Source organism: Pseudopipra pipra, chromosome 1 (genome assembly GCF_036250125.1).
Source record: "Pseudopipra pipra isolate bDixPip1 chromosome 1, bDixPip1.hap1, whole genome shotgun sequence".
In the NCBI taxonomy this organism is placed as follows: domain Eukaryota; kingdom Metazoa; phylum Chordata; class Aves; order Passeriformes; family Pipridae; genus Pseudopipra; species Pseudopipra pipra.
In genome coordinates, this window is record NC_087549.1 from 148,828,497 (window position 1) to 148,884,263 (window position 55,767).

At 40.8% G+C, this 55,767-nt stretch overlaps 2 protein-coding genes across 3 annotated transcripts in view; one reads left to right on the forward strand and one right to left on the reverse strand.

Annotated features, from left to right (window-relative positions):
• Positions 1–452: 452 nt before the first annotated feature.
• ACTR3B (actin related protein 3B) lies at positions 453–27,258 on the reverse strand. 2 transcript variants are annotated; one of them, XM_064638438.1, is made up of 12 exons: positions 27,102–27,258; positions 19,658–19,713; positions 17,718–17,842; positions 16,626–16,736; positions 16,176–16,271; positions 15,906–16,013; positions 14,507–14,650; positions 13,728–13,901; positions 10,993–11,085; positions 2,512–2,637; positions 2,003–2,086; positions 453–1,395 (listed from the first exon to the last, which is right to left on the reverse strand). In XM_064638438.1, the coding sequence occupies exons 1-12, from the start codon at positions 27,143–27,145 to the stop codon at positions 1,300–1,302; spliced, it is 1,257 nt and encodes a 418-aa protein (XP_064494508.1). In that variant the 5' UTR covers positions 27,146–27,258; the 3' UTR covers positions 453–1,299. The 2 variants fall into 2 exon arrangements, with proteins under 2 accessions (XP_064494508.1, XP_064494517.1); XM_064638447.1 differs by having other exon boundaries at positions 669–1,392; positions 2,004–2,086.
• Positions 27,259–50,083: 22,825 nt separating this feature from the next.
• The window catches only part of XRCC2 (X-ray repair cross complementing 2), an 11,074-nt gene continuing 5,390 nt past the window's right edge, over positions 50,084–55,767 (forward strand). Inside the window, exons 1-2 of the mRNA XM_064638607.1 lie at positions 50,084–50,194; positions 54,492–54,573. Coding sequence (XP_064494677.1) covers positions 50,156–50,194; positions 54,492–54,573 — 121 coding nt within the window. The 5' untranslated portion in view covers positions 50,084–50,155. The remainder of the gene's footprint in view (positions 50,195–54,491; positions 54,574–55,767) is intronic.

Genomic DNA, 55,767 nt, shown 5'->3' on the forward strand with positions numbered 1-55,767 from the left:
GATAATTGCTTGGTCTCAATTCCTCCATGCCAGCTAAAACCAAGTAGATTTGTTTTATAAAATTCTTATTTGGCTACACAAACTGTCCAAAAGCTCTGCTGACAGAGATCAGATAAAATATCGGCACAGACAGAATAGGTAGGATTTCCTACTCTATTAGATTTAACATTGTGTCCATAAGAGAAGAACATGCATCCATAACAGGGTAGTTAAGCCCTGGAACAAGTTGCCCAGATGTTCAGGAATCTCCATCCACGGACTCTATACCGGCCCTGAGCAACCAGAGGTGACTTTGAAGTGAGCCCTGCACTGAGCAAGAGTCTGGACTAGAAATCTTCAGAGGCCCCTTCAAATTCAGTGTTACTGTGATTCCACATAGTCTGACATATAAATGCAAAGCTGACCTCGTGAGATGAAGCAGGGGAGTACATAAATCAGGACTACCACAAACATTCATAAACATGTTAACAGCTTTTATTTCACTGGTGCAAGGCCCGTGTGTCATCCACCATTCACCAACATCAAAACAAAACATCATCTCCTATAAAACAGTTTCAGAAAATTCAAAACAAAGTAACAGTGGCTATTATAAACTTCATACAATACTGTAAACCACTTGGTGTCATCCAAACATGAACAGGTCAATTTCTATCATACATGGCTTTCCCCCCCCCCCCCCAAAAAAAATACCAGCACAACTCCAATACATGCCTCACACCTGGAAATGTGTAACATCACTCCATGACATTGATAGCTGTTCGTGCTTAGAACTAGTCATCAATTCACCCTAACAATATCATAAAATACAAAATTATATGAAAACCTACATTTACAAAGTACTGTCCCAATCCTGCAATCTATTCCATTGGGGTAGGTACCATTCCAACTCCCCTAAAGGCAATGTGGTATTTAGTGCTCCATTGCTAAAGATTTGATTGCAAACTCAGGGCACAAGTGGGAAAGGTTTAAATCTTTCCACAAGCAGTAAGACACTGCCTTATTCTTCTAGATTCAGTTTCAGTAGTATTTGCACAACCTCCTAAACCAAGACTTACCTATTTTCAATTACCTCACATTTAGGAAGAAAGAAGGAAAGGCTCTGAGTAGTCAGCAGAGAAATGGCTCGTACTGAAATGACTTGGGGCTGTAAGTTGTGCTTTAGTGCACGATGGTGATCCAAATGCTTCCAAGAGTTAATCACATCTTGCTTCAGTATTTACAGTGTCTGCTGCCTTCCTCTGCACTGCATGAGTTTCTCCCCCACCAAATATCAGAGATCTTATTTCCATTGGATGAGCACTATGACATGACTCCAAAAACAGGATTATGACGACAAATACTAGGGCCATACTCTTCATAGTCTTTCTTGGTGTGACATACTTGGAAAAACTCCGGCTATGAAAATATAAAACAAATCCCCTCAAAAGCATAAGAACATACCAAGTGGAAAAAAACAACAAATAAAAATAATGTTTTAACATTTCTGTAAATTGCAGCTTTATGACATGGTAATTACATTTTTGAAATATAATAAAATGAGAAACATTAGGATATGAATACAATTAATTAAGAAAAGTTTGTCTGGTCAGAAACTGCTTTTAAACACAACAATGAGAAATCCCATTTTGGAGACGGGAATTGCTCCCATTTTCCTGTATTTGCTTCTCCCTTGCACTTAAGACCACTGATTTGGATCCTATATTCCTGAAGAGCTAACTATCTCTAGTGCTAACTTTAAGAATAAAAGGACTATATTACAACTATCATATAAAAACTACTTCAGAACTATGTCAAATCACAAAATCTTTACGCAAGTAAAACTCCCACTTGCCCTGTACAAATTTTACTGAGATAAAACTTGGGTTAAGGATTCCAGAATGTGACACAGTTTAGGCTGTCACAATGAAAAGTTTTAAAACTTAGTACTCAGATCAAATATACCCAGAATTCAACATGCCATAAAAATTTAAAAATTAAGAAGAATTTTGATAAAAAGACTTACTGTTGAAGCCAGCATGGAACCACCAAACCAAACTGCATAACGCTGCATGTGATGTGTTATCACTTGTACTTCCACTGGTTTGGGCTAAGAAAAACAGTTCATATTTAGTTGGTTTACAATTTCTGGGAAGATCCTTACAAACTTAACATGGTCAGACCCAGACACCTTCAACCCTCCATTCAAATAACTAACTCACATTTATTACTCAGTCTGACATGTTCTCTAGATGACCATGTCGTAAAACTCTTCCTGATAACTATGATGAAGGACACAAAAGTTAAATCCCTCTAGCCTACTGCTAAGGTCCCACATCTCCTAGAAGGGAAAGCAGAACTGCTCACAGTAACTTTAAGACTTGTAAAGACATGTCATACACTGCAAAGCTACCAATACATTTAACACATAAACATATACTATTGATTTTACAAGTGTATTTTCACTAGTGAGGTGCAAATTTTGACCCTTGATTTCCTTCACTACTCATGCAATTATTGAAACGCTCTACGTACCTTTATCCGACCACCACTGAGTTCCTCGCTAAGCCGCAATCTCGCATCCACCACTCTCTTCAAATCCCTTTGCAGTCGTCGTCCAAAGTCCCTGAACATCGTGGATCCTCCTGAGAGAACCACATTCTGTGCAGAAATTAAAGACACGTGCTGTAAATCCAGCTTCAAGCAGGTTTTCCAACAGCCAACACTGCAGAGGTGACTATTTGGGTATTAACATAATTACGAAGCTGACAAGGTACACGAACACCTTAAGCTTCATCCAATTCAAAGGAGCTTCGTGGTCCCCTACTTTCTTTTTTCTCCTTTAAATACACTTATGGAGAATGTGTTATTACAAAAGATGACTCCATTACAACAGTGAGCTAGTACCCCACATGTACAGAGCAGCAGAAATAAGACACTACATCACGAAGTTTCCCAGGCACGCTCATAATAAGCAGTTTTAGCCCTGACACCAAATAAGTCTCAAGCCTTGTCATACCACCTTAGAACTCAATTTTGTTGACCTTTTTTTTTTTTTATTTTAAAAATTAAACTTCCAAACATAGCAACCAGCAAGGTCAATGATTCTTCAAAAAGGCACCACACCTCCAGAGAGGACTGCAGCACAGAGAAAAGTACCACGCCTTTCTCCTTGCCTGCCTGGTATTACTTAATTTTCAGAGCAGAACCAAAAGTCTCTTAGCCTGGACTTGTACTTGGATTCTAAACAGGGGTTTTAGAATATCCCATCCCCAATTCTGGTAACATTGCAGCATCATAGACTAACGCAGAAGTAATTTCACAGGTGGAGGATTTGAAACAGGAACCCAGAAGATATCACTGGTGGCAGTAAAAATGCAATTCATAATTAGAAAAAATGAACTCTTTGTGACAAAACTGCACATGTGCCCCTGTACAGTGCTGCAACTGCAACCCCAAGTGCCAATTAGCACTTACTAAAACCACTCATATGCCTTAGACACACGTCCACAAGGAATTCAGATTAGGAGTTCATCATACACAGGTCAAAGGATTCTCTCTCAGTAATAGTTTTTGACACTGCAGACCAAGACTGTGCATGTAATGAAAGCATCTCTGACCCACTGTTTTCAGCCTGCACAAGGATCTGAAGAGTCAAAGACAGACATAATAAGCACTCACAGTGCAGAAGTAAGTGCTTGGAGTTTAAGCAACAGATAACAAGGAAAATCTTGTTTGTATCTTGTAAAGTAAGAAGAAAGCTGTTTGTTTATTCATGAAAAAAATCCCTGCACATCATAAAAACACATTACAGTAGGAAAAACTCATTTCTTCACAGTTTCAGATTCTCACAGTATAAAAGAATGCATAACAAGACAGGTGTGCTTAAAATAAAACCACACGTCCCCGTAACGTTACTGAAACATTTCCAAAAAGAAAGGGGAAGACAGAGAAGAGAAAAGGAGCCATGGGCATAAGCAGGAGCCAGAAATCACAGTTGGCCCTACAATTAAATTAGGAGGGAGACTCCCCATGCTCCTCCCATACACAAGAACATCTCTTCCCCTGCCTCAAAGTGGTCATGCACTCCACATGGGAAAAGAAAATTGCTAATGGGGAAAAAAAGACAACAACCAACCTGAGTGATGAAATAGCAATTAAAAAGATGCCATCAGAAAATATTACCTGGAGATAATGAAGCTGGCAAAGACTGTAAAAGCAATAATTCTATTCAAAGCAAATTAAACTTCAAGCATACTCCATAAAGTGGACAATGCTACCACTAAAAACAGATTTCAGAACACACACGAGAATATTTTTTCAAAGACATCTGAGACCAACTCATGCAACTACAGTCAGCAGTAACATTGGGATGATCCTTCCAACCAGTTAGTTATCATTCCAGAGTTACTAAAAGGTTACACTTTCTTCAGATTATGATTACTCAAGTACTTCTACACATTGAAATTAGTTCAACAATACACTGGCCAAGACGAACAGGAGCATCAGGGTCCACATGTTGAAAAGAGGAGTCACCTCACTATCACACATCTGGACAAGCCAGGCCAAGCAGGGTTTTGGGTATAAGTAATTAGGTGACACCAACTGTCATTACAGGATGGTTAATTATACAGTCACAGTTCCCCTGCTCCATGCACTTCTTGTCAACACTGGACCAAATCTGTGCTAACTCTTTAGTAAAAGACTTTTCACATAGAGGTTTTAGTAAGTTATCTCAACTTGGCAGGTCAAACTTCTCAGAGGTCAGAGGCCTGGTACTTCTCACTTACAGTGAAAGCAGAATCCACATACACTCCCCACCCCTCAAGCACCACACCCACCACTTAAAAAGGACAGAAGGTAGGCAGGAAATGATGGTCAGATTAAAAAAAAACCAAAACTAAACCCCAAAAGACAAGAATCTACCCCCCACCCTCACAGATATCTTCTCTAGAATAACTGAGTAATTCCAGTTATTAACAAAAAACCTAACAATTGAGCACGTTGAATATGTCTGTTGAGTAAGCTTACTAGTGATGGTTGGGCTTTCAGCCTGCCTGGGAATTCTCTGGCCTCCCAGAAAAAGACATCAAGGAAATTAGTCTTTAAATATCTGTTTCCAGCTGATTCTTTTAGAGAAGGCTTCTTCTGATCTTACTCTGCTCAAACACACTTTGGCTGGTTTAACAGCTCTAAGCAGTCCACATATCTCTCAGCTAACACCAATTATCATACCTGCTGATGGAAAGAACCTCCAGATGATTTTTACTTTTACAGCTAACTGGTTGAAAATTAAAGTTGTTTCAAAATAATGTGTTCCCTCAGAAGAGAGGGATGAAGACCTTCCACACACCTCACAAAATTAACCACGAGAAGTAAATAATATAAGTGGGCTATTTCTGGAAGGAGACCAGGGGAGTGGATAGCAATCATAGAATCATTAAGGGTGGAAAAGACCTTTAAGATCAATGAGATCAACTCAGAGGGCTGGCAAGAAATTTCTCTCTTCTCATCCCTATCCTTTGCTTCTCTTATGAACTCTGTGATACTGAGTTTCTCTCTGGACACCATTTCTGGTATTATGCATATACAGCACAGCCTTGCAAAAATATGAAGTTACTCAACAAAAGCAGCCCAGTTACTGTAACAAAAATCTCTAGCTAAATCAAGTTTACATAAAATTTCCAAAAACTTAAATTAGCTTCTGCAGAACTCAGAACTACCAAACACGAGGTGTTAAACTGGTTTGTGCATCTTCACACTGTACCGTGGTATAAGCACACTCTCAGCTGGACACTTCAGACTTTGCAGCACCAAACTGAAAAGCATCCACTGCTTTTTTCTGGTAAATAAGAACAACACAGCCCAGTTTCACTTCCTTACAACTGACAGCCTAAAATAAAGTTAACATGACACGATCAGTCCCCCAGAGACATGTAATGAGAGGAATATATGACTGTTAATAAAAGTTACTATGGGTAAAAACTGGAAGGTTCACAATTGAGTCAAGCACGTTATTAGCAAGAGAATTAATTAAGCTACACACCTTGTTAATTTGGTTAAAACAGGTTTGCCAGCATAATACAGAGAGTATAAGGAGAAATATTGTACATATCAAACAAGAAGTAAATGTATTATGAGAAACACTATTTTTTCATATGCTTACTTTTAATGATGAAGAAACCATTTCTTTTTCCCTAAAATCATGATTTTCAATGCTTATTTAACAGTTCAAGTAACAGCAAAAGATTTCAGCATGACTTATGGTCGTGCTGTTCTGCAGCATGGACATAAGGACACAAAAGGAACCAGAAAATCCTGCAGATGTGTTGAGCTACTGTTAAACCACCTAGCAAGGGTAATGTTATAAATGTAATTACAGCTGTGACAGGAATAAACAGGGCTTCTCCTCGGTACTCCTGGGCTTCACTGACACGTTACTCAGTTGGGGCTTCCACTCGAAGCAGCGGGAATACCTTTCCCACGTCCTGCCATCGGTGCCAATATGATGTGAATCCCCTGGCCTGGAAGTCTCTCAAGGTTTTCCTCACCCTCAGAGCCGCCTCACTCTGCCCTGAGTCACTAAGTCACTGTGCTGGAGCACACATTGGCAAACCCGGTTGAACAGTGCCACCTACCCACCACGCTGAAAGCTGGAGCTGCTCTCACACCAAGTATTTCTATTTACCAGCAGCTCAGGTCAGAAGCGATGTGAGCGGGATGTTTTCCCACCCCGTTAGCCTCCCGCACCCCAGATCTCTCCAGGCTTTGAGGACGGACTGTTATGAGCTGGGCAGCCGACAGTTTAACTTGCTAAGTGAATGCTGACACAAATTCAGTCCAAATCTTAATTGTAGGAACAAGCTCAAGTTCACTATTGCCCACAACAGCTGCATACCCAGTCAAAAAGTCACCTTCTCTGAGGAAAAGAGCCAATATTGTTAAAATCCTGCCCCTGTGCACCTGTGTTTCCACAGAAAATCTGGATGTTTCATCTACAATAAAACACCACACTTGCCAATACACTACAGTCCCCACCTTAGGCAGTGTTTTCAGCTTGAGAAGTTGGCTTAAAAGTTGGAGATCAAGGATGTTACCACTTGATCCGCTATTAATTGAATCATGAATATTTTAGCAGGCTTGGCTAGGATTTGTCAGAGACACTTCTGATAGAATTTACCTGGTTTCAGATGTCATTTATCTTAAATTCTTTCATTTGTATATTTGTGCCAAAAACACAGCAGAGAAAAGCTGAAAGAAGTCAATTGCTGGAACAGCCAGTGACCCTACACTCAATATGCTTTGTACTGGGAGAAGGCACAGACCTCAGTTAATACTGTTCTCATCTAAACTGTGGAACAACCTGGGGAGACACTCTGGATGGGGAAATGGGAAGATGAAGTAGAGTGTGGAATAAAAGCGACAGTTTCTGAACCTGTTACTAACAAAAAAAAAAATAATCTGAGTTTATTAGAATACCAAGAAGTTTTTAGAACTTTTGAAAGCCCTTTGCCCATCTTTAAAGTTATTATAACTATATTCACTAGGAGACTGGTTTTTGACACTAAGTGTCAAAACTCGTGCCCTAACTGACAAACGTTGGGACAAGTTTCAGAGCATTTCCAGGTTGAAAAGAGATTTTTAAATAGCAACTAATCTTGAAAATTTCCAACACTAGCACCTTCTGTGGCTGTAGCACAGAGCAGATATCCATCACTGTGTGCAGGAGTTACACTGTGTTCAGTAGGGTGCTCACAGAACTTGAAAGCTGGGGAAAGGACCCCATTGTTGTGCAGACCACAGTCCCCATCGTGCTACTGCACTCTCCCTGTAATTTCTCTGCATTTCTGTGATATCAGCTGTATTCTACATTATATTAATTATGAGAAAAGTATAAGTAAAGGTTGTGGAACAATACTTTAAGAAAAAAGGAAGCTACAGAATTCTCAAAAAAACCAGAACTAGATGAACTGTACACCTTTCTTCCCAAAGAATGCCAAGGGTGATGCAATGCCTCATTGAGCCCTCTAAAAGCAGCATTTCTAGCTGCATGCAGGATGGGTCATTTTTCAGTGGAATTCAACACATAGGAACAATCAACACAGCCAGAACAACAGATTATTTCAGCCATGTGGTAAGATCCAAAAACTACCTCCTGCATAATTTCATTTGAGCACTCACTTTGAATTTCATTCTGTTTTCTGAAGATTTGAGTTTGCTAACCAAAAAAAAAAAAAAAAAAAAAAGACATAACAAACAAAAAAAACCCTACAAACAAACCAGAACTACCTTTTTTCTTCAAATTTCAATGCAAGTCCCCTGGTTTCAAACCCAACAGCCTACCTATCTTCTATTATGGCAGAAAGGAACTCATTCCAAGCAATCCAAAACTCTCAGCTCTGTCTTAGAGAATATAAATCACTTTTTTCCAAGCAGTCACATTAAGATGGTTTAATCACAGGAACTAGAGAGTGCATTGTTGGCAACCATGATACAATTAAAAAAGGCTTCATCATGTGTGAAAGGATGGTTGTGCTTGGTATCGAGCAGCTGCAGGCTATGGGATCTTGTAGAGGCACAGAGAAGTTGACTTCAGTTGAGGGATGGATTGTGGTGGTGCATCCCTGCCACCCCAGGCCCCACTATGACCTGAGAAATGCTCATTAGACCACAGCCTCGACAAACTACACTTGGACTAAGCCCCTCCTGAGCTTAATAGAAACACTGCCTGCTCCCAGGAACTAACAGGTATCTAAGGAGCACCTGTTTTTTAACAAACAGCCTTGGAAACTTATTTTTCTTGCCTGAATAACAACCCAAGTGGAATGATATTTTTGTTACCAAACCTTCAAAGTTACCGACTCAAACTGAGATCAGGAGGGAAAACTACTATGACTACAGCCCACTCTCTGATGGTCCTATAAACAGTGGTCCAAAGTGAGATCCTTTTCTGGATCAATGCTGAAACCAGGACTGACATCCCTTCAGTTGGATCAACGCTGAAACCAAAATCAGCATCCCCTCACCTCAGCTGGATCGACTCTGGAATCAGGACTGGTGACTTCTTTTTCTCTCTTTTTTTCTCTCTCTTTTTCTCTTTCTTTAATTCAACTCTCCCTCTTTAATTCTTCTCTTCCCTTTTACCCTACCCCTTTATCCAAAACCCACTGCTGTGTGCTCATACAGTAGGTCAGGGACTAACACACTCAAGTCCGTGCCAAGTGTGTAACTTACTAATAAAACTTTCTGATTGCTTGCAGACCCTCTGACCTTTGTCACTCCTTTCAGCCAATGAGCATTTACAAATCTGAGTGCTTCCTTCCCCTTAAGGGTACGTTGTCATAAATCTGGCTGAAGAAGTCAGTCTTAAGAAGGTTCTGCTGGTCCAAACAGCAACATGAGGTAAAATAACTGGCCTTGTAAGAGAGATGTTGATCAGACTGGGAAACAGGGATAGTGGCTATAAAAACTCAGAAAGAGAAATACCACAGGACATCAAAAGATGGCTTGTGAAACAATGATTCCAAGGCTACATACTGCATAAAATCTGCAAGAAGTGTACTCTTAGGTATTTTCTGCAGGAACACTGAGGAAGAATGCAAATGCATCTGATGGAAAGCCAGTTCCAAAGCACAGGGCCTTGGCTGGCCACCACGCAGCACCTGTGGGCAAGTGACACTGATAAACCCCAGAAGCTAAGAGAATGTATGAGTGGATTATTTCTGCATCCATACACTATTTTAAACAGTGAGAACAGAGATGCTCGTCCCTTTGCAGTGACCTTGCTTAAAGAAGTTGGCAACTATTAGCATTAATAATCACTCACATCTATCATTACATTAAACAGCTAATTGTGCAACGTTAGTTTAATTAACTAAGTAAAATGAAAAACAGAAAATGAAAAAAACAAAGTCTCAATCAGTGGCAAGCCAAGGGAAAGTTATTTGTCTGCTGATTATGGTGATACAAGAGTAACTTAACCTCAACTTATAAACACCACTTTCTGGAACTCAGTATTAAACCTCACCCTACCAAGCAAAGAAGCTGCTGCTCTAGGGCAGCTTTGGTCTTTTAGGTAAAAAGCAGACACAGCACAACCACACATGAAGGGTTTCCTAACCTCTTTTGCAACATATCTGAGCTTGAAGCCACTGAAGACATCTACTGCAGAACTCACCCCACATAAAAGCCTCTTAAATAGTTTAACTTCACATTTTAACCTGCCCCACAGATTTGCTCTGTAGTGCTACGTCTCACTCTAGATTACAGAGCATGTGAACCAGACAAGTAAAACAGACTGCAAAATTTTAATAGTTACAAATTATCCTGAGGTATGACTTCATTGGAACTTAATGGTCATTCTAACTGCTGAGGAAAACTATCCCCTTTTACATGAGCAAGAAAAACTCTCCATGCTGCTGCTTTATGCCATTATTTCCAAAAGGGCATTGCTGCTGCACAAGCAGAAAAACGGGAAGCAGAGGATGCACTGCCAATACAGACAGAGCTTGCCATGGACTATGCACAAAAGTACCTTACTTTTTACTTAAAGATTCAGGGACTGAAAATACTCTCTAGACTACAACCTGGGCAGGTTTTAGCTGGCCTAATTGTTGTCTCATGTATTTTATCACTGGGTTCAATACTGGCTAAAACTGCAGACAGTGGGCAGGTACAAGACAAGACTATAAAAAAAATAATTTATTTGAAATCACTACTTAATAAAGTAAGGGAAGAAGAGGAGAGTGGTGAGATCATGTCCTAACCCTTAAAATGGGCAAAAGTCCTTTATGCATAAGAATTCACATTATAAATGTCAGATACAAATAACATCCCTCTGCCTCAGTTCCTCATGAACAATACTTACCTATGTATCAAGCCATTACAGATGCTCTTCTTTCAAAAATAAAAAGCAGCAAATATCGACTGGCCTTTGGAAGTGGCACTTTGTTTAACTTGAATTTTATTTCCATAATAATAACAGATTACATTCATCTTACAGCAGAAAGACCATACCTTATATAATGGACGCCGGACATCAATGGGACAGTTCTGTATAACTTCATCAACTACATCCGAAATGGATTCCATGAAATCAGGATTAGCAAACTAAAATGAAATAGAACAGGCATTAGATTTTTTTCATCCAAAAAATGGCAAAACAAAAAGGCAGAAATGAGACTGTGGAGAGATTTTGTAAGAGGGGACAGGTAGGAATCAGTCTTGCTCCCCACTTATTCTACATTGTAACAGATATACTTCTGTATAAAGGAAATGAAAATTCCCTGTTCTGCTGAGAAACTCAGATTCTCTTCCCTGGCCATAAATTCACTGTCTACAATTTATGGACTACAGACCTTTTAACGAGTTTGAGTTCTCCTGCAATATTAAAATACTGCTACTGTGCAGTGTGTTCCTGCCTTTCCTTTTAAGTGAGAGAAAAAACATAGGTGTGCAAATTGGAATGCTTCTCTGTAAAAAATTTTCAATCCTACTAAAATATTTCATTTAAATTCTCACCAGAAAGTCAGAGTTTTTTTCCAAGAACGAAAAGTCTGTAATATCAAAAAAGGCATAAACAGTCTAAGGTTTTGAGTGGAAGGCCCCATCAATGCCAACATCAATACAGTACTAATGTAAATTTCTGCATTTATAAAGAGAGAGAGTCAGAGTAGCTAATGCTAGAAAACATTTTTAGTCTAGTGGCAACTTTCCACTTAAAATTAATGTGATCTTTAAAAGAAAGAACAGTTCATAGACAAGGTTTTGTCCTTTCAGAGATTAAACCCTGAGAAATTAAATGAGTTCTCAATACATAATAATGTTATTCTAAATATATTATTATATTCTAAATATATTATTATATTCTAAATATATTATTATATACCTTAAAAACTTTCCTATAGGTGTAGAAGCCACGTGGAGACTTGCATCCTAAACTCATCCAGTATCTAACTGGATGAGTAACAACAGTCAAACACATCAAACATATATTGAACTGAGTGAAATTAGCCAAAGAAGTTGTCATGGAGCTCGGGAGTCATAAGGATGATGGGAAAAATCCCCAAGAATGCAAGCTAATTTCCACAGTAAGAATTAATCATGGAAGAAGCTAAAACATGAAGTCATGTAAATTAAAACAGAAGAAAGCAGCAGTGTGGTTGCACACAGAGAGTTCTCATCTAAATGAACTACAGCCTGAAAGCTCCCGAGCTCTCCATAAAGATACTGATGGAACAGCAGGGCAAAAGGAATAAGTAGAAATGAGAGTTATGGCATCTAAAGCAGAGTATAACATGCTTGCTGAACAGGGACAAGGGAACTGACATGTGATATTGGAGTCTGCTAGCCAATACCATATGGCTGGAGAACAGCAAGTAATATACCTAATTTAAAAAGTAGCGAAATAATCTGGATAACTACAAACCCCAAGGCCTAACTTCAAGAGCATTAAAGACTTCAGAAGAAATTCTGTAAACTGAAAATAGGAAAAGAATACAAGACAGCTTTACCAAAGGCAGCTCTTACCTAGCTAATCTGATACCCTTTGAAGTGAGGACTTAATCGGCCCAAGAAGAAATTCTCCTTGGATGCAATACATATCATCTAGTGTGTTCTTCCTGTCTAGAAAATCAGTTCAGGTTTGGAGTTTTTTTTAATACAGAATCAAGAAACTATCAGGAAATGAAGAAAATGGAAATTAGTCCTTTATCCCATTCCCAATAGTCTTTGTAGAGACTATGGAAAGAGGAGCTCTTAAAATGATGTCTGACATGGGATCCAATGCCTCTATAAGATCACATGGATAAACAGCAGGGAGGAAAAACTATTTAGCCCAGAGATTTAATACTTGCATACTGGCAGAAGATCAGATGGCTACAAACTGACCACAACAGATTAAGGCTGGAATTTAGACAAGAGGTGTCTGAAAGAGGTTTTTTAACAATCTTCTGAGATGAAGAGGGTAGACAAAGGGAAACCAGTGTTAATATGGATTTTAATAACAGGATTTAATAGTATTACAGACTATGAGTGCCTGCAATAAACTCAATGAAGTGTGTAGGAACAGACAGGACCTTCTCTGCTATGCTGTAATGTACTGAAACTTGATTCTTTCCCCTTCACAATATCCTGAAGCTCACTTAAACTAAACTACCAAAAATCAGACAGACAAGGTACTGTAATGTTTCCCAGAAATGTACATGACCTATGACCACAACAGCAGATATTTCAATGGACTTCTCTCAAGAACAAATTTATCATGCTTTATAAATTGACTCAGCATCAAAAGTCTGCATCAAATAATTAGAGTATTATCCCTGCAATGCTGTCATGCAGAGTAGTGCCCAAAGAGATTGGCAACATAATCAAATACTCAGTATAAAGGCAGACTGCTTTAAAACAATGCTGAAAGAAAGAGGAAAATATTCTATCAAAACTGTAAATTCAAACAATTTCTTCTCAACTTCAGATTGCCTTTAAAAAAACAGAACAAGATGTTTTCAATGTTACATGGGACATTAGAAAAATAACTCTCTGCTGTGCTCACGTTTATCTGTGCTGATGTTACCTGAGACTGCACCTGGCTTGCAGTCAGACTCACTGGCACCTCCCTGCCACGGGATGGCGCACAGGCACCGGGAATGACGGCACTGGGAATGACGGACCGGGAATGATGGCACTGCCCTCTCCCTCCCTTCTCTCAGTCACTGGAATTTCTGTAACTTCACATTGCTAGTTCTTATTCTTACCTCTGGATGGAAGAAAATTTCAGGTCCGAGGAACCTTTCATAACCCACATCTATAACAAACTTGGTTTTGTTGATTGCATTGATGCCAGTGTATTGTTTGATCCACTTTCGAGAATCTCCGTCGTACTTGGCAAATTCTTTCACTATGTCAGGGCAAATGTAACAGTATTTTTCCTGTTAAAGAAAATGCCACGCATTAAAAATAGCCAAAACAAACATTACATCGGTGAATTAATGTGTCAGAATCAGAAAACAAAACTATGTGAGCATTTTTACAGATGGGGCTGTTCAAGAGACTTTCTCACCCCAGTGGCTACTGCAGACTCAACCCCACAAGCCAAGGTATGTGGCCCATGTTTCCATAAGGCTGACTCAGCTAGATTAGTCTCCCTCAAAAGAAAAACATCACTGACAGTAGGTCTGTGACAATAAAGAAGTTCAAGGGCAAGCTTTCACTGCAAGATCAGACCCACACAATCGCCCTACATTACTTTTTTTTTTTTAAATTAAATTCCAAAAACAGGTTTTAAGCAAATCTGAACTTTAAAATGCTGATTTAATCCATGGAACATATTCACTGCAAACAGTCTAGCATGAATATTTACTTCCTCTTTCTCTTTCCCCCACATTTGATTTGATAAACCACCAGAAGTTGGTGTAATTACAATACACTGTCTACATTTGCATTTTTAAGAGAGCCACTGGCAACTTTTAAGAGCAAAAAAATTAGCTCACAGAGATTTATGTATGTATTTACTAAGAGATAAAAATGGGTGTACCTTTATGGCTTTCGCTGTCTCCAGAGATTGTTCAGGAGGAATTCCTACCTCCCTTTCCCTTAGGAGCTGTTGAATAAAGTAAGTAATATCTCTACCTGCAATAGGAATATGTTTGATGCAACTTCCAATTACATAGCCTTCTGCCTATGTAGAAGGAGAAGAAAAAAAATATATAAGGGAAAAAACTATTGTGTATCAATAATTAACATTCATTTTTATAATACCTTTTAATTAAAACTAAAATCTTGAAACTGTAAAATTACTATAAAAATGTGCACTCCACTGCAAAGTGGGTATTATTTTCATTTAGAAGACCTTGATTATCATATATAAACAGATATTATCTAATAGATACAAATAGCCAAAGTCTTGCACACATCAGAGTGAGATCAGATTCCTTTAAGGAGTCATCTGAAAAGCAAATGTAATATAAATAGACCACTTGTATCCTGCTTGAGAGTGAAAAATCAATAGAAAAAAGTACAAAATGTATTAAATTGCTCAGACAGGAAAAAAATCAAATGAAGTAGTATCTAACAATAAGGACAATAAAAATAAAAAATCTATTTGCTGAATTTTTTGGGGATGCATTTACTGAAAACACTGCTGCTGCTGAGCCACATTATTTCTTCCCTTGCTTTTCTTACAGTTTTCAGAGTTTCATACAGTAAATGCTGTTTGTTCACTGCCCACATGACAAAAACACTGAGCAGACGAGGTTAATACCAAAATGTAAGATGAAGCTAAAGGGAATCAAATTTTCATTTCTGAAATGAAACCTGATCATTCAAGCACATTACATGCTTCAAAAATACACAAAATGACATAAACAGAACAGATGTCACTATGCACAGGCAGTTCTGTATTTTTAACATCCTCACGTAATTAAACTGAAGAGATGGACCATGTACATGAACAGGTATTTATAAAAGTCTGTAGTTGTTTCCATACAAGCAGAAACAACAAAACACAATAAAGCAACAAAATGTGGAGACAACAAAATAAAATCATACAAAAAGTATGCATTACCAGCTATAGCAAACAATCAAAATGCAGGACATCCAGAAAGTTAGGACATTTCTGGATGGTGGCATGCAGAAGACCCAAAACCATGATAATCATTGATATTAAACAGAACTGAGGCATCACATTTACACTAGACCCGGTTTTACACAGAAATAGACTTTAAAAGGTGGCCTGATGGTTCCTTATGGTGACCTTCCTATAGTCTGCAAACTAAACAATTACATAATGAAGCTCACATAATAAAATACATACTTTTTCAAGAAGAAAAACCCAAAACACTAAAAATTTAAAAATACGGTTTCACTTGACACTTCCTATTTAAATCTATAGTAAATAAACCACCACTAGTTTCAAACTGCATCCTGCTACCTACCACAGGGATGACATGGGTCACTCCATCACCACTGTCGATGACAATTCCAGTCAACGTACGTTCCCCAACCTGCCGTGACGTCCAGGAGGCAGCCAAGGCCAACACTGCCTGCAGCAGAGAGAGTTTATAATTAGAAGCAGACAGAGTGCAGAGTGTGCTAATTTACAGTCTCAGAAAGTACTGTTTCAAACATATTAGACATGTGCATACAGATGACTATCCGTTCTGCAGCTACACTGTACTTCAGAAGTACACATTCACTTTGTTCACCTGAACAGCAATGTAAAGTCCTGGGATGTTAAATGACTCAAACATGATTTCTGCAAGATACTCTCTGTTTTCTGGTGTGTTCAGTGGAGGCTCTGTCTGCAAAAACAAAGAGTTTTGAAAAAGTATCTCAATAGAGTTCTTCATTGATTAGCCTGGTATGGTAATCAAACTTAAAATTCTCAGTGCACTCAAAATAGAAAATTTCAAATGGAATTTAAACTGTTTGAAGCTTTTAAAAAGCAGTAGCTGACCTGCAGCAGCCTGCATCAATAAATTAACAGAATATAGTTACAATGCAGCTTTAAAGATTACTTTTCTCCTCCCACCCCACTCTCATTGCTGAAGAAATGAAAGACACAGAGAGAAACATCCTCCAACAGAGCTACTCGTGCTTGGAAAATTAGTCTTCCTCTTACAAAAATATTTTCTTACCAGGTCTCACTAACTCACCATTAAAAAATAGTGATCCTCAGGCTCAGCTCGAAGGTATTTAAAAATGACCTGCTCCATGAACCTCTCCATGAGGTCCCAATCTTCAACAATACCATGTCGTATAGGCCACTGCAGCAAGAAAATGTGTCAGCACTGGATCATACAAGGATAAACAAACCCAGGAACAGGCTACGTCCCCAAACCCTTACATCTTCTGAAGCAATGAAAACACCTCATCTCACTGTTATCTTATCAAACCCTCCATTCTGACTTTCATTTAGAGGCATGATTCGAAGTTATCTCCTGCTCCCAGGTACTTCAAAGTACAATTCTACCTTGCAGGACTAGCAGCCAGAGTCCAGACTCTATTCCTAATACTGCTATTAGTCTGTTGCAGAACTGTGTTTTAATCTCTTTTTGTATAAATTTCATAATTTGTAAAGTTGAGAATCATACTTGGCTCCAGTATGCCTTCCAAACTATAAAAAGAAATAAAGACCATATAGGCTATGTATTTTTTAACAAAAATTCTGGCAGGGATGATGTTTACATTTTGTTCAATGTTAAGAAGACAGTTGACATTTAAGTAACACAGAAGGATGTATAAAATATGATTTTTTTCCACATAATTCATAAGCCAGTAACACTTTGTAAGTACAAGAAGTCCTTTACTAGGGCATGGAAAATATGATTCACAGAAAAGCTGCATTGAAGACAGCCCTTCACAAAACAATTGTGATACTCCCTGAAGCAAAAGTATCCAAGATATTTCCCAATTCATATGCCATGGTAAGAGGATACACTTTTAGCAAGAATTTAAATATTCAGTGTATATGGTTATTTTAATAGCTCATAATTTTGAAAACTGAACAGCTGCACTGTATCAATGGATATTTACACAAGCACTAACCCCACAGAACAGCACTAGTAAAACAGACATTTAAAAAAGGGTAAAGCCAACGAACCCCATCATGCAGTTTTTAAAAAGTAACAAAAACACTTTACAAAAAAGCAAATGTGTGTTTCGAATGGCTATCCAGAAGTCCTAGAACATTTTATAATAAAAATGTGAAACTTGGGATAGACTTTCTAAGAACTCTGAATGCTCACCTTTGTAGCATAGGTAGGTTTATCTATGGCTTCATCTCCTATGAAAAAGTCCAGATCATCAACACCTTTCATTACCCTCCTCTGAGCCTGGTCCCCTACTTTGGCCGACTCTCGGATTGCAATACCTTAAAATAAACCCAAAAGCCACATAAAAACAAAATTAAAACAGCTAAATACCAAATGATGAATGTTTATTTACTTAAGGATTATTTTCCTGAAATAAAAATTGGGATATAAAAAGTAGAAATTATGTAAGTGATCTACTGACAAGCCAGTATAGCTGAGTTCATTCTCACTGCATCTCACAGGATTCTGGTTCCCCATCTCTAAATAATGCAAATAATAACTAAGAGATAATATTACAAATGTATTCTGTTAGAGACTACAGCTGTCACCAAACCTGTACAAGTGCAGCACTCCAGTAAGCAACATGATTTTCTGAGTTTCAACTTTAGAATAAAGAGGAAGAGCACAGGAGAAGAAAAAAATAAATTGTGTACTTCAAAAATAAGTACTGGAGTCATTATCTTGGTTGGTGAGAAAGAGGAAAGAGGGAGGGGAGAACTCAATTTGCAGTGCTACAGAGAAATCTTTGGAGACACTTATGCTTCCCATTAGCAGGCTGGAACTATCACTGAAATTATCAGATGATGGCTGCTGTAGGCAAGAAGATGAGACAGCAAAAATCAAATCTGGGGCAAGCTAAAAATAAAAATGGAATCAAGTACTGGTAAAACATAACCTTATTTATATACAATTTTCTTTTAATAGGTCATAATCAGGATCTAAATAAGATCCAGCAGAAAATGCAGAGTAGACTGGCATCATCCACAAACACACCAAATACTATTAGCACCAAAAATTACTCACAGGCAAACAACTCTTCTGTAAAATCATTTACACCCCAGCAGGTTTACAGTTGTACAAAGGAAGATTTATAACAAATTCCCAGGAAACTCCTGCTATCCTACTTCTTTAACATAAGACATTTAAATCTTTACCAGTGGTTTAGGTTTGCATTTTTTACAATACTTGAAATAGTGAGACTATAAGCAGTACTGCAGCTATACCTAGTAAAGAACACATGTCCCCTCCACCTCTTCAGTCCCCAATTACCTTTATTTCCTTATTTTTATACTTCCTATCATGAGTACCTACAATGCAGTCTTGATCCATTAATAAATAGTTAATTGAAAAAGTTTACAAAAACTAAAAGGCAGTGTTTAACATAAACTGAGATAACAGATGCTATTATAGATGTAAATACATAGTGCTATGATTTATAAATATATACAGCATGTCAGAGAAACTATTAAGATGACAATTAAAATCAAGAACACCAGAAAGATATATAACATTTTAAACAATTTTAACATTTAAAAAAAATTTTAAAGAGTAAATCTGTTCAACAAAAGCATGTTAAATATGCAAGAACATTTTAACTGGTAAACACACACACAGAAAAGAACATTTTCTAATAGCAACAACTTTTTTGAATATTACACTGTCTACAGTCCCAGACAATGTAAATAAAGCAGACACCACCTGCACTTTAGTACTTAATTTGATTGGAAGCCTTCCCCAGATTATCCGGGCTGTAACCATGGTGTCAGGTAGACAGGAGGTAAATTGCATTCTGTCTACTCAAGAGTCCTGGCAGAAAAATAATGGAGATAAAAAGGAAATTGGACTGGAGTTCTCTTCATCTTTGTCATAGCAACCAGGAGCTGGTTTAACGAGCAACACTCCTGGCTAACTGCAAACAAGGAGTTCTGTTTAGCTACACTCCAGCCAGAGATGCCAACTCAATGAATGTCACTTCCCAGATGGACAAGGGACTACAAAGGCTGAGTTGGGAGCTGGAAGCACGTCATTTAATTCTGGAAGTGCTCAGTGACAGCATTGTATATTAGCATTTGGAGGGACAAAAAATTACTCACATGATGGGATGATGAACTGAGGTTCTGTATTTCCTGCATAGCCAAGTTTTGTATACCTAGGGAAAACAAAATTATCACAAGGTCATTAGATGCACTTAAATGCAAACAAATAAAGGAAAAAATACTTTCAATTCACTCCATTTCTTGAAGTGAAGGCCAAACAATCACATGCCATGTCAACATTTTTTTTATGCTTTCAAGTATCATCCTGCTGAGAAGAAAACTCAGAAGTGGTAAATGTTTTAGGTGTTATTTATTTTTCAGACACCTTCAGCTTACAAATTTTGGTAGTGTTTTTTTTCTGAATTATCAAATCTGAAAACTCAGCTCTTACTTTCTCCATCTTGTTGGAGACCAGCTATGACAAAGGACTGCCAAGCCACATTCCAACCCTTGGTACAAACAGGGCAGCGCAGATCTTACCTTTCAGACAGCTACCATGACCAAAGATGGCAGACTTTACATATTTGTTTAATATTCTCAAACAGAGAAAAAAAAATAAATAGCACATCTCAAGTACAAACCACAATTGAAAACTCTCGTTACAATCCCAACAAAATTCCCTTTCATGCCTTGCACAAACCACTCACTTCGTCCCAGGTATAGTATCTGTGTGTGATAAAAGACAAATACTACAGCAAAGCCTGCACTGATGAAATGCTTTAGAAATGGGCAGCAGATGGTATGAAGCTTTGATCATCTCTTTCAATATACATATAATATCTATTTTAACAAGTAAAGGATCAAGAGGAAAAAAAAAAAAGAGGGAAGAAGAAAAGGAAAGAAAAACGTAAAAATCTCTACATGGTGAGAGTTGCTGCAACTACTCCAGGACTTCAGCAACTAGAAATAATTAACATCCCAGACTATGAAAAACTTCCTAGGGGAAGGGGAGGGTGGGGGAGGGCTGAAGAGAGAAAAAACCCCAACAACAAACAAAGCAACAACAACCAAAAAAACACACATTGGAAATAGTTTAAAAAAAAGTAAAAAAACCAACTAAATCAATTGAATGCCTGCAGAGACTGATGTCTTTTGAATATTGTCATTAGATTGAAACAGAAGTACAATAGCAGCATGATTTGAGGGAATTAACATTGTTCACATTCATTTTTACCACGAAAACCTAAAGCCGTGACATTCTTAAATGAGACCAATCCCAACCTAGGTCCAAATGTGAATTTAAGGTCTTTGTCTACATCCTACTCTCAATATTTGCAAACAGTATTAGCCAAACCCCTAGGTTTGCTTCTTCATTAGCAGCTTGAACAGTAGGTTACCTTTTATAGAGCATTTGGTATAAAAACACTCATTAAGAGTCAGTTTGCTTAGATAAAAGAATTAAAACTGATTTAGCACCGACCTTGGAATTAAAATATTATATTTTCAACATCTCTTCAAAGCTATAGTTTCAATAGACTTCCAAATAATAGTTAAAAAGCCATTCTCCCCAAGGCTAAAAAGACAAGGACTGCAATCTGGGGGCAAGGGTTTGTTGGGTTTTTAATCATCATTATAGACATATGCTTTCAGTCCAATCCAAAGTGCTTACACATACTTTCTGTGGCTCTCAGAAAAACATAATCAGGACGTTAAATTAGACTGATTTGTAACGAAGGCCATTAGTACTAAGAATTCTTTTTATGATTATTATTGCATAGATTCTTCACATTTTAGAATGAGGCCTACCTAGGGAATATTGTTAAAACATAACAGGCAACAACAGGAGTTACATGGGATTTAAGACCCATTACAGGATACATCCTCTTTGCTTCTATCTCAGAAATGAATTTTGACTAAATGCACACAGTAAAAACCAAGGAAACCATTTTCTGATTCAAAAGACCTAGTTCCAAGGCCTAGAAATGGCAATTAGGCAGAAACCTCATAAGAACAGCCCTTCAAGCACCAGTGACAAAAACCCAAAGACAATATATACATATACATGCACATACAAGCATGTAAATTTGAATATATATTTTTTATACCATTTTTACATAACTGTATGCACGTACAAATTAAAAGGTCCCTGCAATCTAACCAGAAGTCATTTCTTAAATTAAACTCTGGCCAAGAGGAGAGTTCAGTTTGCCACCTTTTCCCCCTCAACACACATGCTAAACTCACCCTCACTCATAGTATTAAAAAACACCCTCTAAAAGTCAATTTGGGCTACCAGTCTGTAGCAGCTTTACCTTCCTTCTCAAGTAGGGATTGGATCCCCCTATTAGAGTAACTTGTAAAGTTACCAAACCCCTATAGTTCAGTATTTTACAGAATGATTTTTAACCAGGGTTAATTCACCTAGTGACAAAACAACAACATAAGTTTATTTCTCAGTGCAAAACAGTTCTCTTAAAAGAACTCATCTCACAGAAGATAGCATCTAGAAAGATTTCTTTTGCATGCCATTAGTCCACAAAGGACCAATACTAGAACTATGAGAATAAATTCTCAGCTCAATGGTGAAGTAAAGAAGTGTGGGGGAAAATCTGTTAAAAAAACCCCCTATTTAGGATCAAACAAGACACAGGCCATATTTCAGGTGTTTTGACAAAGCCAAATGGAAGAGAAACTGAAATTTCTCCCAAAACCACTGAGGAGGAGAAGGAAAACAGATTATACAGTCATGCTGCTCTTATCCAGCAGCCTGTTCACTCAGGACATGGAAGACTCAGTCTCAGACTCCTGTTCTGCCCAGCAGGACCCAAACACATTCCACCTCTCACAGCCCTACCCAGGAGTACATTAAAGTGTTTGGGTGACCCACTTCCAGGACCTCCTACAGAAATTATTCCCTTTCATACAAGATATTTAAATATTCACTGACCAGAAAGGCTCTGGACTTAAACAGTTAGAAAGGTTGCCTGGTCTGCAGTCCCTTCTCCAACGAATATTTAAAGATCTAAAATACAGTTTTCTTTCTCCTGGGCTACAGCCTAGTAGACTAATGGTAATGCAACATCTTGTGATCTGTAAATTACAGAGACAGCTGTAGGGAATGTGTAGATAATCAGTATTCCAACTTAATTTCATTAAAACTAGCAGATTTATTGCTGGTGAGACAGGAACCTACTGGAAGCTGCCCAAAATATAGGATACTGGAGACTGCATTAAAAATGAGCAGAAAACTGATCCCATAGACAAAGGCTATTCCATGCAAAGGGATTTGGAGGACTACTAGTTTTTTAAAAATCACTGGAAATTATATATTGTGGAAACAGTTTCTAAAACCAGCATGGTCTCCCCCGTACTATTTTTCCAAGGTGACGAGTTCCCACACAAGTCAGTTCTACCTGCTTTTGCATGAGGATTGGTCTAACCCTGTTCCCTTCTGAGGTCCCACTATGGAAAAATGGAAAAACTTACATCAAGAAATGATTGCAAAGATCTACAAATGGACTGAACTTGGAAGCAGATGCTGCACCCTTAACCACTTTAGAGAGTGGAGATATCTTTTGGAAAATTCTTACTAAGGCATGAGATCAACATAATCTAGGTATTCAAAATCACAAACTCATACAGTTGCTTTATCCATCTGAAAACAAAAGACATCCATTTTTTCTCTGGACAAGTGTGCAAAAGACCCAATCCCAGAGATGAATATTTTAGCATTTCCTCACTTTCTACTGCTTTTTGGCCCAGATCTTTAAAACAATGTATTATATCCACACACACACCAAAAAAAAATCTCTGAAAAGATAGATTTGGTGTGATTAAAAACAGCGAAAAGCTTTAAGAGAGCCCTGTAAACACACAAATAATCACCTCTCTAGAGAGAACACTTTTTCTGACAGCTAAGAGGCTGCATAACCAAGTGATTACTGTCAGAACATCTGTAGTGCCACAGTGCCATAACAGACTCTATTATCATTATTACAAATATGACTGAGAAACTTGCAACACAAGATCTTTATAAAGATCTGGAAAGGCACGCTTGAAATGAAGGAGAATGTGATGAAGGGATGGGAACAAAGAAGGGATGAAGGAGAAAATATCAAACAGACAAAATTGTCTGCACAGTTTACCCAAGAGCATCAGCAGTCACTGTAAGAATAAAAAGTACATTAGAGCCATGGGGTTTTTTGAGGGAGTCTAGCATTTTACAGGACTGAAGCCTGTGATTATAAACAACAATTAATTATCTCAGGCTCCTTAGACCCAGAACAGCAATTACAATAATGTCTGTTCACAAGTCTCACGTGTGAAGAGCAGAGGTAATACATGGCTGAAGCAACTCATTAGGTTCTGAGGTTCCAGATATCTTTAATAGCTCAGCAACAACATCAGAAAACACCTTAAGCTTCAAGACCAGTCCAGCTCACTTCTCCCAGAAATCAAGTATTTACCTCCAAGCTGATCAGTAAGACTTTGAAAAAGTAATTTTTCTTTACTACAAGAAAAATGGAGTCACTTCAATAAAATACACCCAAACTAGAAGTACTCCTCAGCATCTGCAAATACAGAGACTTGAAGAGAAGACAGGTATTTTAAGACATCTTTGTTTTGCACATCCACCTACTAGTGTTCTGATGTCCCACAGCTAAATGCCAATTAATAAAAGTAGTTTATGAAGTTTAAAGCTACTGAAAACAGCAACTCCCAAAGGTCTGGTAGTCCTAAGAAACTAAAAATAGCATGCCCTTCTCACAAAAGGAGTGGTAGCAATGTGTAAACTAATCACGAGGAAAACATCATGCAGAGAAAATGAAGACGTAGTGCATCAAAATTGCAGTACAAGTAATTTGCAGATACTAATGGAAAAGATTACAGCAAATTATTATCACTGTCTGCAAAATTTGTGAATAAAGAGCGATCAGCTTATGACAACAAAACTTAAGTCATCTATCCAATACATTAAAGGAATGTTATCCTGTCCTGCTATGACAATATGTTTCTCACTGAAGGTCTGTACCTATTTTCTATACACCTGTTCTTCCTGTTTTTGAGAAATTCCAGGATTTGCCAGGCCTGAGGCCTGTGGCTGCACATAACAGTAAATTAAGCCAGGCTCCTTATGCACAAAACAACAGTGAAAAAAAGTGTCCTTTAACAAATTTCTTAAAACCCCTTACATGAAAAAAAAAAGGGATTAGTGCCTGGACAAAGCACTTCATTGAGTACCAGAAATGTAAGTAGAAAAGTGCATTTTATATGCACAATATTCCACAGTGCATGTCTGTATATACCTTTTCATTTCTGCTGTGCTCTTCCAAGTTTTTAATCTCAAAGCCCTTTCATGAATAATTTGAATGAATTGTTTGAAGCTTGTAACCCAAAGTAGATTCATTCTAACAATAAGAAGGTTTTCAGCCCACACAGAGGAAAATTCCAGAGCATCAATGAGTCAAGCTACTTGTTCTGGCTGCTTTTGTTCAGTGTCTTATTTCTTCCTGAATTGTGCAAGATAACTTATTTCACATTCAATAATCTCTTTGCTGGAAAGTCTTCCACATTTGAGTGCCCTACAGCAAAGTCAAGCAGAAGTCCCACCAGCAGAGACATCATGTTGTCTCCTATGAATTAAGATCTATCAGAGGCACTGAAATTCAAAATGTTCACCATTTGGGAACTACTGAAACCCTTCCTGAAACAAAACTGTACACACAAACTCTATCAGTTTTACCCATGTAAGCACTGAATAGACTTTAGAAATTCTACTTCAATTAATATTTATCTGAAAGGAGACAATAAGCCATTTCCTACCCTTATTTATTTTGTACAGCTGTTGGTCAGCAATATCTACTACCAGTGTAACACTGGAATTACTCCATAAACTGAGAGATAAAGGCATCTCCTGCAAAAGACAGACACTGCATTTAATGCATTTTCTGGATTTTATAGTTTATACTGTATCCTTTTTAAAGGATCCACCTAGACCTCCCATTTCTCTCCAAAACTGTCAAGTAAGGATCTTGTAACACAAATAGTTCTATAAAAACAGATATTTACAATAGCTTCAGCAAATAAATAGAAGGAAGCTGGGAAACTATCAAGCAGTATTTGATGCACAGGCAGAATTACATGAGATGGAACCTGGTCTCTATTCCCCTCCTAAAATTTCCAGCTGTGGACTCCAGTATTCCCCACTGAGGGGACAGAGCTGATTTCTGGTAAGCTAAGGTATAAACAGAAACAGGTCAAGAGACTTCTAAAACTTTTGTGACAGTTTAATAGAGATATTTCAAAATGGGACACACTTTTCCAGGGGAAGGCAATGTGACACCACAACACCAGAAAGTGCTTCCCGCAGTTATCTAGGGATTGGAGTTTCTTTATTTGGTTGGATTGGTTTTGGGTTTGGTTTTTTAAAGATTGTTCAGTTCAGGAAATTCTAAAGATAACTTTCCAAGTATTGAAGAAATTAAAATAGTGTTGCAAATTCCCTGTAGAGGAAAGGTCTATTATTAGACTAATTTAATGCAATTAGTCACAACAAGCCTGACAAGTAAAACTACTGGATGAATAGTTACTTATGGACAGTTGTTTCATCTCCTCCCCTTCTCAGACCTGTCTGTAACTGTTGGGCCAAAGGCAAGATGTTAGCAGAAGCACACCAGAGATTTAGTATTACCTTCATTACAGCTCCCTCTGACACCTCCCACTCCTAAGACACAGCAGGACTGGTCCATTGGATGATGAATGGATTTTCTCTAGCCACAGACAGGTAAGAAAGACCCATTCCTGAAACGCCTTCCAAGCACAGCCTCTGCAATTCAGGTTTCGTTTTTGTCCTCATAGATGTGAGTTACAAAAAACTTGTGGTTTGGGCAAGTGCAGAATAATTCTCACACTGATCTGACAAAGGCGAAGAGACGACCTAATGACCAGGAACACCAGGCGTGAGGCAACCAGCTCCCATCTCACCGGAGGCAACACCTGGAGAGGCTCACGAAGATGCACAAGCCAGGTGCAATCTGGCAAGGTCCCTGCGGTCGAGGTGCTGTGCACGGACACACCACAGCCCAGCGAGCACAGCTCACCTGCCTCTGGACCACTCTCAGCGCTGGTTCGTGGCTCCCCGGCAAAGCGAACGCGTGTCCCCTCTCTCTGTTTTAAATGAGCCGTCCCCAATGTTAGCGTTTTAACCGCGCACTAGTTAAAAGCCAGAGGACGCACACAACAACTGGACCCCAGAGGAGAAAAGGGCACACGGAAACACACCATCCCCCGAGGCACACGGCGGGGCTGCCCCGCTCCCAGCTCCGGAGGAGAGGAAGGGCAGCAGGAGGAGGAGGGCAGCGGGGAGGAGAAGGAAAGGGGAAGGAAGGGAAAGGAAACCCTCGGCCACAGAGGCGACAAGTCGAGAGGGCACCGGGACACACGGCGGGAGCCCGGCCCCGAGCGACGAGCCCTCGGCGGCAGCGGGAGGCGGCGGAGGGGCGCGGCGCGGAGACACCCACCCTCCCAGCACGGTGGCAGCCGGTGCCTTCCCCGCACTCACCCGGTGCCGCCGTCTATCACGCAGGGCGGCAGGCAGCTCGCCATGCTGGGGAGCCGGCAGTGCGGGCCCTACGCCTGCATCCAGGCGGCCGCCGGCTCCCCCGGCTCCCCCGGCTCGGGCTCCATGCGGGCGGGCCCCGAGCGGCCGCCCGGCAGCGCCGCCCCCCGCGCCTGCGCCGGCGCTCGGGCCGCCATGTCGGGTCAGGGCAGCGCCCGCGGGCTCGGGACGCGGACGGGAGGCCGCCGGCTCCGGGCCGTGTGTGTGTCGGTCAGTAGGAGGCCGCTCCGGGCCGTGTGTGTGTCGGTCAGCAGGAGGCCGCTCCGGGCCGTGTGTGTGTCGGTCAGTAGGAGGCCGCTCCGGGCCGTGTGTGTGTCGGTCAGCAGAGCCGTAGTTCGGGGCTTGGCGGTGTACTCAAAATCACCGGATCCATTAGGTTGGACAAGACCATCGAGCCCAACCTATGTCCCAACAACACCGTGTCAACCACACCATGGCATTCAGTGCCACTTCCAGTCTTTCCTTCAACACCTCCAGGGACGGTGACCCCACCACCTCCCTGGGGCAACCCATCCCAAAATGGATTCCCATTCCCTGAAACAGATATCTCTATATTATGAACCCTGCGTCCAACACAAATCGAAAATATAGCCACTAGCCACTGTGAAGAAAATTATTCCAGCCCAAACCAGCACATTACACCCCTTATTCCACACCATTCACAACATGTCCAGGTCCCACACTCTCATACTCGTGTTTTCTAAGGGTGCTCCTTCACCCCCATGATCCAGGGCTGGCCCCTGCAAGATGGCCTGGCGTGACGGATTTCATCAGCTTAAAAGCTGCTTAGGTTAGATGTTGGAAAATTTAGGCTAGATATTAGACAAAGGTTCTTTGCCCTGAGGTTGGTTGGGCTCTGGAGCAGGCTCCCCAGGGCAGTGGTCGTGGCACCAAGCCTGACAGAGCTCAAGAAGCATTTGGATGATACTCTTGGGCACATGGTGTGACTTGGCACGTTCTGTGCAGGGCCAGGAGTTGGACTCAGTGATCCTTGTAGGTCCCTTCCAACTCACTATATTCTGTGATTCTTTCAAACTGTGTTTGACCACAAAGGTTGCCACACGTGTTGGGGGGGAAGAAAGGGTTCACCACCCCCCAGCAAACACCGCAGATGCTGCTGCCCTTCAGAGCAAGACCTGCCTCGGTTCACGTCTCAGTGAAGGTGGGGTTTGCCGCAGGAAAAAACACCAACGTGGAACCAGTCAGTTGTAAAAAATACAAAGTGGTGTTTCTTTGGGCGCAGGTGGCCACGCTACAGCCCACAGATCCTCCAGGCTGGCTGTAAACAGGCCCAGGATACAACATATTAGTACATTTGAGCACTTCAAACGTAAAATAGGCTGCAACAAACCATCACCTGCAAAGTTGTTGACACCTAATTTGCATGCAGGATAATGATGTGTGACTAAGCCCTGGTCATACTGTGAGTGCGTGGCAAAGCCAGAAATAGCCCCTCCAGATGCCTGGGATGGAGCATGAACCACGAGAACAAGTGTGTTTCCCATGAGGGGGCAGTTTCCTATTGCCTGCTCCCAGCTTTGCATCACTACACCAGGAGCTTGTGCTGATCGAGGGCCTGTATAAGAAAATTAATAAGATGTATGCTCTGGTTCTCATCCCCAGCATTGGTGCGGTGGCTGTGGACTGTGCATATGTCCCAGGGGGCTCGTTCAGCCATTTACCACAAACTGAGCACACTCACCCAACATATTTGTTCGCTCTGTTCCCCTTGGAGATTTTGGAAGATGAAAGATTTTGCGTGGTGGAAGGCAGCCCAGTTTGCTTGTTGGATGGGCTCCCTTATCGGTGGGTTGAAAGAGCAAACACTCAGACTCTAATAAGTAAGCTCTAGAGCTGCAGATTGAAGCTGGATGGAAACTGTCTGCCCCCCTCGTCTGGCCAGTCAAATCAAATGGCACACGGAAGGCACTGCTTTAGCATCCAACAGATAAAAGAAAGAATATGCTTTGACTTTCCTGGCCAAAATTTCCCCTCTCCCATGCTGTTGCACAATATGCTGCGCTGGGCTCAGATAATATCTGTTCATATGCTGTATGGGCACATCACTGTAAAGTTTCTTATCATTCTCAACTTTTTTTTTTTTTTTTAAGAACTCGCTAGTGGTTACAGCTGAGAAGAACATCTCATCTGGAAAGAGAGGTATTGGCATAGCTCACGTGCAGCTTACAGTTCTATGTAGAGGTTCAATTTGCAAACAGCTGCAGAGGTTTAAAATACTTGTGCCCTGCCCTTTTCTTTTCAAGCTGTTTATAGGGTCCCTTGGGCATTGATTACTACCCTGGCAGCTCTCCCACCTGTTTGTGTGAGTTTTCCCTAACCCACTTCAAGCAGAATCAGCTGAGATAGTTCAAACAATTTAAATAGGAGCCATACACTAACTCTGTTGATTGTGCCTGAAGTGGGTTAGGAAGCACTTAAACAAGTTGCTTTATTAGCAGAAGTGAGGGGAGGGGTGAGACTAACATCTTGAGCTGTTCTAGGAGAGGATATCTCTCTGTAGGCTAAATAACATAGAGACAAGTCCGTGGAGCACCTGGAACAGAAACTATGATGACAGACATCAGCTGATGCTCTTACAGCAAAGACAAATGTGAAAAAATTCATTCATCCCAGTGATATGTTAGAAATCAAGTATCTAATGATTATTTAAATGACAATAATGATAAGTAGTAATGATAAGTAACAATAAGTAGTTCCTCTGATAGAAAAGTAAGGAGGAGACACCTGATCTATACAGTGAATGATAGATTCTTCTGAAACCATCATCATGCAGCATTTGGAGGATAACCTAGCTTCTCTCTCAGAATACAGCCCTTGTAATTGTCATTTCATTCTCTAAGCTCCCAGGCATCATTACATCCTTCTGCTCCCAGCACCATATAGGCCAACAACCTGTTCCCAAGTTTAAGCTGTTTGGAAAGGGAAATGGACTCAAGGAATGTATGTGGTCTCAGTTTGACTGTCTGTGGAGCCTGCCACGAGTTACACAGCTGAAGCTTTGTTGTTTTACGTTGGTTTATCTACACCCCTTTTCACTACAGCATCCAAATGCCTTCCAGGAATATGTTAAGTGATGTGGCTAAATATCTACCACTCTTTCATTTCAGGCTCAAAGGCAGAACTGTGTAGGCAGGAGAGGATTGGGGGTTTACTTTTAATTTTAGGGGTTTTATCTTAAAGTGTTGATGTTGTGTTTGCAACAAAGAGGGTAATCTAAGGGAGTAGAAAGTGTAGCTTTGATAACCCTTTACTCCCATGAGAATTTATTGCGCACTAACAGAACAGCTCCCAAGAAACTCAGATAACTTTGAAAAAGTGAGCTTGCACTTGGCTATGAGAAGCCAGTATGCAAGAAGAGAGTGCTTGTGATGCATTTATGCTGGCTTTGTGTTATTAAGAACTGCATATTGTGTTCTAGATCAGGCAGCTTCAAAGGTGATAGTGTCATACCCAGCTATATCACGTTGCTGTTTCAGAGAAGGGGTAGTGGAAACCCAGTTCTGGTTACATATGTAATCTGCCAGGAGACAGGGGCTCTTAAACAAAATGCATGCACAAGCTTAGTGACAGCTCAGAGTCCAGGGCCATCACCAAATTAATTAGCAGGTTAACCAATTGTGCTTGCATACCCTCAAAGAACTGAGACTGCAAAAAAGGTTTTCTTTGTTTACATAACCTCTCCCCTGCTTGAGATCAGGCTTCAGTCAGCTTTTCCTCGTTGCTGAGCTGATCTGTAAAAGCACAGGTATCTCAGTGGTACTAATAACACCTCAGATCTGTTGAAGGACTGTGCTGCTGGAACTTAGCTTCTTCACATTGCCCAAACAACTTACCTGCAAGCCATGTGTTCATGGTGAATTCTAATAGAAGGAATAATTGTAAGGGTGTAAATCACTCTTTATTTAGTGGGTACCTTCATAGAAGCCCCAAGAACATTCTCTTGCACCTCTGCCTCCTCACAGAGAGGTCACCAGTATCCTGAATTGTGTAACTTGAGGGTGAGGGAGCACTATCACACACGCCCTGAAGTTTCTGTGCTGTCCAGTTATCATGCTTCATCCAAAATAATTACTTTCAAATCTAAAATTTCCATCTCTAGATAAAGTGGTTGGTCAGCACTCTTTCTTTAAACTTTGATTTTTGGTGTGGAGAACTGTTATCAGATCATATTCAGTGAATTACTTTTGAGTTAGATAAACTACACCCTCTGACTTCGTTCGTCTGCCCAGCCAAAACCAGTGCTCATAGGTTGGTCACAAATACATGACTGAAGTCTCAGCTTGTTTTCTAACTATCAGAAATGATGACAACATAAAAAAGACTCAATTCAGAAGCTCAGAAACTAGCAGCATGAAAGACAGGGCTTTAATCCCTTGATGATCGCAAACTTGAGGCTGGTTTAAGGGCAGCTGTTACCCAGTTGTCATCGTACAATCACTTAGGAAAGGTCACCAAGTAATGATGTTCACACACCAGCAATCACAGAGTATTACTCAATCACTAGAAAGTAAATTGCTGGAGAAACTAAGCTTTCCCTTGGCTGCAAAGCCAAAGAAAAAAAAGCAGCAACACAGTGCAAACTATTAATACAAAGATATATCTGTAGAGCACACATTAACCTACTGCATATTTATACAGGTCTACACAGACCTGTGCACAGCTATTTCTAAGACCATTCCTCAGCAGGGTTCTTCAGTCTAGCTGCCATTTAAAGCACATGAGTAGTCCCACTGAAAACAACAAAACCATCCATCTCCCTGAAGTTTTATGTCCTTTAAATAAGTTTTCTAATTGGGGCCTTTAATTCCTATCAAGCAGACCTTAATATATTGTAGCAAAAACTACAAGCTGCTTATGCAAACAGACTAAAAGAATATGGCTGTCTTTAAATTATATCAGGGTCTTGTGTTACAAAACAAGTTAAAGAATGTTTGGTTGATGGGGACCAGAGATGTATTTTGCAGAATAAGTGTCTTATTTCTGAGTGTCTTTGCTAGTTGTGCATCCCACTATTGTGGGATCCTTTATGGGGGAATGTTGCCATTTCTAGCACCTGTCTGTTCAAAGAGGTTTTAGTCTCCCAGGTAAAAATCTTCGTGCTTCTCAAGTTTCTAAAACATCTCCTGTGTCTGCTTTTTCTGTGCTAGGGTTGAACAGAATCAGAATCCAATACTCCTGTTGATATTGTATTACCAGCCATGATATAACCAACTGCTTCCTACCTTCCTCTTTCTAAAAGCCACTCTAGATTTACTATTGGTGTGTATTTTCTTAAATTTTGCACAGTGACTTCCTACTTCTCCTTCTGGAATGGGCACCGTTAATTTAGATCTACTCAGGAACATTTTGGATTCTATCTAATCTATTTTCTATTTATACCACATTCATCACCATGGTAGCTGAATGCCTTAGAAAGTGCCTTTGAGGTAGAGGCTATGCAAAGCTTATTTTAAACCACTCTGATTCTTTGCCTTTCAAACTGAATTCTCACAACTTCAGCTTACCCCAGCTGAGAAATTGCCTTTTTGCACTTTGCAAGGAACAGTCTCAAATTTGTAGCCAGTCCAGCATGACATGGGACCCATTTTTAACTGAGAATATCAACTGCAGCAACTCTGACACTGATGTATATAATACACTTATATTTTGATAGTTCTCTGATTCAAAGATAAATATTACAATATAGAACATTCATAAGTAATGAAAGCAACAGTTCCTCAAACTCAAGCAAAACTAATAGACTTGCAGTAAAGTCTTATGCTCACTCTTACCTATGTTAACATGCCCATCTACGTTGAAATCTGGTGATTAATAACTATACAGTCAAAGTCTGCATATAGATGTGTATATGTATATGTAATGACGTAACTGTGTCACCTGGTTTTAAAACAGAACACAGAATTTTTGTTCCATATACTCAATTCTCTGTACTTTGTGATGCTGCACCATGGAATTTTCCCAAAATTCCACCTCTAATTTTAAAAATAATACACCAAAAACTATGTTTTTATACCAGGAGATTTTATACTTGCACTTCTGAAGAATTCTTGAAAACAGCAGAAGGTCTAGCCATTACCTAGGGAAGGTCTGAACTACTCCATTCATCCTCTCTTGCTTAACAATCCCAGCAATACACTTATGAATTGTAAATATAAGGAAGGAAAAAGAACTCTGCCCACACTGAACATGGGAATAGCACAGAGTCAGCTGTGTTTGTCAAGTTTTTATATTAATTGTAGTATTCCCTTTCAAATCCCTTCTTTGGGTTTTCAATTTGGCGTTCTTAGGAAAAAAGTTTATATTATCTGATAGTTTCTTCTGTCTCTCCAACCTGAACTCACTGGGCAACTTAAACCCAGCTCAAGCCAAGGGTAGAGGCCTGAAAGATGTAAACATTTCCACAAGTTGTGTAAAGAATGTCGCTGAGAAGCTTACAGGGGAAGGCCAATATCACCCTCACAGAGAGATTGCAGCATCAGCAAAGCTCTATTATTAGACAATAACAAATTAACACAGCAGAGGCAACTTCCCAGGTGCCACAATCTAAAGGCTATTTGCTTAATTTGCCTGAAATCGTTACAGAAACCCATCAGAACAGCACAGAGTGCAGCAACATGGCAATGACTTTGTCATTGTTGGAACATGTGTGGCCACCCAAATAAAAATCACCAAAAAAGAGAGAGATTTAAGTTCCTGCAGGGGTACTCCAGGAGGCAAACAAGAACCCAGCTCCATGCTATGTAGAACCACCCCTGCTATGATATGTGTGTGCTGAACCTACCCCATGGTTCCATCCTTAAATAAAATCTCCTCTTTGACTCTAGCTTGAAAGCTGCTCATCTTGTCTCCTTTGCATTGAATGGAATATTTTCTCCTCTTACTGGCTGAGTCATTAAAGTACCATTCAGATAACTTTTATGCAATGTAGTTTTTATCAATATCAAATGTGCTCGAGTTTCGTGATTTGGTAATTTTCCCACGACATGCTGTTCATAAAGCATAGATCTGTTTGTCACAACGATGCCATATGAAACCTCAGCTGAGGCTGAGAAGAGCTGGTGGTAACACAGAACTGATTTCTTCATACAGACCGTGAAGCAAACAAGGGATCACAATAATCTGATGAGACGATCTTGACATCCTCCAGCCCAGCCTACCTCTGCAGATATGTCAGTAGACTAGTTTGGACAAGCAGTTTGTTGTTTGTTTTCTTTTAAAATACATCAAATGAGTCAACACATCAACAAAGCAGCAAAATATTTTTCCAGTTACTAAATGCATTTGTTAATCAGCCAAACCAGAGATACCAAGAAGCCTCTTTGTAATGAAGTCTTTGGTTCTCCAAGTCACCACAGAACTGTCACACACAACACAGACATAATTTTGATCTAATCAGGCTTTAAGAAAACATTTATTGTAGCTGAATACAGCTGTCTAAAAATCATAGACATCCAAACTGCACGTGACAGGATCAACCCCAGAGGCACAAAACAGGATGTGACCAAGCCTTGCCACTGTAGTAGGGAACTGGCTGGTCTGAAGCACCATTAAAAGCAACATGCCATTCCTCATCTCCAAAACTCCTGCTATTTAGACCAAATATATTTCCTGAATCTGTGTTTAACTTTCCTAAGCAGCAGAACTATTTTTAAAAAAGGCTTTTGAGGAAAAACTTGTGAATTTTTCAGGTTGCGACAAGTCACACACCAGAAGGGCTCTGAGGCTGGTACTGGCACACACTACTTGGAGGTGGAAACCCAGCGCTCCACAGAGGCCAGGGGCTAATTCTCTTGAGTAACATGGAAATCCTGGCATATTCTTTTTGCCAGCTATGGAACAGGCTCTTTTGTTCTCCAAGGCCTTCCCACAAAAAGATTCACAAAAACTGGAGCTGGACCTTCTAACTCAAGCAAATACACCATTACTGGGGATTTGCATATTCAAAATCCCCAAAACTCACTGCAGGTATTCATCCATTTAGCAGTAAAAATGCTGAGTGTGGGGTGTTGTTTTAACTCTTAAGTTCACACGTCCAGCATCCAACAGCTGTCACCTACTGCACAGTGCTCAAACCTATGGGATTTGTCCTACTGTCCTACTATATTGATTTGCACCTTTTTTTGCTCCTCTGCCTCAAGCACCATAAAGGTTTATGCCAGCCTCAGTGGTTTTAAGTTGTATAAACGCAGTCACCATCAAAGCTTAATATTTCTCAACATAAGATATCAAGAGAAACTTATCTTCCCAAAGCCATATTTTCATCTTCTGTTATAGGGACAAAGATAATTTTCTCAAACACTTTTTTGTTGCTTCTTCCACCTCAGCTCCTCCTATGTCTCCGCTCATACCTCCTTGCATCCACCTCCCCTTGTTTTGGGACACTGAAACATGTATTAACTAACAGATAAACTAGGTCTTTTTCATGAAGTATAGAATTTTGCTAATGGATTACAACATGTTTTGATACTTCTGCTACTGTATAAAGGCAAACCCCTGTGTTTCAAGTCTCTGATATCACAGCATCAGCGTTTGCGAAAACAAAGACTTTCAAGTCTGTGGACACCTGGTTTCACACAATACCTCCACGTACACCATAATGCAACAGGTCTGTTCTGCAACTGGAAATAAAAATACAATTGCAGCACCTGTAAACATATGCAAACTGTTCCTAATCTGTATATCTCAGCTCTGGGTAGCAGTGACGAGGCAGCAGCACGGAGTGGGCTGTGGGTGAATAACCAAGTGGGTGGTGCTTCCATTGATCTCTTCACCCTGATTGTTGCCCAAGCAAAATAGATCAAAGTTAAATTAAATGTACTTACCCACACTACAAGCAGACCCCCAACTGAGGCAAACATGCATGGCCACTATCCTGTGAGTCCTTGCATATCAGATTTCCTCTTGCCTATATACTCCCACTCTGAGAAACCTTAAGGTTTGTAGCAACTTTTTTGGAGCAGCTAAGGAAGAAGTACATCTCTGGGACTTGTGTGGGTGCCATGCCTTTCCTCAGCTTGTTTTGGTTTTTGTGGGGCTTTTTTTTGCATAAAGTCAGCTCTCATTACAGCAGCTCAGGCTATCACACCAAGAGGTTCAAAATAAGAAAGACTATCAGTAGATGCAAGCAGTGAAGATTCAGTACTAATAATCTCAAAGCCTAACAAGAGGAAAGTGGGAATCACACACTGACAAAATAAGCAGATGTCATCAAGCAGCTGCACCCTTTACAATACAAATCTATTTATTGCAGACCCACTATTACTATTCCACTTTGCCAGGCACTCTGGCTCCCTCAGGAAAAGTATGGAATTGGCCTGAAAAAAAACAGGAAAGAAAAATGCTTCATACTATTTGAAAAATTTATTTGATTCACAGCTTTATAGATTAAATATGAGATTCTAATGTAATTCAGGAGCTCAGAGTTCCATAGAATGAGGCAATAAAGATTATCCAGCAGTCACAGTCTGCCCAGCACACTGCAGGAACACAGTCACTGCATCATCAGGTTGTGCACTCTTACTTACTTTCTAATGACAATGTCATGGGTCATCTGTGTTCACCGCACCCCTGCCCCCAGCATTCGTGCTGGAATGAGAAGAAAGTGAAATACCAGGGGCTTGTTCTATATTGTGCTTCTCTAACACAATTCAGTTTTTTAAAAAAAGCCTGCCTGATTTATTAAAGGCCAGATCTTCCCCACTTACCTCACCAGCAAATCAGCCAGTTTGGGGAACTCAAATAGTCATTCTGACCACTTACTGAAGTACCAAATGACTTCCAAAGGAACTTAAAGTATATATATGTGTGTGTGTATGTATATATATATATATATATATATATATCTCAACTTCTGTCATCATTTTGGAATACAAACTTAACCTGCGGTCTGAAAAAGAACTAAAGGCTGCCTCAGAATTTTACTTCCTGCAAAGCTCCCTGGAAAAAGTAAAGTAAAAACTTATCTTAGTATATCCAAGTGAGCCTTACATGGGAGTTCACTGAGGGTCGTGGATGGAGATGCTGGTGGTAGCCTTTTGATCATAACTCAGTTTCTGCAGCACACTTCTAAGATGTTAAAGACCCAGATTCCTCTTTCCCACTGCTCCCACTTCTCTAGCAAGATGTTCCAGCCATCAGAATATAAAATGCTCAGTCCCACTCCCAATCATCTCCTATGACAGCTGGTGCACTGAGCTGCAAAGAGGGCAACATTCAGTGGGCCAGTGAGAAACCAAGCACCAATCTAACTCCTTACTGATGAAAACCTCCAGGAGGCAGGAATCTGGTTCCCACTTGGTGACTGCTTGTATTTTTCCATTTAAGAGTCCACCTATCATAACCTACCTTCCTAGACCTCAGTATTCTTGATCTGTAAGGGACAGAGATACCCCCTAGGCAATCCCAAGTCAGGCACCTTGTCTCAGACTCATCAGCTACCCCATGAGCTTCTCCCTCAGCCCACAGGCTTTGTCATCTCATAGGTTCATTACACACAGAAGGAGAGGTATTGCCTCCAGCACGCTGACATGCCCTCTGAGCTATCTGTCTTCGCCTGGAATCACTGCCTGATAGCCGGGACTTATTTTTGAAGCATTATTTCACTTTAACTTAGTGCCTGAAGCTACTGAGTATATTCAAGTCCTTGGTCGTGTTTTCTAAAGCACTTGTGCAACCTCAGGTTCCCCAGAGTCACTCTCAAACTGACTCATTGAAAGCATTCCCTACAACCTCCAGTTATCTCCAGAGGCCAAGAGGTAACTAAGATTGAAAAACAAAGCAGGTAAGGAGATACATATAAATATATATGTGTACATAATGATAATATTAAATATCACAATAAAAATGCATGGAAAGATATTTTATAAATTACAGAAACCATTAAGTTTTGGACTACCTATGAGATACTCCTGGATATAAACCAAGGATATGTTTCCTTTTCATTAGATGATTCTCTAATGTTCCAGTGGTTTCCCTTATCAATGCTTTGAAATAAATGGAAGTTCCTCTGTTTAGAGGTAGCGAGGTTCAAACCATGAAGAGCTTCAGTAGTTAAAAACTGTTGTTTTAAACTGAACTATATGCTAAACTAGAATACAGATCTTGACTGTCACTTGACAGTCTCTTCTGAACTCCTCTTGGATGCCCAGTTGGTGCCCAACACTTGTAAGCAGGTTATTTCCTCCCCATCCTCACCAAGCAAACTGCAGTAGGGCTGTCTTGTCTCCTTGCAGGTGGCAGAAAGAAATTATCACAAAAAGGAAATCCTATAATAGCCTGATGAGCATTATTTTCAGCAGCTCTGTCTGCCTAAGGAGTCCCTGCTCCTACACCGTTCCTCCTTGTACCTCCTAGGTTGCTGCAAATAAATCAGAGCAGGGAGCTGAGCTAGATAACCCCCCACCTCTTCTTTTTCAGCCAGGGTTTTTTTAAGCCAGATTAGCTCTCCCTTTGCACTTCACCACATGCCCAAGTGCTTGTGCCAGTGTAGCAGAAGGAGGAGTAAGTGAGTGGGAAGAAGTTGCTGGAAGTAGGAGGAGGTGAGGGAGCAGAAGGGACTTCTTCAGCAGGTCTGAGGCCTGCAGCCTAAAAAAATAACTCCCTCACTGGAAGCAAGTACTCCTGGGGTGCCCTTGTGAGGATGGATGTGCTCACTCCCTGAAATGCTTTGCCTCATGAATCTAGCAAGTATCTGCCACTGAATGCACTCATCATTTTCCAGTGGGGACATTACCTGTAACAGACAGAGGGATTCAGGCAACCACTGCCAACATCTCCCTCAGTGTGTTAGCCTTTGGGCTTTTGTATGTCTACACCTTTGTCTCAGGGCACTAAGCAGATTCTCACCTAAAGCAACATTGTAAGCAGGCGTACTGTTGCCTGCAGATTTCACACAGCCCACAGCGCAATCACAGAACCTGCGAGCGGCTCGGATATATTTAGAATCCCACATTGTCATTACTTTCATCCTGCAAAGCGGAGGTGCGGGGGAAATAAAGGACAGAAGCAGGTGAGCAGTGCACAGCTGGAGAACGTCAGCAGATGTTGCAGCACTGGCTGGGCCTGGTTCACCTCCTGGTTAACTGGGAGTGGAAGACCCTGAGAAAAAGAAAATCGACATTTACTTCTCCTGCCATGGTCAACACCTGGCTGCCCCTGTGAAGACAGTGTTCTGCTAACCTGCAAACCATCATTTTCTGTGCCAAGTCACTGCTGCCACTGTGGAATGAGCATGTGGGAAAGGACATAAGTCAAAGAACTGCCTGTGAAGAGGGGAGCACGTGGCTGCTGCCTGGGGATAGAAATATCCCACAAGCAAAGCACAGCAAGACAACAACCCATAGGGACAAAAGAGACTGAAAATAAAAGGTGATAAAAGAAAGCAATGGCACAGTTCATCTGGCCATACAGAGGTCAATGCGTAGTCATATGTAAGCAGAGATGCTTGTAATTAATGATTTAAATCACAGCTGTTGGTTAATTCCCTTGGATTGTGAAATGGGATATTTTTTCCAAAACAGGATCCCAAGAGAAAGAAGACAATATTGAAGATGCAGATAAAGTTTGAATTCTACCTCTGAAAGATACTTCCACCATCACTCAAACGTATCAGGACTGTCTCCTGTTCATTCTCCAGGCCCCTAATTTATGTCTGTGTTAAAACATGAGCAGAGTTACTTCCAAGGGAAGCAAGCTGACCTATTTGTGTTCCCTTTCACTGCTCCTGAGGCAGCTTTATATAACTTCTCAGAGACACCTTGTTTCTTGAGAGAGTGAACACTTCCTCGTACAGCTGTAATAATGGGTAAAATCACCCAGATTATACCTTTATTTTTTTATCTTCATGCAACTTTTTAAGACAATTTGTGGGGTTGGGGATTATTTTAGTGAGGGCTTTGATCTGTCAGGGCTTTGTTTGCCAATGGCAAGAGGGAAAAGGGAAAGGAGAGAAAGGTTCTACCTGTTTCATTTTAAGCTACTTTTGAAGGAACTACAAGGTTCACTTTAGAAGAGCAGGCAAACACAACAGTCAGCTGCAGCCTCCAGATTACGGGCTAAGAAGAGCTTTTCCAGGTCCCCATAACTTTGTCACCCTCTATCTAAATAATCCATGTTATCCTTAATTTCAGAAAAAAAACTCAGCAATATTAGGGGCTGTTGTGCTCAGTTAGAAGCTGTGGTGCTAATCTCAGAGTCCTAACCATATCAGCCCCACTTCCCCTCTCCTGCAAACCAGCCCCATTTTTTCCTAGTCCTTTGCTCTCAGCATCCTTAGTACCAGTCAGACCAGTGGTTCCACTTAAGTGATGCATGTATTTTTCAGATGTTTTGTTCTCCTCCTACAACTGCATCCCTTTCCTAAGAAGCAGTTAACATAGATGAGATTGTGGGATGCCAGCTGCAACAGGAAGATTAGATGGAAACTACAATGGTATCTTGGAAATCCAAGAGCCTTTGTTGATAGCTGTAAGGTGTCAGAAACCCTACTCTTGTTGCATAGGATCCTTGTAGTAATTTTTAATATTTCAGTTAACTTCTGTTGGACATGGAGAGGTTCTCAGAAATCTGCAGTGATGGGCTGTGCAGCTCCCACAAGTCTGCTACTGTTTCCCAACTTTCCAAGTTGTCCTAGGTCCTCTCCTTTGTTATTGACATGCATTTAATCAATTCAAGGTAGTGCTTGCATGTAGGTCTTGGGGGAAGCATTGTAACATACTTTTTGCTGCAGTTGCCATTCCTGTAAAAACTCTGCTGCTGTCAGAGAATTTATCCAGAAATTGTTTTAGCCTACAATCGCAATTCCCTTACAAATGAAAGGGTAGAAACTGCCCTGTGTTGGGTCAGGTACAAAAAGAATCTCTGGATGGCCTGGCAACAGGGTGTTTTCTTCTGGAGACTTCATTTCATGCTTCAGAATGTCAGGCTTTGTTTTTCACACCGTTCATCTCACAAGGGATAAATTAATCTTTGAGATTAATAAGTGCTTTGCAACTGCAGTCTCTTTTGGCCAGCATAAATATAGGCTGCCAGCATGTCCTTCCCTCTCTCACTTCTGGCTTCGTTTTGCCATCTCCACATCAGGGAACTGAGCACCGAAACCAGGGGTAGATTCCTTCCTCTCACCTCCATCAGGTCCCAGCAGGGTCACAGGGCTGAGCTGGCTCAGTGCACAACCACCAGCACAGCCCAAAGGAGGCAGCAAGAACAGGCAGCCCAGAGAGGGTTCACATCTCCCGGGAGCAGCTTGAATTTATGTTATTTTAAAGCAAACAGGCAATTGCAGCCTTAGCCTAAACATTGAAAATCTTACATTACTCACATTTGGTTTAGTGAAGTGCTTAATGTTTCAGTAGAACACTTTGCACTGCTGCACTGCTTATGAAAGATTATGGCAGTGAAAGAGGTGACCATATTTTCATAAGGTGACCATTCTACATAAACTGAGAAAGTATGTCAGGAAACCCCATTTGCAGAGAAAGGATGTTATCATATACTTTTCCATCAGGGACTACCATTACCAAATCGCATTTCTAACTATTTTTTCAATAATTTCTGTCTAATAACTCTTTTTGTAATTTATCCCTCAGCAAGTTTGTTGTAAATATTCATCCTCAGAAGATTCAGGCCATCACTGTTTTTGTGAGTGCACAGATCATACAGTTGATGAAAAAACTAAATTGTGATTTATATATTTATATAGGTATTTATTTAGAATTCATTTTCTGCAGATATACTTGAATGTTGTCTTATAACTTTGCTGCTTCAGAGAACATTCCTATCAGCAGCTTATTGTGAGGGCACGTGCAGAAAATCAAGCATTGAAATAGGTATGAATGCAAGCAAAGTGAATACATTTAAAAATTAGAGAAATGCTACTTATTCCAAAGTGACTTTTTGCAAAAATGTCAGGACACACTGAATATAGGAAATTAAAATACAGGATGGTGTTCCCAGGCCACAACATGCCATCTAACCTAACAGAATGCTAGATGGCTATTTTCTTTAACAAACAGTAGGAAGAGGTTTCCTGTCCTATGGGAGTTTCAGTATTTCAAAATACAAAGAGCAAAGTCTTGTACTCTAATTCACCAGTGAGCCCACAAGAACATTCTTCCATTCAACTATGGCTTTTTTTCATTCAAATATCATAGTGTAATTAACTTTAGGATCTATCAGAAAAATAGTTTCACGGGGCAATTTTCACACAGAAAATTGCTAACTTATGACATCTTGACAACTTCCAAAGAATTTCCCCCTGAAGTTTTTGAAGCTGAGAATTCCATTCAACCCATTTTTATTCAACCAGGAGAGTCCACAAGAACTTTTTGTTTTCTGCCAGTCTGTATTCTCTGACAGGAGAACTACAGATCATGAAACTGTTGACTGACTCAATGCTGTGTTGCTCCTGTGACCATCTTCCATCATCATGACAGGAGAACCACGAGCATGCCAGACAACATGGGTGCAGCAGGTTCTCTTTGCAACACTCCACGTGTGCAACTTCACAGCAGTTACTGCAAGTTGTGTTACACAAGAGAATCTCCGAGGCTGATGTAACATCCCTCATGGAGTATGCAGCTTTCCATAGTACCAGAAGACAGAAAGGCCTCTGACAAAGTCATTGGAAAGCCATCTTTGATCTACACCTGTGGTCACAGATGTCCAGTTTGCACAGATTGGAACTTCCAAGAAACTTCTAAGCAAGGAAAACCTAACAGACGCGGGGAGGTCACAGGCAAACTCACTTGTCACTCTTCTAGCTGCAGTGTGGAAACAAGGATTGCAGAATCAGAGAAACAGGAATAAGCTCCTGAAGGCCATCTGAACCAACCTCCCACTCAAAGACAGGCTGTCACCAACTATAAATCAAATCAGCCGTGACTTTATTTGGATGAGTCTTGAAAACCTTCAAGTACCGAGATTTGTACAACTCTTCTATAATAGGTATATAATGTATTCCTGTGTTGTACTGTCCTTCTACTGGAGAAATTTTGCTAACGTCCAGTGTGAATCTCCCAAGATGCAAACTTTGGCCCTTGCCCTCACATTTGCCCTGAGTTTCTGGTTGTCACAGTAAGTTCCCAGTCTGTGTTGCTGCATGAGGTTATTCTGCTCCAGGTACGAACGTTCAAACACGATACAGAATGTCTTAAGCTCCAGTCCACAAGAGTTTTAGGATCTGTCTGGACTGAAGCTTTGTTGTTCAGGGTGCTAATCATTTCCCCTAATTTAGCACCACGCACAAGTTTTTGGAGTTTGCATTCTCACTGATCACAATGAAAATGCTGAACACCAGCAGCCCCAGTACCGATCCTGGGGTACACAACCACTGAGTTTCAGACTGCTGGTAACTGTTCTTCAGACCCTGTGGTCCAGGCAGTTTTCAGCTGATCTAGTAGTCTATTCATCCAAGCTGTACTTCCTCATCTTCCAGATAAGAATGCTATGGTGTCAAAATCCTTACTGAAGAGAAGATGTATTACATCCATCGCTCTCACCTGTTTAGCCAGCCATTTCACCATAAAAAGCAACCAGGCTGGTCAAGTACAATTTACCACTGGCAAATAAATTCATCCTCACTCTTCCTTGCCATTACCATCTTGTTGTTTGTAACTGGATTCCCAGAGGATGTGCTCCATGAAGAGCAGACTCGAGTTTTAGTGGCAGGGGCAAGGCCAACATCGTACAATACCAACATTTATTCACAGATATCCAGATATTGGGGTATGACTGTTGCAAGCACAGCAGTGCAGGTGTAGTCATGTTACCTCAGACCCTACAAACAGTTTAGTCACAGCAGCACAGACTGCAGATTTACTGACCAACCTTATGTCAGGGCTTGGAGCCATGGTGAAATCAGACTGCCACAGAAAATCTGTCTTCAGTACCAAAGATGGACAGTCACTGCAGTCAATTTACCCCAGTTCTTTCTAACTGAGGGATCTCAGTTAGAGACCATTCAAGCTCAGTTGTAGGTCTCTCCAGGGTGGGTGCACTGTCAAGGGCCAGTTTTAAGACAACAGTCAAAACCAAGGCATTCCCTGAATAAGGTCTGGAGTGTCATTACTGAGGTGAAAGTGTGGTCTAGCTTGAACACCAGTTTATAGACTTCTATAAAAACATACCCTTTTCTATTACTACTGGTAGCAGATCTGACAGTTGTTATCTCTCTACTTATATTTTATGCTTCCTAATTCTAACATATGATGGCACTTCACTTCCCAATATCCATTGACATTCTTTTGATGTATCTTTTGGGCTGGTGCCTAAGCACATTTGCAAATAGTTTAGTGCTCAATTTAAGGCTGAATATATTCCCAGAATTCCTTGGGCAATCAATTATTTATTACTTACAAGTGTTAAGATCAAAAAGAAAAGAAATAGATGTATATTCCACGCTGACAGGAGGTCCGTGGGGATTACAGAAAACAGAAACTTTAATGCTAAATTTGTGTAAAAAGGAGAAAATGGGGATTCCCTAGTCAGTTAAAAAAAAAAAAAAGGAAAAAAAAAAGAAATGGCCTGGATTATACAGTTATTCTTCTGTTAGAAGTAACATTTAGTGTTAGAAATGCACACTTGAGCTGTACCATTAGTTCTGTGTACCACAGGGGGCAAATTCCAGTTTGCTTTCGCCAAGGAAAACTGGTCAGCTTGAACTCAGTGCCAACTGCCTGGATGCACCTTTTAGCAATGTGCCCAGGGTGGCACACATAGCTGATTATTAAAATACTAATTTGCTCCTATTGACAGCCCTAGGATTTGCGTGAATGTTTCAGCAAGGTCATACTGCCTGCATGGATTCTTTGTAAAACCTGGGGCTTGTAAGGGCATCAACACTCAAACAAAGGGCAAGGTTAGAAAGATCATTCATACTTCATTGAACAGCACTGTAGAAGGTGGAGAACATTTTCACAAGCATGTTGAGTGAGGCAAAATTTGCATTATTCCTGTCAGTGTGGTACAAGCAGCGATGGAAGTTCACGAGGCAAAACACAAGGTCTCTCCCTCCATGAGCTGCAGGTCAGAGCTCAAGTGCTCAAAACAAAACTTCATCTGTAGTCACAGCTGGCTATGAAGGTGGCTTTACAAATCATGTGTTCTTCTCTGTTAAGCCTTTGTTTATTTATTGCTAACCTTACACTGTGCCCAAACATGAGCAAGAAAATACCCCCGGCCAGGTCACTAATACAAAACCAGTCCTTATCTGTGTGATTAATGTCAGAGTAAGGGATACCTGACTACTTCTCAGTAAGCCAGTGCAGAATTATTCAGATAGGACAGAGGAAGCAGCAGGAAAAGAACCTGGTACAAACAAACAAGGGGTAATTCCAGCTCAGAGTACAAGCTGATGGAAGGCAACCTGCAGAAATAAGAAATCTAGACATAAATTCAGGTGAATGGCTCCACAGAGCAAGTTTATTTCTCATGTAAATCTGCAAGCCAAAATGTAAAATGGAATATCCAGCAACTGGCTAGGAAACTCTATTAAAGGCCAGTCTGGATGAGGCTTTGAGCAACCTGGTCTAGTGAAAGGTGTCCCTGGCCATGGCAAAGGAATTGGAACTAGATGAACTTTAAGGTCCCTTGCAATCCAAACCATGCTATGATTCTATGATCATGGATGCCAGAACTGAATGAAGACCTGGACTTGCTTTTTCATGGCTAGCAGTCCAGCTACCAAAGGATGAAATTCTTTTCCGTTTCTGTTTTTTTTTCCAGCAAAATGCAGGAAATTTATGTAGCAAACCCATCACCTTTTTCTGAGGTCAGTGAAATTATAACCCTGTTGTAATTTAAGTTACTTATTTCTCAAATAAACAGGTAAATTAGACTACCATAAAAGCTGAGATGTATCTAAAGAAAGTGGCAGCTCTCCAGGTAAAAAGAATCAGCCATCTGCTCTAAAAAAAAAAATCTAATAAAACCCAGTGACAGATCACTTCATTCACTGAAAGAAACTTGGAACAGCGGGACCAAAATCTGCTACGTGAAACTGGAGGAGTCACACAACAGAGAGTTTGCAAATAATCTGATGGACTGTTCACTACATGGAGATTCAACATCTACCTTAAGTCTTACTACCACTACTGCTATTATTATTATTATTATTAATTCTTTGTGAGGTCTGGTCATAACTTTGAGATGGTCTTTAGCTGGTAAACCTTTTGAGGTTTGAGCATTACTGCACAAAGGAGTAGATAAGACTCAACTAGAAAATGAGGACTCTCTATTTTATTTCTTGGAGTGATTCTTCTGTTTAATGACTTTTGGGAGAGTCGGTTGTCACCTTTGAAGTGAAGGTATTTAAGAGTCTAGAGGTTAATTAGGAAAATGACAACTGACTTTACTGAAAGAGTTAAATTCAACTATACAAACAGAGACAAACTGTTTTCAAGCTGGAAGATCTGTTTGGAGTTCGTTTGTGCAGGAATGTCACCCACACAAATCTTGTGAGGGAACATTAAGTGACAATACGCTCAAAATGATGCAGCTTATGTTGGAGCAAATTCTCTGCGGCTGGAGAAGAATGCTTAAAGGAGGAAACATTGATCTCCCAGTTTCTAAATTAGCAATTAATTAAATATAAAAGTTCGATGAGTTGGGTTTGTTTTTTGTAAACATCTTCACACAATCTTTCTTGTTACCATATTGGGTTTTTTCATGCTTTTTCCCTTTTGTTTAAGGTCTTACCTCAGGCCTCAGTTCCAAGACAGGGTGTTAGTTCTTTAGACTGGCAGTCTAAAGTCTAATAGTGTAATGCTTTAGACTATTGTAGACCAACTGGCAATTTAAATTTAGGACTTTGCATCTTAAAAAGAAATTAGGTGTTTATATAAACAGTAGACTCAGCTCTCTGCAGCCCTGGGGCACCTGGGCTAGTCTTTCCTTCCCCAGAACCCAGCCCAGTTTCCTTCTGTTGGCTGAAATCAGCAATAGTGAATGTATGAATGAGCAAATAATAATAATGAAAAAAAAATCAAAAATAATTTTGCCCAGGGCTGCAATTCCACTTTAAATACCTTCTTCTCTTGCACTGTCATTTTCTCTCCCTATGATGAAGGTCTTAAACACATGCAGTGGAAAATACAGTGTGGGAAATGTTCAAAATCAAGGTCAGGAAAGAGGAATTTTCTCCGGAATACACATTTCATAAAGACAGAAATGCTCACCCCTAGAGTCTGATCTTTCTGCTGTTAGAAAAGTCCTTGCTCTTGCTGCTGAATTGCTACATGAGCAGTGCCTGTGGCTCAAGGGGCACCCTCAGGCTCCCCACATGCCAAACAAAGGAAGACTAATTTTCTGCCTGTAGAAACAGGTGTGCTGGGGCATAGAGACCCTGGGTACTATGAGCTACTTAAGGAGGTTTCTGCTATTTAAGAAGGAAGAGTAAGGAGCAGGTGGGATGCTGTACTCCTGGATGAGAAATGCTACAGAAAAATATGAAAGAATTAATCAGAATTAAATAATTAGATGATAGATAGATAGATAGATAAGCCCACCACAAACCCACAAAAATAGAGAGTTACAATTAAAATCCCGGCTCTGCTGAAACCAATAGTAAAGGGTTTTCCTCCTTACCTATGTTACTGTTTTTCTCCAAAGGAGCAAGATCAATGCAGAGGTTTACTGTGCAGCGAGGAAAATAAACAACGGCAACAAAGGTGAAAAATGAGAAATACATAGACAGCTTTGATAAAATATTACAAAATGTGGTAAGATGCCAGCAGTGCTGACTGCTGATGTGCAATCTGCCTATCAAGGTGACCAGTATATTTGATTAACACATTACTAACTATTTCAAGCAATTAAATATACTTTTTTTTTACTGCTCAGGTGAATTCAATGCTTTTACCCTCTCTCTGTTGAATGTTGGTTGATCTCCATTGAACTGTGACACTTCATCTTGCATTAAACTGTAATACCAAAACTGTGTTCACCCATGCAGTAGAAGAGCTTCCATAGAACCCTACTGGGATACTCACAGTAGTAAGTAATGAGGTAGGAGTGGGCTTCAGTCAACTGGCATTTATCTGTGCTGTATATTTTACAGCCCTAAATTCAAGTGGCAATCACTTTTAAAAAATTAGTGCAATGTCTTTAATTAGAGGAGAAGAGCAACCAAGAATCTATAATTATCAAAAAAAACCCCAATACAACCCAAATGTAGTTGATGCAGTGAGCAGTGCCTTTGTCATAAGTCACAGCGAGTCCACTCTGTCCTTGGGCTAGGTCACTCATCAGTCAGCTTCAAGGGCAATCACTACTAATTGACAAGTCTTTTGAACTCTTCCAGTGGCCCAAACCACTGAGGTGCTGTAAGAATAGTCAGACGTGCAGCTCTTAAAGTTGTCTGTCCTTTATGCTGGCAGAAAAGAAACTTCCTTCAGTACAATTAAACCAAAAGTATTGCAGTTCCATTTTTGTGCCATGTGTCCCCTCCACCCAGCCATCCAAGTCTATATCACTAGAGAACCACCTTCCATGCTCTTGATAATTTTGCATGTGTGTCCATACACAGAAAAGAAGAAAGGCTACTACAGCTGTGCAGAGAGACCGTCTCCCTTCTGTACTGTAATGAGCAGAATTAGGACTGGACTTCTAAAGTAGGGCTTTGACTTGGGTTAAATCTGGCTGGAAGCATTCATCTGAAACCTGAATTAGTCAGATGGCAACAAAACGGTGTTCTCAATTGGAGCTGTGTATTTTGGGCTTAAAAAGGGTTGAAAGAGTAAACAAAGATGACACCTTGCAGCTGAGGTTAGATTTTCTGATTGTGGTGCATTCGGGACCAAGCCAATAGAAACTCTTTCATATAGGCAAACGTGATTTCTTTGAAGGAACAGAGAACTCCACCACCAGTTTCTCCTTGTAACTGTAAGGACGTGCAGTATCACCGATAACCTCTGTAGACCCAAAGAGATCATATCTTCAGAGCTCTTTGATATGCAGATACTGGGAGCTGCTATTCTTATCCTGCTGGTTTTGCACTTAGCCTATGGAAAACACAAACTGGTTCTCCCATGCTTTCCCTGTGCCCATCCCTCTTGCCTCCCCAGGTGGCACAACATCAGCAGACAGGTCGTAGTCCTCAGGGGGAGCAGGTCCTGCTGCCAGCCACGAGCACAGAGCTGACACGAGGGACTAGCTGGACATCGGCTCCTGCCCCAGGGTGTCACACACCACACAAGCCCAGTTCATTACAGGGACATATTTAAAACATCCCTTTTAATTTAAGCCGTAATTGATAGCTGGCTTTGGCAAAGATTCCAAGGCGTCAAGAGTTTAATTGTGGCCACGCGAATGAGCTTCCCTTGAGTCACGGCTACCCCAGTGTCACAGAGGAGCATCCTCTGAGTCACACCAACCCAGCCACCTGCCCCATTTCATCAGGAGCAGGAAAAAATCCCACAAAAACCTATAAAAAGATGGATCTTTAAAATAAATAAACAGCCACATTGATGTGCAGGTCAGCCTCTTCTTTCAGGCAGCCAGTGACAGGATGAGAGGACATGGCCTTGAGTTGCACCAGGGGAGGTTTAGGTTGGACATTAGGAGGAATTTCTTCACAGAAGGGTGATTAGACATAGGAATGGGCTACCCAGGGAGGTGGTCGGGCCGCCATCCCTGGAGGTGTTTAAGGACAGACTGGACGTGGCACTGTGCCACATGGTCTAGTTGACATGGTGTTGTTCAGTAATAGGTTGGCCTCGGTGGTATCAGAGGTCTATTCACACATTGATTCTGTGATTCTCCCTGCAGTAGCCAAGGAATCCCAAGCCACGTAGGATGGGCAGGCGGGTGGCCGCCAGTTGAGCCCGGGGCGGGACTCGAACCCGCGACTCCTCAGACCGGGGGCTCCACCCCGTGCTCCCGGGGGGCCGAGCCGCGCAGGCGCAGACGGGGCGGCCGGGCGGGGGCGCTGCGGGGCGGCGGGATCGGGACCGGGATCGGGATCGGCGGCCCCTGAGCCCGCCATGGGTGACGCGCCCCGCAGGGCGGAGTCGGGCACGCAGGTGAGGCGCTGCCCTCGCCCCCGCCCCGGCCCCCCTCAGCCGCGGGGCCCGGGCGGGGAGGGCCGGGCGAGGCCGCAGCCGGGGGAGGGGGAAGCGCCGGGCGCTCCCCAGAGCGCCCTTGGGGGAGCGCCCGCGGAGCCTCCCGAAGGGCCGGGGTGTGGGGGAAGAAGCGGGGGGAGGGTTCAGCCGCCTGCGGGGGTCCCTGGAGGGTTTCCGTGGGTGGCAGCGGCTCCAGGCGGGATCAGAGTCCCGGGCGTCCCTGCCCTGCCTGTGTGTGGGGATGCGGGTGGGCGCCGGGGCAGGCGGGTCGGGTGTCTCGGGAATTCTTTGTAAATGTTCCCTTCGCTCTCCCATCCCAAGAGTGGGTGCCTAAGGAAGAAGGGCTTTGAGGAAGGTTTGGTTTAAACGTTTGGAGTTGGTGATCTTAAAGGTCTCTTCTAGCTTTAACGATTCTATGATTCTGTGGAAGGTGGAATTGCTTTCCTTCTCTAGGAGAAAAAGGGTTTGAGTTTGGGGGTTTGTTGCCTTTGTTTTTGGTTTGGTTTGGGTTTTTTTTCTCTGCTGAGTGGCGTATTTGTTAGAAACTTCCACTTTGCAATCATCAACTTAATTGCTTGGAGATTTGTGTGTAACTATCAGAATACATCAAATAGTTCATATAGAAACATAGAAATATGTGGTAACATTTATTTCTTGATAAAGCTCCATGTTTTTTCAGTGGCTCTTAAGCCCTTTTGACACTTAAAAAAAAAATAGTACCAGATGCCCACTATCAGCAAATGGACATGAATAAAGGACATGAGTTGTGCTATGTCCAAGGGGGTGAATGCATTTATTTGTCCATGGAGTGGTGCCAGCAGGGAATGCACATGGCATCAACTGGCTGCGATGGATGGATAGCCAGCCTGGACCGAGGGAGGAATTGATAACCAGTGGGTTAAGAATGGTTAATGTATGAATACATGGTCCAGAAAAAAAATGGTAAAAGCCCTTGAAACAGAAAACACTTAATTTAAAACAATACTTCCTCAAATAGCCTCCTGCATATAAGATCAGGTTATCCTGGAACAACAGTCTTGTACTCTTATTATTCAATATAATTAATACGACAAATTAGAACTTCTCACAAAACACCCTTGGTGTATCACAGTAAAATTAATTATAAATTGCTTGCATACGTCTTCATGCCCAAAGTTTACAAAAGCTCAGTCAGAGCGGTTATAGTGGTTGAAAATTAAGTTTTGTCTCGTACTCCAGATAGGTTTGTATGTGTAAACAGCCTGTAGGTTAGCTCACGGCCTCTAACAGAGCTGGAGTATTTGATTTGAATTTCTTTAACATTTTAATGAAGTAATCTCTCATTCCTGACAAGACCTACATGTGTGCTTCCATTTATGCATAGCTCTGTTGAAACCAATAAAGTATAAGCACATCATGCATTAGTCAGTGGGACTGTCCATATGCGTATTTGTTTATTAAAAATTTGATAAATTATAAAAGGCATAGTTGAAATATTTGAGTCCCATCAGCCTTGTCATTAATGAAATTTAACCTACCTGCTGTCTGACTCTTCTGTATAACTTGTTTTCTACATGTGACTGCACAGATGTGCAGTTTCTTGCTGGCATAATTACATTTGAAGAACACCTAAGAGTGAAGACCTACCACTAGCAGGTTGCTAAAAGGTGGTGTTTTGTGTAAAAGAAGATGAAAAGAAGCTTATGAAAGAATAAATGAGCATCTACAGTTAGATTATGGAATCTGAAATCTCTAATATGTAATTGATATTGTCTTGGGGATTTTTTCCCAAGCTCTTCCAACTCAAAACTCTTCTGCAGTGCTGTGTGCTGTACAGTGTCTGTGGCAAAGCCTGGGACACCTGATGTTCACTCTCCAGATTAACCTTTAAATCCTGTAGATTTCTCCTCCTCCTCATTTTACACGTGAATATGTGGGGAGGCAGAATGGAAATGCTGCCCTGGAACAGAGCCAGGGTGGCTTTTGCCGATTTGGAAAGCCCCTTGCTGTCCCTGCCTGGAATGCGGGCAAAGGTGAGGGGATTGCCTGTCTGGTGCCTCATCTCAGCTTTGCCTCTGTCACTTCTGCTCTGGTGTGGACAAACCTTTGTGAGAGTTGAAGGAAAATTGTTCCTGTTTCTGCCAAGAACCCCGTTGCTCCCAGCACGACATTAATGAGGCAAGTGCCTTTGGAGATTCTGCTTCAGATCTCGGAAGTAAATACAAGTTTGATAAAAACACAGGTGCGCTATCATCAGCAAATTACCATAAATTACCTACATGAGCAGTGCTCAGAGTAAGCACCTGTAGTTATTTAAAATCAATATATAAACTTGTCATTTAAATAACTGCAGATTCATATTTAAATGATGCCCATCAATCTACCTTGTGTTTCCAAAGCTCTGGCAGTAAGCTTAAAGAGGTGACAGTCTAAGAGGAGACATGGGCTCATTGTTTCAGAAGAAATAAACTGCAGAGGATGTATTGTTAACGTAGAAATAAATTTAGGAGCAGGAGGCTGCAGAAATGTGTTTAGCCCAGCGATGGTTGTGACTCCTGGACCCAGCAGTGCCCGTGATCCAGCCCCTTGTTATCCCAGAGTGCTGGAGAGGTGCTTCCTCTGCTAAGAACCGAAGAGCATCAGCAAGCAGCAGCCTGTGGTGGTTTTCCTCTTTCTCTCAACTCCCACTGCTGGATGAGGGGGTGAATTCCCAGCCCTTCTAGCCAGGGGCCAGGGCCAGGCACTGGCAGCTGCTTGCACAGAAGAGCTGCACATGTAGGGTCTTTCTTGGTAGTTGAAATCTGGTTTATGTGTCCCAAGATCCATTCCTGTATTCTTGTGTACATATGTCCATTTGGATTTTTCCTTTGTCTGGGTCACAGAACCCTACTGGTTCCCAAAAGACTCCAGAGCTCACCATGTGAGTGTTTTCTGTGCTGCACAAATATGTGAAATGTAATGGGAGGATCCACAGATCCAGAGCAAGGTCAATTCAGGTGTTTTTCTGGCCCTTCAGTGGACGAGTCAGAAAACTCTCCTGGATAGGTGTGAGTGGGCCAAGGCAAACATGCTGACATTTTGTTAATGGAGGGGACCATTAAAATGTCAATGAAAATGTCATACATTCCCATCGTGACCACTTGAAGTAAATTCAGGGTCATTTAATGGAGTTTTATTCTACTATGAAAGGCAAACACAACTCTTTAAAAAACTGTTAAGACAATTCAGAGCAAGTGTTGCTTGTGGATGTGGCATAGAGGAAAGCAAGAGAAGGCAGCAGGTGTTTAAAGGTGTGTGCTTACTGCTGGTTTGGTCTTGAGGAGGATGGGCTAAAGCTGAACAGGATTTGTTTCGTTCAGATCGTTAAATGACAGCTGGGCGTGTTGGAGAATGAAGTATTTGGCACCAGGGTACGTGCTCTGGTGACACTGAGTATCCCAATAATGTCCTTTCTCATGTGTAGGGAATACATGTAGGGAATAACAGCTCTGGTACTGGGGGAAATCTTAGTTCTTGGTTTATGCAGTGTGCCAGAATTACTAATAACACAGGTTATGTGAATACCTGTCTACTTGCTATGCAAATACCTCTCCATTTAAGAAACTGTCCATGAACTTTGAACTAATTTGTTTTACAATGGTCTTGGTTTACAAGGGGCTTTGGAGAACATGCTTTACAAATTCAAGCTTGCTTTAGAAAGGTTCTTGCAGGGCCACTGGTGACTAATTACTTTTGATCATTCTTAATCCATACTCTGTTTGAACAAGTAACTATGATATAATAGGATTGTAGCCCAGAGGAGTCCTGTGTAACTTTTCAGGTGAAATGCACATGGTTTTACTTAAAAATGCTCAAAGGGACTGACTCAGGAGACTGATGATGGGTAAGGTTTCACCTCTCAACCAGTAGTTTTTTGTGAAGGTGGTGGTTGTTACAAATGATCTTCTTTCCCTTTGTTCTTCCCAGTGGCAGCACTGCTGTGTACCAGAGGCAGTCCCTCTTGCTAATCTATCTGTGCAGCTTTTCTTTTTGAGCTTTTATTTCCCCTAATATATCCACTCCTCATTGCCATTGAATCCGTGTGCTCATTGTTTGTGAGGATGGAACTGCCTGTAGTCCAGCCTGTATGTTTCCATGTGTATTTTTGAAAACATTTTTAAAATCAGGCTAATCTTTTGATATAGGGCTGTCATGGAAAACTGTCATTTAGATTTAGGGTTTATTCCTTAGGTCCATTATTTTGAGTTAACAGCATGTCTCTCTGTCTTGTCTTTAAAAGCTGCTGGCGCGACTCGAGGGCAGAAGCTCTCTGAAGAATCTGGAACCTTATCTGTTTGCTGAGGAAGGATCTCCTGTTCATGGTAAAAATGTGTCTTTATCCCATTTATGGAAAAATGTCCGTGTAAAAGTGTTCTCAGAGCAATGCGACAGACATAATCTTACAAGTAGATGATTTTGCCCTGGATCAGAATTTTAATTGTTGATGTATTTCTATGCAAACTAGATAAAATGGAATGATGCAAAGTCACCATTCCAAACATTATTAAGTGGACTTTAAAATCTGCTTCATGCATATCAAAACACAGGTGTAGGTGAGTAAGTACCAAGCACATTGGTCAGTTTTTAGTAGTTTTACACCATTTTATTGTAGAGTCTGTCATTAAACCTCTTAGGTTTTTTTAGTCAGTGGTCTAAACAACCACCACAAAGTCATAACTGCAGAAATTTGCAAAGAACATGAGGTTCAGTAAATAGCAAAGAGTTCAGTGATATAGAGCGGTCTGGAAAATTTAGGATAAGGGGCATGAGCAAACAGTACTTTTCAGTAAAGCCAAGTCATCAAGCCATTCATTTGTGGCCTGAAAAATCCTAATTATACTTAGATGGAACTTTTGAAACAATTCCATTGTGGACATAGGCACTAATCAGCTGAATGAGTTCACGGGCAATGTTTGGATCAACATGGCTCATGGAGAATTTCAAACTGGAGAAATCAAGCAACCTCCCAAAGACACCAGTACTACAAGTTTAAGAGAGATTCTTCTAGGAAGAAGTTTTAAGGTCAAAATTGGATGTATTTATGAGCTAAATAGAAATTAACACACTATTCAGGAAGTCAGATTGGTTTTCCAGATTGTGTGACATTTCTTGAATTTCCTAATGGAAGAGACAACTCCGATTACACAAAATTAGAAATATGTAGGAAAAAAGGCACATGAATGGCAAAATGCAAGGATCTTGTGGGTGAGGTACTACTGTTGTGGAATGAATGTATGAGTGAGTGGATTTCATATGGCAAGTGTGTGGCTGCAGTGGTTATCAGCACACTTGTCTGCAGTTTGAATTCCTGCAAATGTAGAAGGTTCAGAAGAAATAGCAGAAAAAGCAATTAAAAGAATCAGCATAATTGGAGGAGAGATGATGCTTAGTCTGCAAACACAGTCACTGTGAGACTATCCCTGTGTTGTTTTGCTGCACTTGAGAATACCTATGGGGTTTAGCAGTATATGATTCCTGCCCCAAAAGTTTCAAATGTGACATAACAAGGATAAAGG

Excerpts from the sequence above, each read along its gene's own strand:
- ACTR3B (XM_064638447.1), bottom strand. The coding sequence starts at position 27,145 with ATGGCGAGCTGCCTGCCGCCCTGCGTGATAGACGGCGGCACCGG. Across the intron at positions 16,014-16,175 it reads GACTTTACATTGCTGTTCAG|GCAGTGTTGGCCTTGGCTGC; the intron begins GTGAACAAAGTG and ends TCTCTGCTGCAG. Across the intron at positions 11,086-13,727 it reads AAATTTTCTTCCATCCAGAG|TTTGCTAATCCTGATTTCAT; the intron begins GTAAGAATAAGA and ends ATTTCATTTTAG.